This window comes from Mus caroli, unplaced genomic scaffold (assembly GCF_978045245.1).
Source record: "Mus caroli unplaced genomic scaffold, Mus_caroli_1 scaffold_1, whole genome shotgun sequence".
NCBI lineage: Eukaryota > Metazoa > Chordata > Mammalia > Rodentia > Muridae > Mus > Mus caroli.
Genome location: NW_028227256.1, coordinates 84239419 through 84311310, shown reverse-complemented (window position 1 = coordinate 84311310; position 71892 = coordinate 84239419). Strand labels below are relative to the sequence as shown.

Genomic DNA, 71892 nt, shown 5'->3' with positions numbered 1-71892 from the left:
TCTTCTGTGCCACTTACCGACTTGTCCCGAGAGACCTTCTTGAAGATGACGTGGGATTTATTGGTTTTCCCGCAGGCTGCCATGTTGTCTGTCCCTTGGGATGTACGTCAGAGGTTGGAAGGCTATGAAAGTACAATGGTCCCACACATAGAGTTACGCATGCTCTGGACACAAAGCCCACTCCTGTGACTTCCTCCTTTGGACATTTCCTCCCACATGCTCCAGTATCCATCCTTGATCAAACCAGCGCCGATCAGTTGTACTTTACTGTAGTGTGCAGCTAAAAAATACTTAGGTTTTTTTTTTATGTGTGTGTGTGTGCCACATATGTACAGATGCCTGCAGAGGCCAGAAGAGGGTGTTGGATCTCTTGAAGCTGGAGTTATAACCTGACCTGGGTGCTGGGAACCGAACTCGTGTCTTTTGGGAGAACAGCAAGCACTTATAACTGCTGAGACATTTCTCCAGTCCCAGTTCCCCCCTCCACCCAAATGGGGTCTCAAATGGCTGGCTTGAAACTCACTGTGTAGACCAGACTAGCCTCAAACTCATAGAGGTCTACCTAAGTCCACCTCCCAAGTGCTGGGATCAAAGGTGTGTATCACCATGCCTGGACCATTGTATATTTTGGTATGTTTTGTCTTTCTTGGTAAGCTTCAGGCATTTCAGTAAACTTCACCAGGTAGATTCTAATGATGTTTTGTCTTTTTTGATTAAATGTTGGTGTCATGTACTTGTAAGGCTATATCTAAAATTCTGTCGTGCCAGGGGCAGAGTTAGGATTGCAGAAAGTTTGAGGCCAGCCTGGACTACAAAGTGAGTTCCAGGGCAGCCAGGGTTATTCAGTAAGACTCTGTCTCAAACAAAATCAAACAATTCTATCATAACTAGATTTTTTTCTTCCCTCTTCTTTCTCCTCTTCCTCCTCCCCTCCTCTTCCTCCTCCTGTCTCATTATGTAGCCCAGGTTGGCCTCAAACTGGCAATCCTCCTGCCTAGTGCTGGGATCACATTTGTGTACCACCACACCTGGCTTTTCTGTGGCTTATGGTAAGCACACAGAAAATATCCCTGAAATATGCCATATGACTGCTCCCCAAAAGCAGCTGTCAGGGGCACATGAGAGCCCTAGTTCCACCAGGCAGGCCTTTCTTTCCACTCAGCATATCTGTTTCCTCTCCTCAGTCTGGCAGATAGGCAAAGCCATCTCACGGTTTGGGACTAAATGCCCTCCAAGTTTCCTTTCCAAGCAAAACCTGTGGCAGTCAGAGGTAGCAAACCCCAGCAAGCATGCAGAAGCACATGTCTGTCCTTGTTGTCCCACCCCCAGACTCCCATCCCATGTCCACCCTGGTTTCTGAGAATGCCTGGGTTTGCTGCTCACTTACCTTGTAATTTGTCACCAACCAGCTGAGCTGGCCGGAGAAGTCAGGAGAGGGTACCTGTGCTTTCCGACAGTGAGCAGCCAGCCCACGCTCTGAGGGACCTGGTGCAATCCTATCAGATAACCCCACAGGGCAAGGGTGAGGCCCCTGGCTGTCCCGGGGGGGAATTTGTAGGGATCTGTGCCCAGCTCTGAGGTCTCAGTGTCTAAAAACCAAATCAGATTTGAGGAGCAGGGAGCTGATTGGATTAGTGAGATGGCAGATTGCCCACTTCAGCAGTTCTAGCATTAGCTGGGAGCTCCAATCTTCTCAGAGGGTCCCAAAGATGCAGGAGCCATCCAGCTGGCCTGGGCAAGGTGCAAAGAGAGGAATAGCTAATTGAAAGCTTTTGTTTCTTGGTTTTGTTTTTTTTTTTCTTAATCCTAAACCTCTTTAGGTTCTGGAAATAGATGGCTTATCCTTTCGCTCTTCACCATCATCAGGAAGGGGGATGTTCGACTGACAGGCCTGATTAAGCTCAGCAGCATTAGGGTGTTATATAAAGAAAAAGGTCAAGGAGAAAGGTCAGCCCAGGGCTGGGCTGCACATGGCCCTCACCTTCACCCTACACACCAAGAGTCCTGTTGGGCCCTCTGTATCTTTCCTTGTCTTTACACATTCAGTATGGGTCTACAAGCCAGCTAGACTTCCCCAGGCAGTAATAACTCCATCACCCGATGGGCATCTATCTCTGCATCCCAGGCCCTTCTCTATACCCAGTACAGACCTTAACCCTGACCTGATGATTCCCCTGCTGGGGGAGGTCCTGTCACTCTTGCATGGAGACAGACATCTTGGAACATAAGTAAGCCTTCTACCTTCTACCAAGTTTGACCAAGTGTCATTGCCTCAGGGAAGTCCCCCCAGGCACAGGCCTAGGCCAGAGGCACAATTGCCATTCATCCTTACCAGCAGTTCTGTTTCCTTATTAGACTCTGGGCCTGTGAGGCAGAGTATCCACCACTCTGTGTTGCCCTCACTTAGTGAGGAGTAAGCCACGCTCCCAAACATTGGGATGCTATAGCTACTGACAGTGGGCATCGCTCTAGCAATAAAACAGTAGAACAAAAGGCTTATTGTGATATCTGGAGTGAGGGTGTTAGCATTTGTCCCCAAATCTGCTGGCTTTCCATCCAGTCTGAATAATGCCTGCCAGGTCCTGACCTTATCCCTCACCACTCTGCCCATCAACCAACCGTTTGGTCTGCTGTTCTCCTTTGCTTTCAGTAAACCTGGTTTTTTTTGTTTGTTTGTTTTGTTTTTTGTTTTTTTTTTTCACTTTTGCTGCTGCTGCTGCTGCTCCTCTTCTTCTTCCTCCTCCTCCTCCGTTCCCAACACATAAAACCAAGAGTACTTGAGACCCCACACACTTAGAAAGCCAAGTCTCTGGGCCGCAGCAGTAACAGCTGATGGTTTAGTGAAGCATTTACCATGGCGATGGATTTCATGATAGTATTTCCACACATCTGTACTTCATTCTATTTCAATCTCTGTCCCCCAAAAGCTCTCTTCTGTGTCCCCTTTATTTAGTTTTACCTAAAATTGCCAAAGCTTTTAATTTCCCAGGGAAAACTTTTTATTTGAATTCATTACTTTGAGATAGAGTCATGCTTACATACCTTTGGTTAGCTTACAACTCAAAATCCTTCCATCTTAGCCTTGGAGTCAAAACTTTTTCTTTTCTTTTTCTTGAGTCAGGCTTCACTATGTCACTCTGGCTAGCCTGGAACTCCCTACATAGACCAGGCTGGTCTTTTACTCAGAGTCCATTCGCTTCTGCCTCCTGGGTGCTGGAATTAAAGAAGTACAACACCACACCTGGCAAAACATTTTCTAAAAAGATTTACTTTAAAATTGGTTATGTATATGAGCATTTTGTCTGCATGTATGTGCATCACGTATTTGCCTGGTGCTTGCCTAGGCCTGAAAGGGGGCCCAGTTCTCCGGAACTGGAAGAGATGGTTGTGGACCTCCGTGTGGGTGCTAAGAACTAACCCAGGTTCTTTCCAAGAACAGTGAGTGTTCCTAATCACTGAGCCACATCTCCAGCCACAACGTCATCTTTTTAAAAATATTTATTTTATGTGTATGCCATAGAACATGTCTGTGTACCACATATATGTGTTTCCTAGAGAGGCACAGAACCTCCTAGAACCAGAGTTACAGTTGTGAACCTCCATGTGGGTGCTGGAAATCAAGATCCTCTACAAGAGCAGCCAATGCTCCTGATCACTGAGCCATCTCTCCAGCCCCAACGCTTTTTTTTTTTTTTTAAAGCAGACAAATCCCAGTTCAGCGTAAAAGGACTGATAAAGGAAAACGTTATCCAATCAACTGCAGTTATATTTATCCTAGCTTTTGAGGTTTGTTTAGTGTGTCCCCCACCCTGTACCTGCTCGTGGCAATTCTCCTGCCTTAGCACCCCCCTCCCAAACCCCTTTCCCATACTGGGATTATAGATGTGTGCTATCAAACCTGACTAGTTTCTGCAGCTGGGACACTGTGGGCCCTTCAGGGATTGCTCTTCTCTTAGAGAGAGACATTAAAAACCCTGGCTTCCCAGTGCTCCCGGCCCAGAGCCCACATTCCCCATTGCTCTCCTCCTTTGGAGTCTCTCATCTAACTCAGGCTGGCCTTAAACTCATGATCCTCCTGCCTCCCATTCTGGAGAGCTAGTAGCAGAGGCTTACACCTTCATGCTTCCCTCAGACCCCAACCCTTTTCATCAAGGCTGTTATTCTCCAGGCCCTGGTCTTCCATAATCACAGCTAGAGGACCTCCCCCCCCCACACACACACACACTCCCTAGATCATCCATGGTCTGTCTTGCCTGTCATTTCCATGGAAACAGCAAAAAGAGCATTGCCATGGTTTCCCCTCACTCCCTGCAAACCCTAGCATTTCCCAGTGCGGTTCTGTGTGGCATGGCAAGCCCTGTCTTCTGGGGAACTATGAGTGACAAATCTCATTCTGGTACAGTTGCCTCCTGATCATCATACCCGAGTAATAGTAAAACTGACATCTTCAAACTCTAGGACTACTTATTTGTTATTTAAGCCACCAAGGAACAAGGTGATACAGGAACGAGGTCCCTCTAAGTACAAAGTGACACATATGGACCACTGTCCCAACCGCCTGTGAGGTATTGCCTAGGGTTAGCTTGGATCCAGGAAGTCTTTAGATCCTGCTTCTGGCCCAGAAACGGGATGTGTTAAGGAGTCAACATCCTTGTGTAATGTGCGACCCCAGAAGAGATGCTCAATTGGATAAGTGAGGTTCTAAATAAACACAAAATTAACACAGTTTATTTTGGATAAATTGGGAAAAATGTGAAAAGGGTTCAGAAGAGATTTACTGAATAGAGGCCGGAAGACCTCAGCAGGTAGAGGAGCTTGCTGTGCAAACCTAACAATGACCCGAGTTCAATCCCCTGCATCCCATTATGGAAGGGGAGAATCTACTCCCGGAAGCTGTGCTCCCATCTCTACATGAGTGCTTTGGCACATGCAGGAGAATCTGTACCAAAAACCAAAATAAGGGGCTGGAGAGATGGCTCAGCAGTTAAGAGCACTGGCTGCTCTTACAGAGGCCCTGGGCTTAATTCCCAGCCTCCACATGGTGGCTCACAACTAGCTATGATAAGATCTGATGCCCTCTTCTGGTGTGTCTGAAGATAGCTACAGTGTACTTATTTATAATAAAAAATGAGCAGGGCCGACCAGAGCAAGCAGAGATCCTAAATTCAATTCCCAACAACTACATGAAGACTCACAACTACAGTGTACTCATATACATAAAATAAATAAATCTTTAAAAAAATAAATCCAGGAGACTAACTTATCCATTTGAAATATAAAAACAGGAACTGGAGGGCCTTGCAGAGGGCCAGGTTTGGTTCCCAAAACCCGCAAGGTTGCTTAAGTAACAACCATCTATAATTCCAGTTCCAAGAGATCCGCTCCTCCTCCTCTGACCTCTGTAGGCACCAGTTACACACATACATACTTTCAGGCAAAACATTCACACACACAAAATTAAAAAAAAAAAAAACTCTAAAATACTTTTTCTTCAAATACAAAAATAATGATTACAGGTGTGATGGTGCATGCCTGTAATCAGAGGATTTCTGCAAGTTCAAAGCCAATTAGGCCTACACAGGTTGGCCTACATTAATCTCCCCTGACATCCCCCACCCCACCAACCCTGCACCCCCAACGCTAGGACCAGCAATAGGGTTCAGTGGTAGATACTTGCCACAAAATTCTAATGACATGAGTTCAATCCCTGGAACCCACATAGAAATGTGAGGAGAGAGAGCCGAGTCCACCAAGCTGTCCTCTGACCTTCCCACACAAGCTGTCACCTGTGCACACCCACACATACACATCACCTACACACAGGATAACAACTAAAGGCTAAAAATATAAAAATCAAAAAGATTCACAAACTCAAAAGAGAAGAAAAAAAAAAAAAAAAAAGAAGAAGCCAGAGCACTCTAATCCTCCAGCTGAAAGGGCTCCTGTGTCAATGGGCCTTGGACCTGCCTACAAGCTATATGCTCCTGGAATCCTGCATCCTCTCATTGATTCAGGAGTGCCAGGCTACAAGAAGGGTGCAGATAAGCACATCTTAGTCACTGAAGTGCCATAACTGTGTGTGCATGCATGTGTGGGAGCTGGGGATCCAAACACTTCCATGTGGAAGCATCATTTTTAGCCTCTGGTCTATGGTGATTTATTCTCCTCTTCTTGATGGGGAAATGGCGGGGGGGGGGGGGGGGGGGACCAGAAGGGCATTCTTGTTCCTAAAAGCCAAATGTCTTCCAGATACCAGACATGATTGTGAGGCTCTTAGCATTTCAGTGTGACTCTTCCCACCTTTACAACACAGCCTTCAGAACCCATTGTGACTTACCCACCATCAGTATAAGGTCTAGTGAGATCTAACACTCGCTTCTATCAAGCCTTCCACAGACCTCCCAGCTCTGGGCAAGGGCAGATCTGCCAGTCTGTAGCTGTGCATTACAGAACTGCATGGTGAAATTGCAGAGCCCAGGGAACAGTTGGAAGACACACAATAAACCTACACCCAGTTGGCAAGACCAGCAATGCTTGCTGTGTGTGTGCTTAACCCTTAAACATTTCAGAAGATGGCTCCGGAGCACAAGGACAGAAACATCGACTCTATAAAATAAGCACAGAGTAGCTGTGCTCTGTGAAAAGTCCTTACTTTGCAAAATAGTTGATTCCAGAGTCGGGCGTGATGCCTCATGTTATTAATCCCAGCACTCTGGTTAAAGCAGAAGGACCTTAAATTCAAGGACAATGTGAGCTACATATGAGAAAAAGAGGGGGGGGGCGGTGCTGAAGAGATGGCTCAAAGATGAACACTTGCTGCTCTATCAGAGCACCTGAATTCAGTTCCCAGTACCCACACTGGGTAGACACACACACAGACACACCGACACAGGCACCTATAACTCTAGACACACACACAGTCTTTCATCTTTCTCTTAGATTTCTTCTTGGAGTTGAATGGCCTGAACCTCCATTCCAGGCATCCCGATCACAAGGGACCTTTCTCTGGAGTCACCCACAGGGAGCAGCAGCTCCAAGCCCTGTGTTTGTTTCAACCTTAAACACTAAGGTCAGGGCTTGTGGGGGAGGGGTGGTGCTATGGCCTTGTCATCTTAGGGACACATGGTGGAGGAAAGCAGGTACTGTGCTAAATATCGACTGCAAATAAAGATGGCATGTCCTCCGGCGGAGCGTTACGGAGCAAGCATTAGGAGGTCTGAAGAGGCTGCCATTTTTGAAGACTATCAGGGAACACGAGCTTTTAAAAGCCATCAGCTGAAGCTGGAGAGATGACTCAGCAGTAAGAATGCTGGTTACTCTTCCAGAGGACCTGGGTTAGATTCCCCAGTACACACTGGCTACGCAGAGGCTCACAGCTGCACCTAACTCCAGTTCCAGGGGTGTGATACCCTTTTCTGGCCTCCGAAGGCATCAGGCATGCAAACAGGATACAGACATGCATGCAGGCAAAAGGCTCAAATACAAAATACAATACTGAGAAAAATGAAAATTATCGTTTCAATCCCTACTTGTATCTCTTAATTAATCCTCCATAGAACAGAGGGCTGTTTGGGGTGGGACTGGCTAATATTATGAAAACGTAATTCACAAACTCTCATAGTAGCAAGACCTTACAAATAAAATCAAGTCCACACTCCAGCTTTTCTTTGGATTTCTTGTGCATTATTCTCAACACTTTACTGAATGCTTTCAAGATTGGGAAATCACTAACTCATAACACACTTATTTTTGGTCTCCCTCTGCAGCCTTGACTGGTCTTGAACTCTGGACCTCAGGCTCCCAAATGGGCTTACAGGCATGTGCAGTTTGGTTGCAGGAGGACTGTTGGTATAAAATTGACTTTTCTTCTACTTCTCCCCATGGGTCCAAGTTAATCTTTCTCCCTCGTGCAAATTTATCTATGATGAGCATAAGGATACTTACCCCCAAAGGGCACTGGAGTCCTTCACCACTCACACCCAATGCTGCTGATGCTCCAGGTTTGTGTAGTGGGATCTTGGTAGATATAGATAGGAGCCCTGGCTGAGAAAGATGCTCAGTCTCCCTGCTATTTCCTTTTCATTTGTGCAAGACAACACAACAGCCTGACCATTGGTTGTGTGTGTGTGTGTGTGAGAGTGAAGAAACCCATGGAATGTGTAGAGAAGCTCCTGGAAAAAATGTTTAGTACAGGGTTCGAGACAGGAGAACTGCATCCAACTTCCTCTTTTCCTCCACCACTGATGGCTGCTATACGCCCGAGTGCTTCTTTAGATTCTGTATTGCCCACTACACCCCAATGCCAACGTGGTCTCCATAACAGTGAGTACACTTCTAAAGAACTCAGTGTCCTTTGCCTACCTTGGATAAATTCTAGCATCGGCGAACCTGACATCTGTGCAAAGTTATGTGGATATGCTTTAAAACATTTGAAAATTGCATTTATTTAGCGTGTGCCGCAACATGCATGTGGAGGTGCAAGGCAAAGCTGCAGGAGATGGTTGTCTTTACCTCGAGGGTTCTGGGGACAGCACTCAGGTCATCAGGCTTGGGTGCAAACATCCTTAGCCTCCAAGCCACCTCAGCAGCTCCAGTTGCTAGCCTTTTATTGTTTTTTAAAAAATTTCTTTTACTTTTGATATTATAATTATAAAACACCCCCCTTCCCTTTCTTCTCTCCAGACACTTCATGAACTCTCCCCACTCTCCTTCAAATCCATGGCCTCTTTCTTACGTGAATTGTTACTACATGTGTGTGTTTGTACGTATTCCTAAATATAACATATTGAGTCCATATGTTACTTGTATGCATGCTCTCAGGCTGACCATTTGGCACTAGACAACAGAGTGATGTGTTCTTCCCTGGGGAGGACCACCTCTCCCACTGCCAGCTTGACTCAGTTGCCTATAGTTGTGTAGGGTTGAGGCTGTGTGAGGCCCTGTTATTTGCTGTGTCTCAGCTCACATTTGGGTGGTCACAGCGGTGAGACTCTGCAGGTGTCGCTTCTGATGTTACTAGGCAACAGCCTCACAGCAAACTCCTCTGGTTCTTCCAATCTTTCTGCCCCTCTGTAGCAATGCTCCCCGAGCCTTAAGGTACAGGGTCCACCGCTCTGCATTTTGACTGGTTGTGGTTTTCTGTAGTGGTCTTCCCTTAAGAAGTGTCCACTTGGGCTGGAGAGATAGCTTGGCGGTTAAGAGCACTGACTGCTCTTCCAGAGGTCCTGAGTTCAATTCCCAGCAACCACATGGTGGCTCACAACCATCCGTAATGGGAGGGATCCGATGCCCTGTTTCAGTGTCTGAAGAGATTGACAGTATACTCGCACACATAAAATAAACAAATCTTTTTTAAAAAAAAAGTGTCCACTTTCCTTTGGATCAATCTGCTGCTTATAGATCTTAACTTGAACGACAACCAATGTCTTTGTTGGCTAGTGTTAAGACCTGGTGACTATACATCGTAAATCTATAAACTTTAGAATAGTATGTGAGGGTCAGAGAGGTGACTGGGAGCGCAACGTGCTCGCCATCAAGTCTGACAACTCAATCTGATTCACGGAGCCCACACAGCGGGAAAGAACTCCCACAAGTTGTCCTCTGAGCTCTACACATGCATCATAGCAAACACTGCCCCCCAGAAATGAATGAGCGAGCATACATAGCATTGTGTGGGAATCAGGGGCCAGTAAACTACCTACAAAACTCTTGAGTTCAAGCCCCAGCATTGTGGAAGCAGGGTTTGGTGGCACAGCACTCAGGCTGAAGAGGCAGGAGGATCAGAAGTTCAAGCTCAAGCTCAGCAAGTTTGAGGCAACTCTGGAATAACTCACACACAGTCTCAAAACCAAACCCTCAGTGAGTCTCTGCTACGTGCCATGTACTCAGTAGAATACTAGGCCCTAAGCGTGGCTCCTGACTTGGTCTGTCTCTCAGAACCATTTGGTATTCTGCAAGTAGCAGGCCTCTGGCTCCCCACCTAAAACCCCAGCACGTGAGAACCACAAGCATCCCTCCTGCCCTGTTTGTCTATTTATCTCTGAAGTAAAAAGCCCAGATACTAATTCACCTGCTTTCCCTGCCTAGCTGTGTCCTGGGGTAAGAGCAAACCTGCGGAAGCCCAGCACACTGTAATGTGCAAGGCTGATATCTGTTCTTGAGATAGATTCTTGAGTTTTCGAAGGAAAACCAATCAAATCCTATGGGTCACTGAAACATCAGCAAGTTATACTGTTCCAGAAGTGATAGGAGAGCAGGTCTTACTGGGCTGACTCCAAGATGGCAGCGTGCTTTTCTTCTCCCTGAACTCATGTCTCCAGGGGTGGATTCAGAGCACAAACCCTGGCCACTTCACCTGCTACAGTCAACATGATGTTAACAGGCACCTCAAATGGTGACAAATGCTCACACACTGCTGCTTTCTTGCTATCCCATCCCTAATGCCCTAGTTGGCCTCATAACAACAGACCAAGTGAGGATTTGGAGGATCCGCTCTAACCATTTTTCTTTTAAAAGATTTATTATATGTAAGTACACTTAGGACCTTTGAAAGAACAGTCAGTGCTCTTAACCGCTGAGCCCCCACCCTCATATGATTCGGTAACAGTGTTTTAAGATTTTAGGTAAACAAGATGGCTTAGTGGGTAAGCTGTTTCCTATCAGGCCTGATGAACCAACTCTGATCCCAGGACCCATGTGGCAGAACCAATTCCTGCAGGTTTTCCTCTGACCTCCACACGTGCGGTGTAGCACAGATGTCCTACAGACAGTAGTCAGGGAATGTTGTTTTACCATGTTCTTAAAGTCAGCTTACAGGTTTCTTCCTTCATCTTAAGTATTTTATTTTGGGTGTTCCCTCCCTTCCCCCTTCCATCCCTAGGAGCTGACCTTCTACTTTAGCCCTCATGTGTTCTGTCACCTTCCCACCCATTCCTTTAAAGACCCCAGCCCTTTCTCGTTTCCCGACTTTTCACCCACACTTAATTCCACTGACATACACATAACAGAAGTTCAGATCGGCTTTCTATCCTGGGTTACCTCGCTTTCAAACTCCATCCAAATCCCCTGCAAATTTCATGTTTATGGTTCAAAATAATTCCGTGTGTTTGTGTACGTTTTCATCATCCGTTCCTGTCTTGATGGCGATCTAGGCTGATTCACATCTTTGCTATTGTGAAGAATGGTGATAAACATGAATGTGCAAGTGTCTCTGCAGTCCCGGGAGGCCCTAGGAATCCTCTGGCTGGGTCACGTGATAGTTCTGATCTTAAGATTTATGAGAAGGTTCTACACTGATTCCCATAGTGGCTGCACTGAGCCACTATATTTTAAGGTAGTTTCTTATGTAGCAAAAGCTAAACAGACCCTGATCCAAGCAAGCGGATCATTAAACAGCCAAGGATGCCGGTGGAGGTGCTGCAAGGCATGGGCGTGCCAAGTAAACTGGGAAAGCATCTGTAATGAACATCTCAGTAGTGGCTCAGAGTAGAGACAGACACCAGCAAAGAATGCAATGAAAGCCAGAACTGAGATCAGAGCAGCAGTCTGCTTAGGCGAGGGAGCCAAGAATGGATTGGTGTGATCTCTCGTTGGCACAGACCCAGGCACTTCCACAGCAACCCATTCAAGTTTAGGGATCATTCATTTCGTCTGAGATTTATGTTAATGAATAAAAATTGAGACGTACTGTTTGACACTCACCGAAATAGGATACAGATAACGTCATAGATGACTCACTTTGCACGCCCCCCATATGGACCTGGAGTGGCACAGTGTCAAGGGACAGTTAGCATAAACGTGCCCATCTGAGTCATGAAGCTGGCCAGAGCTCAGCTGTGAAACTTCTTCCCATTTTTAAAATAAGATATAATTCAGACAGCCTAGTTTGAGAACTAAAATCCAAGTATTACTACTTGGGTTATCTTACAGAAGCTAAAATGGTGGTTTCCATTAAAGCAAGGCTAAGGAGTACAATGTAGCATGGCACTGCTTCTCACCTTAGTGTATCCCACACAGGCAGAGTGTAAACTCCATGCTTCAGCACTGAGATTCACAAAACCCCAGTTAGGGAAACAGACACGATGGGGTGTTCTGTATGCCTTGAATCATGGCAATCTTGTTTCTCAGCCAAAGGTTGGGCAACCTTCCCAGGGCAAGGTTGTGTACCCTTGTTATACCATCCACTGGGTAGCAACAGGATTGAGGGTAAGCTGGTCCAAGCTACACACAAAGCAAGACCTCATCTCCAAAAAGGAGTTAAGTATCAGAAAAACCAGTTCCCTTTCCCCTTACTTAAGGGTGTGACAGAAAAGACAATCAAGATGCAAGGAGTTTGAAAAGTATATAACAGAATTTCTTCTTTATTTACAATCAAGTTCTGTTGGGACACATAATTAAATAAATAAAAGATGTGCCCTGGCCAGCGAATCTCAACTTCCAACGCCACAAACTCTCTGGGAGCAAAGCAACAGGTGGGTTTCGGGCAGGGCAGGCAGGACTGCTGTCCCTCTTCCCAAGCTCCAGCACTCATGTTGTCCCTGCTGTCCAGAGAACAGTGTGGAAGCAAAAAATAAAGTGCAAAGTAAATGTGACAGACAAACGTGGCGCTCAGACCATGTGCACGGGCGAGCAGGACAGAGAATGCTTTCCCAGCCCAGCCTTCATCATCACCAGCTCCTAGGTAGGCTTCTCTTACCAACACTGCACTGCACGGCACACACAGGCAGTGGCTGGCCTCACCACTTTCTGCTCCAGGTGAGTGCTCGGCCACCTGCTGTGCACTTGCAGTGATGCAGGATAAAGATGCGTTTCTCACCTCTGCTGCAAATTCTACCAGACAGGGAAAGGTTGGCACAGTCCTTTCCTCACACACACAAAGCTATGTGCAAGTGTTGGCAGGAAGGGAGTTCAGGGTTCTGAGGGCCAGCTGAAGATGCAGGTTTCAGCAGTGAGACCAGACACACCACCAGCCCTGAAAACAGCTCCACCCATCCTTTGTCACAGGAGGACAGGCCTGGATTTGGTTTCCACTGACCCAATGCCTACAGTGAGCCCCCTGGGTAAGTGACTCCACAGAAAGGGGGCAAGCATCAGGCTACAATAGACTTTGGAAAGATGGGAAGAGCACAGGGGACCCAATACCCGGTGTGTGGGGTTGTCCTTGGCACTGTGTCCAGTGGGGAGACCCAGCAGGGACCCTGTACTCCCCATGAGGTATGGAAGGTCAGAGTTAGTAGTGTTTCCTACCCAAATGCAGACAAAAATCCGAACCTCTGCTAGGGACTTGCAGAGTCAGTTTGGTTCAGTGTTGGTTCTTCTCAGCCATTAGAGACCTTAAGTCAAAGTTCTCAAGAAAGCTACGGCACCACATGGCTTCAGCTCTTTTCTGGGAGGACACATCATTCTTCAAGATGGGCCGTGGGTCCCACGGTGCTCCTAAGGGTGCAGCGTCAAGGCTGTGCCCACAGCACAGCTCTGCTTCCTTTGTCCACACTGACAACATGTAAGCCCGAGGGGGCCCACGCCACAGCATTGATAGAAGAGCTTAAGGACCAATCAGAAGAGACTTCAGTCAGCAAGAGACCAGACCCGGGCGTGTGCAAAATACAGGCACACCCACCCACAGCAGGGGGGTATGCTAAGAAAGCTGCATTATCCCAGTAACAACACTGAACTAGACAGGAGAAGTCTCCATTAGCAACCAGGCCTTATATGGTTCACCCCAAGAGTAGCCCTTAGGGAAGCAGAAAGAGAGAACACTCAGCTCCCTAGGGCAGCACAACTGCCAGGTCACGAGTAGAGCGCTCCAATCCACAGGAAGCCAGGGCCCTGAGGCTTTCCCCAGTGGCCACCGATCGATGGCTCTACCTTTGGCACCTCAGTCACTGTGGAGTGGTGAAGCCTGGCCCCACTAACCTTGGTCAATCAGCCCTGTAAATAGGAAGGGGGACTGCTTTCCAGGAGCCCACTGAGGTTCGCACCCAACCAAAGACTGCATAAGCCCTGGGATGAGATCACAGGCTCTGCTTTAGATGTAGGCCTGAGTACATGCCCTGGAGGAGCTCATCTTACCTGTGCTGTTTTGAAAGAACCTTCTCCACTTTCCCTGTCAGCACACTCCAGACATAAAGAGAACCCTCAGCTGAGCCTGCTGCCACGTAACTGCCATCAGGGCTGGAGGAGACAGTAAGAGGGCAAAAGCTATAAACCTTTAAGCCTCATAGAACCACTTCTGTGCTCACAGATGCAGGTCACAGGCTAGCTGTGAGCAGCCTTGTTCATTCAGCCACCTGGCTACTACCCAAGAGCAGTGCCATGCTGCTATTTGAAGCTCCACATCCCTACTTATCGGACTGAAGTACACACAGGGGAGTCCAAAGCCAATCTCTAAAAAGTTCAAAGTTTCTGCCCATAAACAGGCTTGCTGTATGGTTCAGCAACTGTAGGCAGGGGAAACCATAAAGTGCTCAGACGCAGTTGGGGAGACGACCTGCTATGTCAAGAGTGTTGTCTGCAGCTTGAGGATCCAAGCTCTAATCTCCAAAACCAATGTTAAAAAACTGTGCATGTGCACATAAGAACCCGAAATCCAGGCCTGCTGGGGAAAAGACAGGCTTGCAGGCTGTCAGCCTAGCTCTAGGTTCAGGGAAAGATTGTCTCAAGGGACTAGGGGGAGTGGTGGAGCAGAACATTTGATGTCCTTCTCTTGCCTCTGCATGTATACGTAAGCTCAGGAGACCACATGCACACACACCACATCAGACAGACACTTTTCCCTACTACGACAGCCAATCCCAGAATACACCTGAGAAAAGTATGGTACCCAGAAGGCAGAACGAGGAGATCACTGTTTCACCTTCCAGTGTCACCTCCCAACAGACTGTGCCGTTCCACCCCAGGGACACCAGGCCTTTTCAGTGTCAGTGCCAAGTCTTGGCAAGTGAGTGTGAAAAGGAGAACGTAGTCACTCAGAACCAAGCATCAGCCAACCATGCTCACAATAAAACCCAACAAGACTCCAGCAGGACCACCAGGTGACCTTCAGCCTCACTCCTGCAGGCTCCAGAGGTAGCAGAAAGGTTATGTTTTACCTCCCTCTGAAGGAAAATGTCCAGCTTTAACCTCAAGCATTGGCTAGGACACGGCTACTAACCTGAAGACAACCCGGGTCCAGTCAGAGCCGCATTTGAATCCAGGCGCACTGAAACACACAGCAGGCAGGTTAGCAGCCGCCTACAGTGCACTCACTCACCCAGCAGGACAGAAGTAGGCCAGGCCAGGCCCAGAGCCCAATACCTGAAAGTCTGTTTGACTGCGTTGGTCCGGAGGTCAATGACTTTTAGCAGGTCATCACGGGAGCAGCTCAGGAGCTCAGTTCTCTCAGGGTTTAGGTCCAGAGCAGTGATCTTCCCTAACAGTTCCATCTCTCGGACCACACTCTCTGACCTAAGGGAGACAGCAGCCTGAGACCTAGTGCAAGTGGGCCACCTCCAACCTGACCAGGATGTCATGTCACTGAGCAGAAAATGCTGTCACCCAGTTAGATCCAAGTCTTCAAGGGGCAGTAAGTATGTCCCTAGCCTTTCTACTATTTTTTTTCTTAAATTTTTTTATTATTTAAATGCATCTTATACATCAGAGACATTAATAATATTGAGTATTTTGAGAGTCAAATACATAAAAAATTTTGTTCAACTTTTATATTCATATCATTTCGTATCCTAAAATTATCATTAATGAACATTTAATACTATCCATAACTGAGGATCCTAATACTAAATTGTTTCAAAACATAGAAAATGTTCTTGGGGAATTAAGCATAGTAAGAGAGCATAAAATATTAAAAATGAAATCATTAAGAAATATATTCAAAGGCCCTTATATGATACCACCTGACATAGTGACATAGTGAGAGTATTTAAGATGCATTACATGTCTATGTTCATTGTCTAACTATAAGTTTACTTAAAAAAGATTGTCATAAAAATCTTTAAAATAAAAACTTGTATAAAAACTAAAAAAAAAAAAAAAGATTGTCAGTGTTTCTAGGAGAGAAATTATTATGATTATTATTATTATTTTTTTTTTTGGTTTTTTTCGAGACAGGGTTTCTCTGTAATAACCCTGGCTGTCCTGGAACTCACTTTGAAGACCAGGCTGGCCTCGAACTCAGAAATCCGCCTGCCTCTGCCTCCCGAGTGCTGGGATTAAAGGCGTGCGCCACCACGCCCGGCGAGAGAAATTATTTTATCAGTAAGTATATTTTTAAAATTTCAAAATAGCAAAAAACTCTTTGAAGTAGTTAAACATTAAGAAAATGCTAACTTCAAGCACAGTGGAAAAAATTATAAACATTTCCATATTTGTGGAATATGATTTTAATGTTTTCAACTGTTAATATTAAACAAACAGAATAATTATTTTAAGATACATTTCGTTGTTATGTCTCCCTTTTCATTTCTGATTTTATTAATTTGGATATTGTCTCTATGCCCTCTGGTTAGTCTGGCTAAGGGTTTATCTATCTTGTTGATTTTCTCAAAGAACCAGCTCCTGGTTTTGTTGATTCTTTGTATAGTTCTTGTTGTTTCCACTTGGTTGGTTTCAGCCCTGAGTTTGATGATTTCCTGCCGTCTACTCCTCTTGGGTGTACTGGCTTCTTTTTGCTCTAGAGCTTTCAGGTGTGCTGCGAGTGTATGCTCTCTCCAGTTCCTTTTGGAGACACTTAGAGCTATCAGTTTTCCTCTTACCACTGCTTTCATTGTGTCCCATAGGTTTTGGTATGATGTGTCTTCATTTTCATTAAATTCTAAAAAGCCTTTAATATTTTTTATTTCTTCCTTGACCAAGTTATCATTGAGTAGAGCATTGTTCAGCTTCCACATGTATGTGTGCTTTCCATTGTTTCTGTTAGTATTCAAGACCAGCCTTAGCTGGGCATGGTGGCACACGCCTTTGATCCCAGCACTCGGGAGGCAGAGGCAGGCGGATTTTTGAGTTCGAGGCCAACCTGGTCTACAAAATGAGTTCCAGGACAGCCAGGGCTATACAGAGAAACCTTGTCTCGAGAAAAAAAAAAAAAAAAAAAAAAGACCAGCCTTAGTCCAAGCCTCACTACTATTCACAAAACATTCCCAACAAAAGAGCCTACAGGAATATTGAGGACTAGAACTGGTTTGGGATTTTCTTGGCTGTTTTTAGAATAAAAAGACAATTACCAATCAGAACTCCTGATAAGCAAGAGCGAACTAGGACAACTAGTCACACGGCTGGTGCGGCTCTTTCTTACTGTCTTCTGTGGGTTCTATGGGCTGACTCTGAGGCCTCATGTGCACGGTCAGCATGTGTCCTCCAGCCCCGGATCAGTACAATTTCAATGATGTGGCCTTTAGCTTTTACAAAAGGCTGGCACAGAAGCTGCTGAGGTGTGTCTAGGGAGCCCACAGGCCCTGTTGTGATCAGGTAGCTTGACTGAGGCTGCTTCAGACATGGGACTGGATAATACCACAGCACAGTTGTCACTGTGCACCCTCTGCTGCTGCCTCTCCAACTCTTACATGCTCAAGCCCACAGGGGTCAGCTAATAGGTCCCTTAATGGAGCTAATAGGTCCCTTAATGGAGACACCCAACAATGGTTTAACTGAAGGTTTTCAATGAACTTATTTGTTGTTTTTTTTTTTTTTAAAGATTTATTTATTTATTATACGTAAGTACGCTGTAGCTGTCTTCAGACACTCCAGAAGAGGGAGTCAGACCTTGTTACGGATGGTTGTGAGCCACCATGTGGTTGCTGGGATTTGAACTCCAGACCTTCGGGAGAGCAGTCGGGTGCTCTTACCCACTGAGCCATCTCACCAGCCCTTATTTGTTGTCTTAACCGAGCAGGAGTTTATCTTGTTATTATATATACAGTCCCAGACTCCTACTCCAAATTTTTGGTATGTGGCCACCTGACTATCAAGTTAAGGGACTGGCTAGGAGACTTGTAACATCCAGTGAATTTCTAAACTTCCATGTTTTAAGTTCAAACTTCAAGTTTAGGGAAAAAAAGATTAAAAATATAGGAGCAAGCTTCACAAGTGTATCCAGAGCTACGTATTCTTGTCCCCTTCTCCACTTGATGAGCTGCTACATGGAATATGGCCTCTGTATTCAATCCAATTAGCAGCCACCTCTGTTCTCCTCAGCTAGCAGCTGAGGGCTTCGTTTCACTGGACCTCTGAGTCCTGACAGCTCTCCTTTTCCCAGCCTTGCCAGCAATAGGAATCTCCTAGCATGGCCCTATCTGTGCCCTTCTGCCATCAATTCAGGTCCTCATCAATACTTTGCTTTCAGTGTGCCTTAACCTGCTCTCTAAAGACAGGACAAAGGTCACTGAGCAGACCACACAAAGCCATCGCTTTCTTCTCTTACCACACACAGCTCAAACATCAAGCATCCCAAGTGGCTTGTAAAGCAGGTGGACATCTGATGCCCACTCACCCCATCTCATTGGCACACGCACCCCTTACTGTCAGCTGCACCGAGCTGTTCTGGGTGGACCTGTCTTTCAATGACTTTCTGTCCCATAAAGTCCATTGGCTTCTCCAGACTAATTCCTGTCTCCACTACAGGAATACCAAACGGTGCTCACTGCCTGTACTGTCTTCCCTGTTTCATCTTAATTTGCCCGAAGGTGGGAGCGAGCATCTTCTCATCTCTGCTCATCTTACAGCTGGCAGAGCATCTGGTACACAGTAAATGACGGCTGGACCCAGAAGACTACTTTGTATAAAGAATAGCACAGCGCAGACCCAGCTGTCCTGGAGCTCTGCCAGTCCCCGAGTGTGAGAACACACCCACACAAAGCATGCTCACAGCTCTTTATATGTTCTCTCACCAGCCTCCCGCCAAGCTCTTAAGGCATCATACCGGATATCCCAGAAACGAATTTTCTTGTCAAAATGTCCACTCATTACACATTGTTCAGTGCAAACAATGTCATTGCAGCTGGATCCTGCAAACACTGTTTTTATGCCTGAAAGAAAACCAAACATCATCAATCAAAGGCAACCACATGACTGGTACATATATAATATAGCTACTACACTCTTGACCACCAAGCCCCCAAAATGAAATGAGACCTCAAGCAGAAAACAACCCTCACTACCCCAGTGCTCCTCTGACTGAAAGGAACCAGGGTTCTGACTGATGTGGACCATCACCTCACCGCTATTCTCTATATAAACACACAGAGAGACTGCATTTCCTCACAGACTTTGCTGCGGAGATCCCAGAGTTTGAGGGTCCGGTCGTGACTTCCTGAGACAATCCGTGCATTGTCCAGCAGGAACTTGGCTGAGAGGACTTTCCCGCTGTGGCCTGTGAGTGTGTGCTACAAGAGAGGACATAGCCAGGGTGAGACTTGGGGTAACACACTGCCTTCCCAGAAGAGCTCCAGAGTCAGTCTCAGCAGGCCCTGAAATCTTCGCAGAAGGCGAGAGAAAAGAAATATGGCACATGGAGCACACCTTCACTGACTCAGATTCAATCAAAGAAGCCACATTTCTGACCCAAGGAGGTGCTTTGGAATCTTCTAGAAGCTATTTCTGGGTGCTGCCAAGAGATGAGGTATTGCTTTAACTTGATTGTGAATGGCGCCCAAAGACTAATGTGTTGAGGCTTGGCCTCTATAGTTTGTGGCCCAGTGGGAAGATAACACAATGAATATATACTTCCCTCACCCCAAGATTGGGGCCCTGGACTTTCCTGTTTTGCTCTCTGACTCTCCCCATGAGGCAAACAGGTTCCTCAGATACACAATGTATTGTGCCACCACAGGCCAAAGCAACCACAAGCTAAGCTTCTGAAACCCCAGTTGAGTTGCTGATGTCAGCTACTTTGTTCTGTCTTACTTAGGTCTCTCACAAGTGATAGAAAGCTGCATGACACAGGAATCAAGACCACAAAGATAAAGGCAGGTATTGCATACACAATCCCAGTACTTGAATTCCTGGAATCTGTAAACTCAAAATCAGCCTGGGCAACACAGTAAGACTTTGGGATATAGCTCAGTGGTGGAGCACTGTCTAGCACATACAAGGCTCTAGACCCCAGCACTGGAAGGGGTCAAGGTAATCTTCTACTAAAGAGAAATACAAACCCAACCTTAGAAACAGCACTGAATTCCATAAACTCCTTGAAATTCAAAAAACCAGAAAAGAGGAAGCAAGAGGAGGATGTTTTTAAAAGCTCTTGCCTCCAGCTCTCCAGTGCTGGGATTAGCAGGTGTACCACACCATGTCTAACTCAAAGTAACAAAGACAGGACTTTATTTTATTCATGCCACTGAAAGTCAGTCTGTACTTAAAGTGAGAAAAGACAGGGCCACTGAAGGCATAATTTACAAAAGGAAACATCAGAATTCCATATACACAATTAGATGCTATGGGGTGTTTAAAAAAAGAGGTCTCAGCTTAAAATGTCAGATCATAGCCAAGGACGCCAGCACTCCCAACAATCAAATCCCTTGTGACCAAGCTGTTGGATGCCAACCAGTGTCTTCTCTGGACTTGTAGGGAAGACAGAACGGAGACATCACTGCATGTCAGCTACTGTGTTTGCCCATGATAGCACTACTAGAGCATGATGGGAGAGAGGTAAGCAGCTGGGGATGTAGGCTGCTGGGAGGCGACCTCGGATGTCAGACCTTTTACTATTCATCACTGACCTCTTTCCAAGGTAGGCTTTTTCCCTTTCTTTCTTTCTTTCTTTCTTTCTTTCTTTCTTTCTTTCTTTCTTTCTTTCTTTCTTTCTTTCTTTCTTTTTTGAGAAAAGATCTCATTATGTGGAAGGAAACAGCCACCTTCTGAGGGCTAGGATTAAAGGCATGTGCAAACATGCCTGGCTTTTTATTTTTACGTATTTCTTAAAGACTCACTTGTGCACACCACTGCAGTTGCCAGGGGCTGAGAGACGCTGGGTCACCCAGAGCTGATGTTACGGTAGTTGTAAACAAAACTCTAGTCCTTCACAAGAGCAGTTTGGCATTCCACGTTGGCATTTAATGCCCGAGCTCTTTGATTTTTATATACAACTACTACTACTGAACTAATTATTACTAATTACTGTGTGTATGCCCAGTGGAGACAGTTCTCTCCTCATTTACATGGTGTCTAGGGATCAAACTTAAATCATTTGGCTTGTATAGCAAGCACTTGTTTGCTGAGCTCCCCAGGAGTCATTTTTTCTTTTGAAGACAGGGAAGGTCTCAGCATGTAAGCCTGGCTGTCCTAGAGCTCACTATGATCAGACTGGGCTAAAGGTATACACAACCACGTCTGACTAGGTAAGTATACACCCCCCTCCCACAATGAAGGGTTCATTAATGTTTTGTTTCTAATTAAGAAAAGAATGCCCTGGACTAGTAAGATGACCCAGTGAGGACGCACAGTGAGGAACACCTACTCCTCCAAGGTGTGCCACCTCCACACGAGGGCCATGGCATACCCATCTAATTCCTCCACATGAATAAATGCTAACAATTTTATCTCTTTTTCTCTTTTTGAGGCAGCATTTCTCTATTTAGTCCTGTCCTGTAACTCACTGTGTAGGTCAAGCTGTCCTTAAACACAGGTATTTAAGATAGTCCTGCTTCTGGGTCCCAAGTGCTAGGATTACATCATATAGGATTACATAGTGTGTGCCATTTTCCTGTTTAAGAGACAAGAATGCCTTCTCAAGCCCTCAGGCCTAAGGACTGGAGCTTTACATCTACATCCCGAAGGCTAAACTGAGGAGACACAGACCTGGGCCAGGGAGATGGCTCAGAGGGTCTTCCCCACCAGCCTGACCACCTGAGTTTGATCCCTGGAACTGACTTAGTGGAGGAGAAAACAAGACTCCTGCATGTTGTTCTGACCTCTTTAATCCTCCTGCCTCAGCCTTCCAAGTACTGAGAGTACAAGGATGACCCACCACAACCCAACCCATTTGAGATTTTTGAAGTTTATTTTTAATATTTAAATTTGAACACTACCTTCAAATTTCAGCTTCTTTAAACAGGCATCAGTCAGAGATAGGAGTAGATTTAGATATCACCACAGCTAAAGCTTCAAAATGGGGCTTGAAAAGCCCCTCTCCCTAAGGAGCCTTGTGTGAGTTCTCCGTGGGCTTCAAGGCAGACTGTGAAGATCACTATTCTGGTTTTTTTTTTTTTTTAAAAAAAGATTCATTTATTTATTTTATGTAGGTGAGACCACTGTTGTGGTCTTCAGACACATCAGAAGAGGGCATCAGACCCCATTATTTTTGTAAGCCACCATGTGGTTGTTGGGAATTGAACTCAGGACCTCTGGAAGAGCAGTCAGTGCTCTTTTTTTTTTGCTTCTAGAGACAGGGTTTCTCTGTGTAGCCCTGGCTGTCCTGGAACGCACTTTGTAGACCAGGCTGGCCTCAAACTCAGAAATCCGCCTGCCTCTGCCTCCCGAGTGCTGGGATCAAAGGCGTGCGCCACCATGCCGGGCTGCAGTCAGTGCTCTTAACTGCTAAGCCATTTCTCCCACCCCTCACTATTCTTTTTTAAAACTGTATTTTTGTATATATGACTGTGTAGATGCACCATGCACAGAGGACAGAAAAGGACATGAAATCACAGTCTAGTCACCAACTAATCCTCATACTGGCTACTTCACAGCCCTGAAGAAGTGAGCAGGTAGGATACTCCAAAAGTTAGCTGCCTGATGGAAACCATACCGAGCGTTTTGAAACTGTAGTGATAAGACTTTCGAGGGAAGCAGCCAATGCTAACACATTTTTCTAGGATGTATTTACAAGAAGGCACTCAACCAGCTGCTTCTCAAACTCTAGTCTCTCCTACCACGTTCCCTTATCAAAAGCCAAGAAGACACTAACTCGGGTTTGGATAACAAGTTTCCAGATAGGTCATGAATGAATAGTCCACTGTGTTCTCAACATCTGTGAACTAGAGTGCATGCAGAAACCAGAGTTGCTTCCAACAGGAGAACCTACTTCATCCCCTTAACCTAGCAGGAGTTGCCGGAGTTCTTCAGGCACAGAAAAGTCATTAAAAAGGCCTCCACCCTTTCTCTTTACCATGGGACAAGGCATGCTGCAAGCAGACCACAGTCTTCAAAGCTATCCATCAAAGGATGTGACAGCTCAAGCCTGATGTCACCAGCCCCCAGCTGGGTGCCAGTGTTCCAGCTCTGACCTCCATCTTCTAGGTCTACCTCTCTCCAGCTGCCTCACCTTCAGGGCAGTGATCCTCACCTATCAGTGAATAAAGCACCGCCCCCCCCAACCCCCCACCTCCACCTCAATGCTTCTCTTTTCCTCCAGGGCCCAGTATAAAGGAGTCTGCAGGCTCCTCTTCCATAGCTGGTCAGCACTGTTCCACCCCAGTCTAGGAGGGCATGCCTCAATTCAATTTTAAGCATATTATTTAACTGCATGACCTTAGTACTCCTCACCCTCATCTGAGCCTGTCCTATCTATCTCTCTCATCTGAGTTCCAGGACAATGAAAAGAAATACATAAAAAGCCATAGCTTGACACTATGTCCAGCACAAAAAAAAAAAAAAAAAAATGTGTTCTCTTTAAGCAAACTAATCAAATTCAATCTTAAATGCCCAATAGAAGCTAAACAGAGCTGGGCATGCTGTCATATCAGCATTGAGGAGGAAGAGGCAGGAGGATTGCTGCAAAGTAGAGGCCAACCTGGCTTATACAAATTCCATGCCAGCCAAGATAACATAGGAAGGTTCTGATTCAAAAAATAAAAAAGGTACGCACATACGTGTGGTATTGTGACACCTCCAGGCCTCATAGCACCTGTACTCATGGACATATACTGACACAGAGACATGCATACAATTAAACATAAAAATAAACCTTACTAAAAGGCAAAACAGAAGGATGGTTAAACACCACAGCTGACCACTGGGTGGGCTACTATGCAGCCCACAGCAATGGCCAGGCACCTTCTCCATGTTTAAAATGTAGAAGTGAGAACTGAGACTGTGTGGTGTGTTCAGACAAAAGCTGCAGTAGCCCCTTGCTGAAGTCTTCCCTTCAGAAAACATAGGCTGACTTTTCACTCTTCATAACTTGTATGTATCTGCCATCTTTTTCTGGGCTCCTGATTTTTATGTTCGGAACGGAGTTTTCTTTCAAGTGAGAACCATGGATTAGGACCACACAGCTCCTCCGGGAAAATGAAAAGCTAAGTGGTGAGTTAATGTGCTCCTGACGCCTTCTGCTTCATCCCTGTACCACTCAATCAGACCAGCAGAGCTAACCGTAAGGATCCCTCTAATGCAACTGGCTCCCTCTGTAGAGCTCACACTCATTTTAACGCCATGCCATCTTTGTGGTGCACACACAAAAGCACCTGTGTCCAACTTAAAATGCCACGCCACAGTTCACCTTTCAGGATTCCGTGAAAACTTCTTTCCATCAAATACATAACTCTTAGGAAGGACGAGGTTCTTTCTGATCTTTGTCCTGGACACCAAACTGGACTCACATGAAAATTTCCTCAGCAGCTGATGCCACCCTTCTCCTTTCTTCTGCACCTGTCTCTTGTGTCCAGCTTTACTACCTAAGGTCATATACTAAGTACATCCATCCATGCATTTCCATAATCCTAATTCCCAACTATGAGGAAGCTAAAGGGCTTAAGGCTTTTAAGACCCATAATTTATATGTTGTTGTCATAATTGACAAGCTAAGCTAAAAAAGATTATTAAACATAACTGGTTCTTAAGAGCTCAAAGAGCCCTGAGACGATCATGGAAAATATGCTGAAACAACATATTTTTGGCAAATTAAGAGTACTAAAAGGAAAAACACAGATTTTCTCAGAAAAACATGAATTAAATATAATTTCCATAGAGAAATACACAAGTCTTCTAATTAAACAACTGCACACTGATAGCCACATGCAATTAGAGTACCATGCTAGCTTTTTCAACTGTGCCTTACCCGTAATCGATAATCATCCACAGTCCAGATTCGGCTGGCAAAATCATTTGAAGCCGCTAATAGGTAAGCTCCCTACAAGAATAAAAACATTTAGCAAAATTCAGTTCACAAAGGCATTCAGAAACTTTCAACTAACCCTCTAAGCTAGACATAACATTGTAGCATATTGTCAAGTGTGCTGACAACTACCTTACCCAGTGTTTGAAGCTGAGTGAGTCCTCCCCACCTGGATTCACCTGAGCTTACAAGAACGCAGTCAACACCCCAAACTCACATCAGAGCTTGGCCTCACCCACTCACCTTTCCCTTCACTACTGTCCCCTTAACACCAGGCACGACTTCCTGATATTACTGATGGGCAAACCAGAGAGCCCAGAGGCCCTCCCCTTCTAAGTCATCTCCTACCTATCTTTGAGGCCGTTCATCTTCCTCTGCTCCTTCCTTGGACCCCCACTACTTAATCTTACTGGGCTTTCGGGGGCCATTTCAGACTGCTTTATTCTGAACCTATTTCTTAAAACCTCTCAAGGCCTGAAGTAGCTCAATGATGAGGCACTTGTGTAGCATGTCCAAGTACTTGGGGTTGATCTCCAGAATTGCCAAAAATCCCTCTCAAGACTTATGGAATGGCTTTATGAATGTCTAAACCGTTTGACACCACATACTTCCCACTAACCAGTCTTATTTCTTTATATTTCCCTGACATCCAGGCACCACTGCTTGAGGCACAAAGGTGACTGTCACCTGGCCAGTGCCCTTCCCTCAGATAAGGTTCTCAGTTTCCCGAGAAGCAGATGTGGATGGTACCTCTCCCAAGGAGGGCAACAAAATGTTGCAGGACACAGGGGCTATCAGAAAACAAAAGGTCCCATCAAACCAGCTGTACTCTTGAGCAGCTTCTGGACACACCCTGCTCCACTCTTCTCTCTGCCCCTCTGCCTGTAATGCCCACCCTTCGCATTAGGACTCTGAGGTCTGCCTCAAATGGTTTACTCTGTTCCCTAAGCTAACCCGAGAGCTGTATTATCTTAATACCACAGCCTGCAGTTCAATGTTGTCTTGGCATTCCCTTTAAAATGTAGTGTGTGTGTGTGTGTACAACTTTCAGGAGTCACTTCTCTCTTTCCACCATGTGGGTCCCAGGGATGTAACAGGTTGTCAGGCTTGGCAGTCACTACCTGTACCTGCTGAGCCACCTTGCTGGTCTGGCTCTTTTAAAGGGAAATTCCTCAAGGGAAGACACCACCCTGACTCCTAGGAATTAGGCTCAAACTGCAGAGAACATGAAAGTCTTGTGGTTCTGTTGTTATTATTTTTGTTTTTAATTTCAAGAATCAGCTATCTTCAATTATTTTTGTTTTTTAAAAATCTCTAAAATTAGCCAGGCATAGCAGAGCACACTTGGGATGCAGAGGCAGACCAGCCTGGTTCTAGGAAAGCTAGGGCCATATAGAGACCCAGTCTCAAAGACAATCAAAACCCAACAGCCTGAAATCACGACATTAGGTACTTACAGCACTATCAAATTCAATGCTTGTAATTCCAGCATTACTACCAGACAGGGAGCCCTTAAATTCACATTTATCTGCATGAAACAAAATTAAAGTTAGTAAGAAGGGCAGTGGTACACAGTGCACAGTACACAGTGCCAATTGTAACACTGAACAAGAGGTTTACTGCAGTGCTGTGGAGTCGGACAAGACAGAAGAGAACAGGGTGCTACTGCAATTCAAGTCCTAAGACGATGCAGACTCAGGCATGGTACAAGCATGTTTCCAAGTTGCCCTTTAGGACATACGCAGGCCTTCACATTCATTCTCAGTGAATTTTGCTACATCAATGTTTGAGTTTCCATCACTACTGATGGAAACTAGATTTTGAAAACCACCTCCAACTTTTCCTAACCCCTGTTTTGGTAATGTTCATTTCATTATGACCCGAGAAACTGTTGGACTCTATAATCCTATCAATCAAGACAGCCAGCTGTCAATCCTCCCTCCCTGTGCACAGCCTCCCTCACCAACAGTACTTCTTTTCCAGCTCCCCATTCACCCTTCTCATCTCCCAGAGGAGACTGACCCCCAAACCCAAAACCATGCTGCTATTTAGTTAATAGCTAGGCAAGTGCTCTACTGCTGAGCTACACCTGCAACTGATTAATTTCTACAACGAACATCTGCCAAGATTTATTTCCTCATGGTTGAGCTTTATCTTCCAACCACTTTAGTCATTCCGTCTGTCCTAACATATGTCTCTGAGCAAAGTATAACACTCTCGCAGGCTTCAACAGACTAAGGAGTCACTTTCCTGCAAATCAAATAAAGGACAGACAGGTACAATGCTTCACCAACAATCAATATATTCAGATCAAAGGTTCAATAAACTGCTTGTGCTCAAACATCAAAAGCAGTAATCCGAGTCTTTCTCTTTGCTCTAGAGCCAGCTAGAGAAGGCTTCAGTGTTAAGAGCCCAGGATTTTTACCTCAGCCCCGGAGAAGACACAGCAACAGAACCATGAGTTCCGGGCTAGGCTGCACTTCAAGTCATATGATCTCAACTAGTCCCTACTCCACTACTCATACATTAAACAAATTAAAATGTAATTCAAAATAAAGTGAATTCATAATAGAGCAAAGTCACTCAGCTGTCATCAGAGCTGCCTTCTAAGGACACCAAGGCTCTTACCTCCGAATGCTTCCCAGAGTTTCACCCTGCGGTCCATGCCTCCAGTGGCCAGCAACCGCGAGCCTGGACTGAACTGCACTGCATTGACCTCTCCATCATGCGCATCCTACAAGACAGAACCTTAGCCTAAGACATCCATACACTCACTCCTAATGCTTAACCCTCTGCAGAACACTCAACCTCAAATTGAGCTGGATCCAACTATGAGCTCGGAGTGGACTCTGCACCCAAAGTCTCCTAAGATTCTACTTTCATTTTATTCTTCCACAATTGCAGTAATGTGAATTTATCCACTTGAATACAGTATTAGCTTACTGTGTAGCCCAGGCTAACCCTAAACTCAACGGTAATCCTCTGACTTTGGTTTCCTAAGTACTTGGGTTACAGGGGTTTGCTACCATGTTGGTTTGTATTTATTTAAGCAAAAATTTACTTAAGCGAAATGTGTTCAAAATCACCCAGGTGTAGTAACATACACTTTTCTCTCTAGCCCAAGCCCCCAGAAAGCAGACAGCCTGCCGAAAGTTTAAGGCCAGACAGGAAATACAATAATATACCCACACAAAAAAAGCACTTAAAATTAATGTATACTGACTAAAGTTTGCCTTTGCATGTGTGGGCCAGAAGAAGGTATCAGATCCCTTGAAGGTGGAGTGATAGATGGTTATGAGCTATCTGATGTGAGAGTTGGGAACCAAATTTAGGTCCTCTTTAAAGAGCAGGAAAGCACACTTAACTACTGAGACATTTCTCTAGCCTCGGAATTGCCTCTTCTGTGCCAAATACTTACTCCTATTATGTATCACTAATATCTACGTACATGGTAACATACAGCACCCTCTTAGGAAATCCTGTGTGTGTGTGCTCATGTGTGTACGTGCACACTTGTTTTGTAGATTTCTCACTCAGCCTTAATACCCTGAGACAAGACTTCACACTGAACTTAAAGCTATGTTGGCAGTCAGCAAAACCCTTTAATTTTCTGTTCTCCATGCCTCTGTGCTGGGGTTACAGTAGGTACAAAGCCCTTCAGCTTTCTAGATCAATTCTAAGGATATGAACACAGGTCCTCATAGACTGTAGCAAGCAATCTTACCTATTAAGCCATCTCTGCAGCCCCAGCTAAAGTTTTCCTAGGCCAGTACTAATACTGTGAGTCTGTGTAGCTCATTCTGGAAATGTGGCACTAGAATGTACTAAATTATGATGTTCAACAAGTGTTTAACTTCCTGTAGCTTCATTTTGTTTATCAGAAAAAAAATTTATAATCCACATTGTACTTGAAAAAAAAAATCAATAAAAGAGCTATTTTAGGAGAATTATACATTCTTCATGTGAAATTTTTTTCTTTTTTTTTGAGATAGGTTAGAAATTGATTTCTAGGTCAGGCTGACCCTTAAACTCATATTCTCTTGTCTCTGTTTCCTGAGTGTTGGGATTAAAAGCATGTGTCACTGTGCCCAGCCCTTTCACAGGGGCATTTCTAAGATTAGCACGGATGAACACCCACATTCAGAATGAGACCAGGTGACGGGAAGAAAGAGACGGTACCACTATATTCCCCAACACAACAGTGGATATGGAACTACTTGCAAAGCTGATGTCTAGGTTTTGCTCCAAGTACAGCAAAGCCCAGGGAAGCAGCACCTCTCTAACTGACTGGGACATATTAATACTTTGGTGATGTGACTGTCCACTTTCCTGCTCATGTCCAACTGCTGGAAATATGGTAGCTGACCTGACTTTTTCACCTCATGCAGCTCTCCTTTGTAAGAATATTCTGTCCTGAGGTCTCAGATTGAAAACTTGAGATCATGCACTGTCACACCCACCCGCCACTCATCAAGACTCCTGCATCATGGGTTCTGTTGGATAGCAGTCAGCTGTGAACCATTCACTCTCGGAACACACACTGGCAGAATCCTAAATTATCAGCTGCCCCATTATCCCATGCACATAACTTCAATGTGCTAGGAAGAAAATGGGCTGCTGGGAGTAGAGGGCAAGGAAGGGGCTGTGACATTCAGTGCAATCAGACCTTTTACCAATCATCACTGACCTCAGTAAGTTATGGCTCTGCTCTATCCAACTCCTCCTCCAAAGCAGGAGTCAGTCAGCTCACCACAACGACTGACTACCAATGAAGCTTTGCAATGCCCTAAACCAAAAGTTCTACCGCCCAGGAGCCGTTCCACTAACTGAAAGCAGGCTCGAGCTAAATCTGCCTTAACCAACTCCAGGCACAGCAAGTCACGATACCTCTCTGCTTCTCCACTGTTTTCAAGGCTTTGAGCAAGGCAGACCATTTTCTCAGGTTAGACCAATTTCTGTTCTAAAACCCAACTGGGACCAAGGGTAACTGTTACTGCCAGAACCCAACTGAGATTCCCAGGTACTACATTTAATGTTTTCTGTCCAATGCTGTGTCCTGGTTCCAATCACAAGCTCTTAGTGGTTGGAAGTCATCCAGATACAGTTGGACTTATAAAACTAACACCTGCTCTGGTGGATGTCATTATTTTTAATTTTTTTGTGTATGTAAGAGTATTTTGTACGTACGAATGTTTGTGCACTATGTGTATGCCTGGTGCTCATGAGGCCAGAAGAGTATGTTGGATCCCCTGGAACCAAACTTACAGACAGTAGTAAGCTGCCATTTTGTGCTGAAAATCAAACTCAGGTCTTCTGGAAGAGCAGCTAGTTCTCTTAACCATTGAGTCTTCTCTCTAGCTCCCCACTTTTAACATGAACTATTTTTCTAGTTCCTCTGAAAGACATAAACCTCCATCAGGAACTTCACTTTAAACTGCAGCTAACTGGTAAAAACAACTGTATAAATCACATGGTTTCTTCTCCATCCCTAGTTCTCTCTTGCCCCGCTGCTCAAATCACCAATCCTCTTAGCCACTTGCCTGCTCCAGAGGATGTCCCTAACAAACTCTGTGTGCTGAAACTAAGCACAACATATCTTAATTCCCCACAGGTCACAAAGCCAGCAGGTCTAAATAAGTCAGCAATGGAAAGCCTTGATGTAGCTCTCAAAGGACCAGTTAGTTCCAGATCCTGCTACCATCCCAGGCTCAGAGGGGACTGAGTACAAAGCATACTTACGAAGACATACGAGGCAGTAGTTGGGACTCTCACATCTTTACCAGAAGCAGGATGAGTGTCCATGACATCCTGGGGGACTGGGATGGAAGAGACAGAGCGTCTCCTAAGGAATAACACAAAGGCAGACATTATACAAAACTGCACAGGATCGGTATCTATCAGATTGCCAGAAAAGCCTCAATGATGACCTTGTTTAAGCAGTGTGCCCGTGCTAATAGCTGTTGTCTTTCTAGACCCTCCAAAATCCAGGATTCATACCATCTCACTCAAACGACAAGAAAGAGTTAGCCATACCTTACTTCTTGTTTGCTAACTCATGGGCTTCAAAACCCAGCACTGAAGCAGTCTCAAACGAAAGCTGCTTGCCCTGTCAGTCAACTGTGGGAAAACCTTCTTGATCTAACACACTAGCTAGCTTAGAGGCGAACTCTTGGCACTTTGAAATACTGTTTTACGCTGATTTCCATGCCTATTTACAACCACCCTCAGCTTTTACACTGTGGTCAAGGCAAAGTCAAAGGCATGCTAAGAGAAGAGCATCAAGAGCGCAATGACTGCATGGAGCCCAACCTGACTGCCCAGCTCCAGGGCTCCAGCATTCATTCCTAGGAGCATGCAAAGCGTCCTGGTTAGCATGTGGACATCCATGATTGCGGGCAGCACAGCGTGATCAGCACGATTATCAATAACCCACACTCACATGCTGGGCTGAGAGAGGGTAATATTTTCACCTGGCAGCATCAGAAGAATGATGTCCCAAAAGGGGAGATTCGGACAGACTAAAGGGAAAGGCCATAGATCAGCTCGCAGCAAGATAAAAAGAAAGGAAGTCGCAGAAAGAGGAAGAAGCTAAACGACAAGCTGAATTAAGGCATCCTTGTTCTTGGCACCACTGAAATTCTGGTGTACATTAAAAATACATCACATACATATGCTTAGGAATATTTACACATTTTCAAAAGGAAAGGTGAAAGTCTTCTAACCTACCCAAAGATATTAGTGATAGAATCCAGAAGGCCTCCAGCAGGCTGCGAGAGTCGCTTACTAAAGAGGAGGGGAGGATAGGTTTAAACCTTAGAAACATTTTGCCCCAAATCAAAACAGCCCCTAAAAATAAGTACCTGGGAATACACTTTCCATTCCCAAATCCCAGCCAAGACAGACTCAACACAGCATTTGAACCACCAGGAAATAGTAAGGAGGGAGAAGGAAAACCCAGCCTACTGTCTTAAAGAAACAAAAGGCTCCCAGGATTAACCTGATCTCCCTGCAAATGACAAGGAACCTGTCTTAACATACCTAAACACTTCTGGGTGTTCATGGTAAATCCAATGCATTCTTTCAGCTCTACTTTAACAAAACCCTACAGTATCTGTCGTTGTGTCCTAGGCTCTCATCACTATGTATTATAAGTTTAACAGTTTACCCATCTCTCAGAAGGCCATTGTACCTGTTTGTGTTAGAAATGTTAGGCTACCAGTACTCTGCCTCCCTCCCACTCTCCTCTCTGTGGGGTGGACAGGGCTTGGGGACTCTGGGTACATGACTAGGTTCTCATGTCATGTCCACAAATGAGCAGTTAGTGATGCTGGCGCTTGCCTTTCGCCCACCCAGCCAGTCCACTCACGTAGCTGCTCTGCTGACGGCTCGGACGGGAGAGGTCTCTTCTGTGTGGTCTGAGGTCTCATCCACAATGACTTCAATGTCATCATCCCTGGAAAGAAACGAAAGAGAATCTGTCATTGTCCCAAACAGGAGGTGTGCAAAGGCCAGTACCATATTCTATTGATGGACTCTCTCTGGAGACTTCGTTGCAAAGTGATGGTGAAGAAGAAAACGGAACTCCACTATGTGAGAAACTAACGGTTGTATCTACTCAAAACCAACAGTGTCAAATAAAGTGAGAATAAAGAATTTTCCAAAAGCAAAACCTAAATGTGTGTGCTTCTGATGGCTGGAGGCTCTGTACACTTCCTGTGATATCATCTGGTCTCAACATGCTCCTTTATCCCAGCGGATGCCAGGTACCTCTTGTAGGTCAATTCTTTCCTGATGGTATGGAAGGCAAGTAATTATTTTGATATTAATGATCTGTTGTGTTGCAATCTTCATGAGCAAAATAGCTTAATAAATTAAGAGTCCGCCACTTCCTGGTTGGAGGCTTGAGAATGTGAAGGCTAGATTTGTTTTTCCTTTCAGTGACTGTCTGGATTATGAGCATAAATACTTAAGAACCTGTTACACCAAGGCTAAGTAAATTTATTTTCCCTTACTTACTCTAGGATCACACAGAACTGCCTCACACTCTTGGCTGGGGTAGAGAAGAGGATAAAGAACAAGGCTGTGCCTGGTTTCCTACTTGGCTGGCTTTCCTAGACCTAGAGTTTGAGAGAGTCAAGGGAGAAAGATGGCAAGAGGAGCTGAGTCCACAGTCACGCTCTGATGGGGTCTTAGGATTCTAAAGGCCCACACCCCAGAAAATACCAGGTCCTGCCAAGTCATCACATCTAGCCCAAAACGTGCATGTTTCCAACCCACACTGGCACAGCCCTGAGTAGCACGCAGATTAGGGAAGCCTCTCTAGCAGGCCCTCCCAGATTTGCATTTCAGCGCAAGCACTGCCTTTTTTTCTTCTTTTTCTTTTTAAAGTAACCAAATCTCTTTTTTAGGCAACCCATTTATTTACTTTGTGGGTTTGAAAAAATACACCAAGACCAGTTTTCTCCATTGAGGTCAGGAGACACACACATTCATGTTCTCTCCTTCTAGAGCAAAGGTTTAGCAGGACAACTTTCATTTCTTCAAGGAGGGGGTGTATGGGTGGATGGCTCCGGTTTAAACCACTCCTCTTCACTTAAAAGAAAACAATAAAAATTCTATTTTTTAAAAGTGTAAATTTACTTATGTATGTTTAGCCTGCATGTATGTATGTAGGAGGTCAGAAGAGGGCACTGGATCCTATAGCTGGAGATAGAGATGGCTGTGAGCCACCATGTGGGCATTCAGCAAGAACAAGCGTTTTAAACTGCTGAGACCTCTCAGCCCAGGAGCCAATACACGTTTAAGTAACAGTAGGTCTGAAGCTAAGATATTCCAGCAGAAAACCCATCCTGAATCAGAGCAGACAGGACTATTACTGAAACACCCATCATGTAACAGACCTTCCAGTACCAGGCTCTCCATCTTCATTAGCAGGTGGACTAGGGAGAGCTGATTCAATTTCATTTCTTTTTGCAGAGATCGCTGACCTCACTTATGCTTAAAAAAAAACGGACAAACTTCCACTAAGGTGACAGACCAAGAGAGTAAGAGACTGATAGCACAGCACAGATTACATGATCACAGGTCTGATGAGAGAAAGGCCAATGATCCGAGTGTCCACAGAAACCATAAGGCGGCTCTGTGTGCAGGAAGTTAGTCATGAACAGCTGACTGCTGTCAACAGGAAAACTTCTTAGAAAGTAATTTGGGGATATATCCAAAAGTCCTAAGACAACACATATTACTTTAAAAATTTTATCCCAAGTAACTGATTTTGAATACTGTCAAAGACCATTTTCAGTACATTATTTCTAAGTGCAACAAGAAGCCACCAGGGTAAAATTAACTGAAATGGTCAGGTGCTTACTACCTGTTCAGTGGTGATAATATATTTTTATTTTCTGCCTTTAATATTTTAACTTTGAGTTGTGGCTCAATCCCTAATACCTCCCCATAGTAAAATAAAATATCTTTTAGCTTTTAAAGAAATAAAACCATAAAAGAAATCATTGAGAGCATAGAGCTGAGTAATTTCTCTACACTTACTGCTCAACAGGGAGAGGTTCCTTGGCTGCTTCTGCAAGCTCCTTCTGCAGCCGTGCTTGACGCCTCCTGTTTGCAAAAATGAGATGAACATGCAAAACGTAAAATTTTGCCCGCTTATGAAAGCGACATATTTTACTTTCAACAAACTTTTAGTTCTGAAGGCATATTTGAATATTCAGTTCAGGACTGAAGAGATGGCTCAGTGGGTAAGAGTGCTCACTGCCACAAGCATGACGATCTGAGTTCAGATTCCAGCATCTACATAAAAGGCCCAGCATGATACATGCCTACAACCCCTGTGGGATCTCTGGGCCTTGTGTTCAGTGCCGCCTAACTTCAGGTTCAGTGAGCAAGTCACAGCACAGTACATCTGCATGGACGCACGCCCCTCCCCACACCAAGGAATGTTTAAGCCTTTTCAAATGACAGTATGGCCAAAGACACCCAAATACCCACCCTAAATACTGACAAGATCCCTCACTATAAAAAGGCTCCAGAGCCAGTTAAAAGATATGTGCCACCAAGCCTAATGACCAAAGTTAGATCCCTTGTGGGAGCTACCTGTGAACTGTGGCAAGAGCTCTCTCTCACACAAAAGAAAACCGGCCTGCAAAGAACCATGGCTGCTTAGGACAAAAAGGTGCTTCAAGCTGATCCCAGGGCTAGTTATGGTTGACTTAGCTTCCTGTAGTAAACTATCTTATTAACCCAGCCACAAAACAAAAACAAGAAGAAATGCAGTGACTATCATAGTCTGCAGACGCTCAAGTCTAAGTCTTCTGTTATCTTTAGGTGACTTAGGCTACCTAAGGAAATGCAAAGATGAGGGGTCTACTGACACCAAGGGACAACTGCATCACTGTTCAAAGTAAGGTACTGGACAGCTGAAGTACACAGAACTGTAACTAAGACCAGGCGTGGCTTGGCCAAACCACTAAGTGGTCAGCGCCTTCCCTCACTGCCACCCCTCTCAGAATCATGTCTCCCTACTTTCTAGCCAAGGTGGTCTGTTCCCTTCCTTGGCAATTTTACCTCTCTGTGAAGGATCTCGTCGTCACACTAAAACTCTAGCACTGGCTCTGTTTTTACACTTTGTGTGTGCACACGGGAAGTGCAAGGGGCTCATGTGTGGAGGAAGAGGAGAACTTGCAAGAGTTGGTTTTCTTCCCACCAGGGATCCAACACAGGTCGTCATTCTTGGCAGCAGTGTCTGTGTGTGGTAAGCTGTCTTGGTAGCCCCCTAGCACTGCTTCTGAGCTACAATAAAGAACTGTTAGAAAAAAATTTAAAGCTCTACTGAAAATTCTCTAATGTAGAAAAGTCCTCTAGATGGCTTATTAGAATCTTGGAAAGGAAGGCTGTTGTCTGAAGGGGTCTCATATTTTTAACCACTATGAAGAATAAAAACTAAGTATTACAAGAACACAACTTATCAAAACATTCTTATAGCTGAGAGGTGCCTGGATTTGGGGTGTAGCACTATCCTACCAGAAAGCTGCTGGAAGACTACCTGAGGCCTTCTTTATCCAGCCTAGATTCTACTCTGTATGGTAATAAAAACACGAAGGGGAGAGGCACAAGGCACCTCAGTGCTTCTCTGATAGTCTGGATGTCCTCTGAAAGTGTCTTTTACAGCAACCAGTGCTGGGCTATGGGGAAGATAATCTGCCATGGAGGCAGAACAGGAACAACCATCACCAGTCAGTGTGACTGCAACAACCCAGACCAACCAACAATACTAGAGCAAGAAAAAGAGAGTCCCAAGACAGGCTGGGCTAGAAGAAAGGGCACAGCAAAAGAGCACTTCTTTTTGTTTGTTTGTTTGTTTTGGTTTTTTTGTTTTTTTTTTTTATTTTGTTTTTTTTCAAGACCGGGTTTCTTGGTGTAGCCCTGGCTGTCCTGGAACTCACTCTGTAGACCAGGCTGGCCTTGAACTCAGAAATCTGCCTACCTCTGCCTTCCAAGTGCCATCACTGCCCGACAAGAGAGCACTTCTATATAACTCACTTTTCAGGGTCTATACCTGTAGTCACATGATGCTACGTCCAGATCCCCTGGGGTCCTCAGGACCCTAACTCTGTCCAAGAAAGTTAAGATACAAGCTAAACCATTTAATATAAATCCACATGCAACAGCAACAATGCAAAGGATGGCTCATTTGTCTTAGAAGTTTCAGGGGCTGAGAGTGTGGCAGTTGCCCATCATGTGTAAGGTTCAGTCCTTAGTTAAACAAGAAAACTTCGGAAAGGTAGAAAAGATACAAACAACAAACAAGCAAGAAAACAGAAAACAGCATCTATCTCATCAACCTCAAATAAAAGCAGAACACTTTATATTTCATATTTCTAGTTTTATAATCTCAAAACAATTAAAGCTATGAATTACTCTTCAAATACGTAATGTTGAGGTTGGTTGAGGTAGTCTACACCTTTAACCTCAGCACCTGGAAGTCAGAGTCAAGCCTGGCCTATAAATCTAGTTCCAGGACACTGAGAATGACACAGAAAGACTCTCTTAAATAATGAAATAAAATATCTGGGCCAGAGAGCTGGCATTTCTGGTGTGCAGGCATACATGCAGACAGTATATGCAACATAAAATACATAGGTAACTAAATATTTTTGAAAACTGAACCAACCAAACAAAAAACCCCTAAAACGCATAATCTTAAAGTCTTCCTAATATTCCTAATATTCCTAATATTCCTAATATGTGTGCCTAAGTCACAACTTAAATGTGAGGATCTAATTTTCTTCACTATCATGTGCCACCTTGACTAACCAACCATCCGTGAATGAGTTTTTCTACTTCCTTGAGTTGAAGTCCAACTCAACTAGTTAAAGCAGTCGTCCTCCTAACTTTTCCGTCATCTTTACAGGCCACAGCCACTGCTGCTTGTCATAGCTGGCACTTACAATGGCTGTACTAGAAGACTTTATTTTAAAAGAGCATTTCGAGCCTAGCGGACAGAGCTGATTGCTGTGTAAGTTTGATTCCTGACACCCACGTAAAGGGGAGAACTGATTTCAGTGTTCTCCAACTTCCACGCGCGCACTGTGGCACATGCTTTACCTTCCTTAGCTTGTGTGTACACACACAGGAACTCACCCACAGTGAGGAAATAAAAGAATACTCCTTAATTTGCTGTTTTCTGATGTTAAGAAATCTAACAGTTTTACTGTCACTTTTTGATTTTTCTGGCTGGAAAGTTCCCTAATATTCATATTTAGGATATATATAATATTCATATATAATGCTCTATAACCCTTTATAGAGTTATCAGCACTTACTTGCTTTCTAACGTGCCCCTAGGACGTAATCTTTCCACTAATGTGAGTATGTAACATGGCAGGGCAGGCATTCACCATTAGTCCTCAGAACTTATTCCTAACACCACTGTGGATGAATTAAGTTCTTGTCAGACTGAGCTATGGATGGAGATTTTCCAGATAGATGTATTTAAATGTGGTCTTGCTGCTTGCATGGAAATCTGTGATCATGATAGTCAGTGAGCACCTGTGTGTGCACACAGGAGTTTTAAGTTCCTGCATGCCCTGTCACACAGATACAAATTCCTAACATGCAGGGTGGGAGGCTTCCCCATTGAAACAAGTGTTAGATACTGGTCAGACAGGGGTTCTTTTCAAGAGCCTTGTTGCTGTTCTGGGTTTATGAAGTTTTTAATTAGCATTTAGTGGAAGAGTATTAACTGAATGGTTTTAAAATTCCTTTTTCAATGTAAGGCATTTAACTGACACCCCAGTGGCCCATCTTTTAATTCCTTGCATAAATCCTACCCAGACTTTGCCATATTAAAAACCATTAACAACGAATTTAGGAATCTCACTTTTAAATTCCTGAGGTTAAGCTACAGTCTTCTTACTAGCAGAATTGGAATTGTTGTCTAGGTCTGAATAGCTCCATGAAGTCAGGAGGTAGTAGGGGACACGGATCCTAACTGTATCTCCAATCAGCTACAGATGTTCTTGCAAATGTAAATTTCTCTGATTCCCACATTGCTACTTTGGCTAGTGTTTTCTGGCTCATGGCTCCTCTACCACTACTACCACCCTGACAGCTGCCAGGCAGGTTTTTCTTTTCAAAGAACCAGGCTCTGCTTGTCCACTAACTGCAGCTAGATGTCCCACCTGGAGTCCTTCTCATTCTCTGCATTGAGGCGATTGGCTTCTTGGGCCTTCTCAGCCATCCATCTGGTGACCAGTTCCTGGTTCTCTTCAGTAGTTTTCCTCAGTTTCTCTTCTAGGGCAGTAAAAGTAATCTGCAGGGCGTCATACTCATCCTTCAGGGTCTGGTTGGCTACCTCGAGGTCCTGCAGTTTGGTGCGCAGGTCCAGGCAGTTTGTCTCCAGGTCAGAGATGGTCTGTAAACACTCCGCAATCCTGAAAGTACAGTTTGAGAGGCGCTTTCCCTCATCAGAGCCCGGCAACCACAGGCAGAGCAGCGGGCAGAGCTTGAGCATGCGGCAGTGGGAATACTGGCCACCACACCTGGTCCATCTAGCTCCTTAGTGTGCAGAATAGGGCAATGGCAAACACCCAGGGTAAAGCGCCTACTGACCACAGACGGCTAATAACCATAGCTTTTTTGGGAAAACAGAACCTGAGGGAAGGGGAAGCTCCAGGCATTTCCAGGTGGCAAAGGGCCTTGGAAGGATCTCTCCACCGCTCTAAGGCACTAAATCTGAGTCTGCTTGTAAACAATCATTCTGCTGACAAATGTGTCTTCCAGCACCCAACAGGCATGTGCTTCATAGGGCCACTGTGGCCCTCCCCCTAGTAGAAGACACTGGTGACTGCACACAGTGGTCAAGGAGAACTGAGAATGCCATCACTTCCTCAGGCAGGTGTGGAGCACCTAGGAGCTCAAGGACATCACCCTTGCTCTTCTTAGAAAAGAGCGCCAGGCTGCAGGCACTGGAATACAATTCTTGCTGAGAGCAGGGTGGCTCCCACCTGCCACCTGCCCCCAGCCCCGCTCTCACTAGCACAGCACAGCAGATGTCTACTTACTTTGCTTCATTCATCTGTATCTCCTTGTCCTTCTGCTGCATTTGGTTGTTCAGGTCAATCACCAACTGAGCTAACTGGGAGAGAAGTAATACTCTTGTAAAGAGGAGGCTTTTCAATCTCAACCACATAATGGTTTACTATTTTTCTTAACTTTAAAGAAAGAAGAAGTGCCTGTGGGTTGGGTAAAGTTAACAAGGAAAAGGCATATGGTTGCAAAGCAGGCAGAAGGGCCTTTGAGGCTACATCTGCTGCCTCTTCCTGAGAACCTGGGTTGGCTTTGAGGTCTGTGCTTCCACGCTGTGGCTAACTCAGCTAGACACAGTAAGGCATTTTCTAATCTAAGACCAGACAGTCGAGTACAACACTCACCCTCACACTGATACCTGAGGGTTCACACTTAAAAGTGAATGTACCAGGAAGACTTATGGGGGATCACAGAGTAAATTTTTTCTCTTCAAGACGACTTTCCTACCATTTTTCTTATGCTGCTGTTAAGAGCAGTGGTCTGTCTGGTTTTGGCTCACCACCTGTTAACAGGCCTCATGTTGCTTGATGAGTTCCTCTGTTGTGTCCTATCCTGGGCTGCCTGCTGACCCATCTCCCACCCTATCCCCTGCCTTATAGAAAGTTTGTAATGCCAAATTAGACCAGATTACTATAAAGTTTCAGGTCAGTGATTGTTTCCCTGCCTCTTCTTAGAAGGCCCTGCAAAAAAAGGGCTTTCTGTACCTCCCCACGCTTCTTGTGCAGTTCAGTCAGCTCTTCCTGGTGTTTGATCCTCAACTGGGCCATTTCTTGTAGCTGACTATCATTCCACGCACCATCGTGTCCAGGACTAAATCACCATCAGCAAAGACAACATGCAAAAAAGGACAGTGAAACAGTCAGACTCCAGACCTTTCCGACTAGGCAATAAATCACCAGCTCCAGAATTTAATCCTGTACAATCTACCAAACCATTCTGGTATCTGAAACAGTGGCGGGCTGGAGAGATGGCTCAGTGGTTAAGAGCACTGACTGCTATTCCAAAGGTCCTAAGTTCAAATCCCAGCAACCACATGGTGGCTCACAACCATCTGTACAGCTACAGTGTACTCATATAAATAAATAAATAAATCTTTAAAAAGAAAAAAAGAAAAAAGAAACAGTGGCAAATCTTGAGCCTTTATGGGTAGAAAGCTGGAGACTGGTGATGGTAAACCAAACACAACCACAGCTGCCAGTCAACTAAGGAACAAAGGTGGGGCTTCTGAATAAAGTGTAGGTGAACAGCCAACACACCCACTCATTGTAAGTATTGCATCCCATCCCTGTGCCAGGTACTGCTGGTTCTGTTGAGAAAGGAAGGGAGCACAGAGCTCTGTTCTCAGGCATCTGACAATAAAAAGCAGACGGGCAAAATCAAGTAGTGTGTGAAACTACATGTTACAAAGAAACCACAAACAGGGTAGTAAAGTCTGGGTTTCACTGAGGTGACCAGAAAGAAACAAAGGGCAAGGCACGTACTCACCCCACCCAGCAAGGGGCTCTCTGAGGACAGGGGCTGCACACTACAGACCTGGGAGGGCACAGTGTCAGTGAAGGGGAACAAGAACCGAGACTTATAAAGTAACATTTGCTGAGCCTCCCACTCCCCTGGACTTTAGGGAGGCATTCACTTACTGATGAGGGGTTTTAGCAGTCTGGGATGGGGAGGGAGTGAAGGACAGGAGCAGAAACAGTGAGACCAATTAGCAGGACACTGGGTAACCCTACTACAGAAGGTAGCTCACATCGCAGTGGTACCACTGGAGACAGTTGAGAGTTTAGACTCATTCTGAAGTATGTAGAGGAATCAAAGATGACTCAGGGCTTGGGACCTGAGTGACCAGCAAACCTGTATGGCAAGACTTGGGGGAGGAAAATGTCTAGGTGAGGACAGAAGGATTCTGTTCTGGCCATCCACACTGAAAGCTCACAGGTAATGTCAGCACACAGATGTGCATGAAGCTGCAGGAGTACAGGACACCACAACAACAATTCTGTTTAGGGAACTTTGTCAGATATTCGATGCTTTCTCAGAAACAAGACTATAATGAAAACCAGTGAGAGGCTCTAAACTACAAAGGCAGAAGGGTGGATGGGTAGAGATAAAAGTTAATCAGTTAACAGCTGCTTGCAAAATCAACTATGTAGAAACGCAGACTTAGACCCCACAACAGACTTCCAGGGCCACTAACCCTGATCAGAGAAATATCTGGACTCAAACTCAAACAGATCCAGAAGTAACCATTTCTCCTCAAAGAATGCCTGCCAGTCCCAAAGATCTCTTCTCCAAAGCTTAAGGGAAAACAAACAAAAACCAACCACCGATAGCTCTGGTCAGGTGTGGTCACTTCACACTTTGACAAAGGCTACCTGCTCCCAGAAGCTGAGGGACTAGTGTCCCAGGATCTGGCTCTTTATTTTCCATTTATCTCAGAGATTCTGCAAAATTTTGGCTGACTACAACTGAAGAAAAGGTTCTTTGCAGGAGCTAGATACTCATTCATGGTGATTCTGATCTTAAAAAAGGGACAGAAGAAGGGAAGAAGGCTGGACAGTAATTAAAGCATCCACACTGACGGGGCTGCTCCTTGGGATTTAGGATACACTGCAAAATGAGAGGTGTTGCAAAGAGCAGCACAAGGAAGTGGGCGTGGCCATGCATGCCTGTAATTCCAACCCCAGGCAGGAGCTCTCTGAGTTCGAAGTCAGCCTTTTCTACAGAGTTCCAGGACAGCCAGGGCTATAGAGACCCTGCCTTAGAATAGCATAGTAATACCACATAACTCAAATACTTACTTATACTTGGATTCTTACCATACATCTAAGCATAATCACTTACCTCACCCTTTTAAGCAACTGGATACTTCCCTAATTGTAGCCCAAGAAGTAGAAACCAACAGACAAAAAAGTACACTACCCTGTATAAAGCCATCCTTAATGAATTTGAGTCATTAGAGAGTATCTCACCAAATCTTTCTCCGAATGCATAGCAGCACAGAATGTACAAAGCAGCTAATGTATTCTAGTCTATGGGCTAGCATTCAACACAAAGTCTCATGAAATGAAAGCTGTAAGAAAATCAAGTCATTCCTCACACATGGTTAGGAGGGGTTGAAAAGAGTAACAGGGAGGACTTCCTAAGATGGTGGACTGCAGACAAGAACAACAGGCTGTGGAGACTTGCAGATAGAAACAGCACCTAAAATTGCTAAGGACAAGGCAAGAAGGGACAGGCCATGCCCCTGCTTTGGGACCAGTGACTTCCTTCTACTCACAATGAAACAAAGGGACTGATACCTTCTGTGAGCACTCAACACATTTCCAAGCAAACAACCCTTTGTGCTGGTCTCTGGTTTGGCTTCTGTCCCCACTAAGTGGATTTATTAACTCTCACCTCTGCATCCCCAATGCCTAGCCATACTACAGTCAAATCTAGAGTGAAATCTAGCCAAAGTTCAGGAATGAAAAGAAAGGTGGCGGTAAAATAAATGTAAACCACTAGACAGAATCAGGAGTTTGAGGTAAAGACTCAAAAGCATGAGTGGCTATGGGAGGGAAAGAGTATCCAGGGAAGAGGAACCCCAGACAACTTGTGGAAAGGATAGCAGTAATGGAAACAAGGCAGTCAGGAGGACTGGCTCATTAAGGGTATTTGTGGGAAAAGACAGACTTCTAGTAAAACAACCACTTGAGTAAAATCCAAATAATAACTCCCCCCACCCCTAGCAAATCGATTTGTTGATGATACAGGAATACAGTCACTGTGTGGATTGCTTTCAACTGGACACAAGCTGGGGTCATTTGAGAAGAGGAAACCTCAAATGAAAAAGGGCCTCTGTAGGCAAATATATGGGGCATTTTGATTAATGATTTAGGGCCTTGCTCAGCATGAGTGGTGACAACGCTAGGCAGGTAGTCCTGGGGTGTATGAGAAAACAAGCCAAGTGAGCCACAGGGGAGCAGGGTTCCTCAATGGCCTCTGCAGGTTTCTGTCCTGTCTGAGTACCTATGTTGGTTTCCCTCAATGATCAACTGTAACCAGGACATATAAGCCAAATTAAGCCTTTCTGCCACTAGTTGCTTTTGATTATAATCTTTATGACAGAAACAGAAACCTAATTAGGACAGTCAACAAGAGCTTCCTAGACAGTCCAGGATGTTGTTACACTTGGGAGGCAGAAGCATGCAGACCTCCAAGTTTGAGACTAGTATGGTCTACAGAGAGATCCAGGACAGCCAGGGCCACACAGAGAAACCCTGTCTCAAAAGAACCCAAAGAGCTTACTCAGACAGAAATATAATTGTCTAGCTGACCGAATTTAGAGAAGAAGGTAAAGCTGCATTTCCTGTAATGAAGATTAAGAAGATCACTGTTAAATAATATCTTAAGGGCGACTCTTCAGGCCACACAGGCAGGATCTCCTGAACTGTGATTAAATAAAAGGCAGAACATTAAGCTGGGCAGAGCCATCTCTTCTCTAGGATTTTTCTTACCCTGTCACCTCCCAGATTACCTTGCCAGATGGCCAAAAAGCTATGTGGAAGATGCATTTGTAGGTAGAAATAAATGGCAGGGCACATGTCTCATTTCTGGTTTTGTTTTTAAGCCAAGGTTAGCTACTTAGTTTTTAATAATTACTAGGTATCGGCATGCAAAAAGAGTATAGATTTTTGATTAAGAATGGGCACTGCTGCTGAGACTGCTTTAGTTAGGGAAGCAGAAACCGGCCTGAGTAGGGCCACAGGCCTCATCCGGCCGGACCAGCACCGGGGTAGCTAGAGCGCAGGGTCGGCTGACACCCACCAGCTACCCACGACCCCCGCCACAGGATCTTGAGACTGCTGGTGAGTGGAACACAGCTTCTGCTCCAGTCCAATCACGCGGGATCTGAGACTGCTTGGGTTGGGGAGGCAGAAATCCGGCCTACGTAGGGCCACAAGCCTCTTCCAGTCAGAAAAGCACCCGGGTAGCTAGGGCGCAGGGTCGGCTGACACTCACCAGCTACCCACAACACCCGCCACAGGATCTTAAGACTTCTGGTGAGTGGAACACAGCTTCTGCTCCAATCCAATTGCGCGCGGGACCTGAGACTGCATTAGTTAGGGAAGCAGAAACTGGCCTGAGTAGGGCCACAGGCCTCATCCGGCCGGACCAGCACCAGGGTAGCTAGAGCCCAGGGACGGCTGACACCCGCCAGCTACCCACGACCCCCGCCACAGGATCTTGAGTGGAACAGAGCTTCTGCTCCAGTCCAATCACGCGGGACCTGAGACTGCTTTGGTTGGGGAGGCAGAAATCCGGCCTACGTAGGGCCACAAGCCTCTTCCGATCAGAAAAGCACCGGGGTAGCTAGGGCGCAGGGTTGGCTGATACTCGCCAGCTACCCACAACACCCGCCACAGGATCTTAAGACTTCTGGTGAGTGGAACACAGCTTCTGCTCCAATCCAATTGCGCGAGGGACCTGAGACTGCATTAGTTAGGGAAGCAGAAAACCGGCCTGAGTAGGACGACAGGCCTCTTCCGGCGTACTGCCAGCTACCCATGACCCCCGCCACAGGATTTTGAGACTGCTGGTGAGTGGAACACAGCTTCTGCTCCAATCTTTAAACAGTGACAACGACAACAACTAACCCCAGAGATTACCAGATGGCGAAAGGTAAACGTAATAATCATACTAACAGAAACCAAGACCACTCACCATCATCAGAACCCAGCACTCCCACTTCGCCCAGTCCAGGGCACCCCAACACACCGGAAAAGCTAGACACGGATCTAAAAGCATATCTCCTGATGATGGTAGAGGACTTCAAGAAGGACTTTAATAACACACTTAAAGAAATACAAAGGAACACTGGTAAACAGGTAGAAGACAGTAAAGAGGAAGCACAAAAATCCCTTAAAGAATTCCAGGAGAACACTGCTAAAGAGTTACAAATCCTTAAAGAAAAACAGGATAACATAATCAAACAGGTAGAAGTCCTTAATGAAAAACAGGAAAACACATCCAAACAGATGATGGAAATGAACAAAACCATACTAGACCTAAAAAGGGAAGTAGACACAATAAAGAAAACCCAAAATGAGGCAACACTGGAGATAGAAACCCTAGGAAAGAAATCTGGAACCATAGATACCAGCATCAGCAACAGAATACAAGAGATGGAAGAGAGAATCTCAGGTGCAGAAGATTCCATAGAGAACATCGACACAACAATCAAGGAAAATGTAAAATGCAAAAAGATCCTAACTCAAAACATCCAAGAAATACAGGACACAATGAGAAGACCAAACCTACGGATAATAGGAGTGGATGAGAATGAAGATTTTCAACTCAAAGGACCAGCAAACATCTTCAACAAAATTATAGAAGAAAACTTCCCAAATCTAAAGAAAGAGATGCCCATGAACATACAAGAAGCCTACAGAACTCCAAATAGACTGGACCAGAAAAGAAATACCTCCCGACACATAATAATCAGAACAACAAATGCTCTAAATAAAGATAGAATACTAAAAGCAGTAAGAGAAAAAGGCCAAGTAACATATAAAGGCAAGCCTATCAGAATTACACCAGATTTTTCACCAGAGACTATGAAAGCCAGAAGATCCTGGACGGATGTTATACAGACACTAAAGGAACACAAATTCCAGCCCAGGCTACTATACCCAGCCAAACTCTCAATTAACATAGATGGAGAAACCAAAGTATTCCATGACAAAACCAAATTCACACATTATCTCTCCACGAATCCAGCCCTTCAAAGGATAATAACAGAAAAAAACCAATACAAGGACAGGAACCACGCCCTAGAAACAACAAGAAGGTAATCCCTCAACAAACCTAAAAGAAGACAGCCACAAGAACAGAATGCCAACTTTAACAACAAAAATAACAGGAAACAACAATTACTTTTCCTTAATATCTCTTAATATCAATGGACTCAACTCCCCGATAAAAAGACAGACTAACAAACTGGCTACACAAACAAGACCCAACATTTTGCTGCTTACAGGAAACTCATCTCAGAGAAAAAGATAGACACTACCTCAGAATGAAAGGCTGGAAAACAATTTTCCAAGCAAATGGTATGAAGAAACAAGCTGGAGTAGCCATTCTAATATCTGATAAGATTGACTTCCAACCCAAAGTCATTAAAAAAGACAGGGAGGGACACTTCATACTCATCAAAGGTAAAATCCTCCAAGAGGAACTAACAATCCTGAATATCTATGCTCCAAATACAAAGGCAGCCACATTCATTAAAGAAACTTTAGTAAATCTCAAAGCACACATTGCACCTCATACAATAATAGTGGGAGACTTCAACACACCACTTTCTCCAATGGACAGATCATGGAAACAGAAACTAAACAGGGACACAGAGAAACTAAGAGAAATTATGAATCAAATGGATCTGGCAGATATCTACAGAACATTCTATCCTAAAACAAAAGGATATATCTTCTTCTCAGCACCTCATGGTACCTTCTCCAAAATTGACCACATAATTGGTCACAAAACAGGCCTCAACAGATACAAAAATATTGAAATTGTCCCATGCATCCTATCAGATCACCATGGACTAAGGCTGATCTTCAATAACAAAATAAATAATAGAAAGCCAACCTTCACGTGGAAACTGAACAACACTCTTCTCAATGATACCTTGGTCAAGGAAGGAATAAAGAAAGAAATTAAGGACTTTTTAGAGTTCAATGAAAATGAAGCCACAACATACCCAAACTTATGGGACGCAATGAAAGCATTTCTAAGAGGAAAACTCATAGCTCTGAGTGCCTCCAAAAGGAAACTAGAGAGAGCACACATTAGCAGCTTGACAACATACCTAAAAGCACTAGAACAAAAGGAATCAAATTCACCCAAGAGGAGTAGACGGCAGGAAATAATCAAACTCAGGGGCGAAATCAACCAAGTGGAAACAAGAAGAACTATTCAAAGAATCAACCAATCAAGGAGCTGGTTCTTTGAGAAAATCAACAAGATAGATAAACCCTTAGCCAGACTCACTAGAGGGCACAGGGAAAGCATCCTAATTAACAAAATCAGAAATGAAAAAGGAGACATAACAACAGATCCTGAAGACATCCAAAACACCATCAGATCCTTCTACCAAAGGCTATACTCAACAAAACTGGAGAACCTGGATGAAATGGAGAAGTTCCTAGACAGATACCAGGTACCAAAGTTGAATCAAGATCAGGTTAATGATCTAAACAGCCCTATATCCCCCAAAGAAATAGAAGCAGTCATTAATAGTCTCCCAACCAAAAAAAGCCCAGGACCAGATGGGTTTAGTGCAGAGTTCTATCAGACCTTCAAAGAAGATCTAATCCCAGTTCTTCACAAACTATTCCACAAAATAGAAACAGAAGGTACTCTACCCAACTCATTCTATGAAGCCACAATTACTCTGATACCTAAACCACAAAAAGACCCAACAAAGATAGAAAACTTCAGACCAATATCCCTTATGAATATTGATGCAAAAATCCTCAATAAAGTTCTTGCTAACCGAATCCAAGAACACATCAAAACAATCATCCATCCTGACCAAATAGGTTTCATCCCAGGGATGCAGGGATGGTTCAATATAAGGAAATCCATCAACGTAATCCAGTATATAAACAAACTCAAAGACAAAAACCACATGGTCATCTCGTTAGATGCGGAAAAAGCATTTGACAAGATCCAACACCCATTCATGATAAAAGTCTTGGAAAGATCAGGAATTCAAGGCCCATACCTAAACATGATAAAAGCAATCTACAGCAAACCAGTAGCCAACATCAAAGTAAATGGTGAGAAGCTTGAAGCAATCCCTCTAAAATCAGGGACTAGACAAGGCTGTCCACTTTCTCCATACCTATTCAACATTGTACTTGAAGTCCTAGCCAGAGCAATTCGACAACAAAAGGAGATCAAAGGGATACAAATTGGAAAAGATGAAGTCAAAATATCACATTTTGCAGATGATATGATAGTATATATAAGTGACCCTAAAAATTCCACCAGAGAACTCCTAAGCCTGATAAACAGCTTCGGTGAAGTAGCTGGATATAAAATTAACTCAAACAAATCAATGGCCTTTCTCTACACAAAGAATAAACAGGCTGAGAAAGAAATTAGGGAAACAACACCCTTCTCAATAGTCACAAATAATATAAAATATCTTGGCGTGACTCTAACTAAGGAAGTGAAAGATCTGTATAATAAAAACTTCAAGTCTCTGAAGAAAGAAATTATAGAAGATCTCAGAAGATGGAAAGATCTCCCATGCTCATGGATTGGCAGGATCAACATTGTAAAAATGGCTATCTTGCCAAAAGCAATCTACAGATTCAATGCAATCCCCATCAAAATTCCAAATCAATTCTTCAACGAATTAGAAAGTGCAATCTGCAAATTCGTCTGGAATAACAAAAAACCTAGGATAGCAAAAACTCTTCTCAAGGATAAAATAACCTCTGGTGGAATCACCATGCCGGACCTAAAGCTCTACTACAGAGCAATTGTGATAAAAACTGCATGGTACTGGTATAGTGACAGACAAATAGACCAGTGGAATAGAATTGAAGACCCAGAAATGAACCCACACACCTACGGTCACTTGATCTTCGACGAGGGAGCTAAAAACATCCAGTGGAAGAAAGACAGCATTTTCAACAAATGGTGCTGGTACAACTGGTTGTTAACATGTAGAAGAATGCGAATCGATCCATTCCTATCTCCTTGTGCTAAGGTCAAGTCTAAGTGGATCAAGGAACTTCACATAAAACCAGAGACTCTGAAACTTATAGAGGAGAAAGTGGGGAAAAGCCTTGAAGATATGGGCACAGGGGAAAAATTCTTGAATAGAACAGTAATGGCTTGTGCTGTAAGATCGAGAATTGACAAGTGGGACCTCATGAAACTGCAAAGCTTCTGCAAGGCTAAAGACACCATCAATAAGACAAAAAAACCACCAACAGATTGGGAAAGGATCTTCACCTATCCTAAATCAGATAAGGGACTAATATCCAATATATATAAAGAACTCAAGAAGGTGGACTCCAGAAAGTCAAATAACCCCATTAAAAAATGGGGCTCAGAACTGAACAAAGAATTCTCACCTGAGGAATACCGAATGGCAGAGAAGCACCTGAAAAAATGTTCAACATCCTTAATCATCAGGGAAATGCAAATCAAAACAACCCTGAGATTCCACCTCACACCAGTCAGAATGGCTAAGATCAAAAACTCAGGTGACAGCAGATGCTGGCGAGGATGTGGAGAAAGAGGAACACTCCTCCATTGTTGGTGGGATTGCAAGCTTGTACAACCACTCTGGAAATCAGTCTGGCGGTTCCTCAGAAAATTGGACATAGTACTACCGGAGGATCCAGCAATACCTCTCCTGGGCATATATCCAGAAGATGTCCCAACCGGTAAAAAGGACACATGCTCCACTATGTTCATAGCAGCCCTATTTATAATAGCCAGAAGCTGGAAAGAACCCAGATGTCCCTCAACAGAGGAATGGATACAGAAATTATGGTACATTTACACAATGGAGTACTACTCAGCTATTAAAAAGAATGAATTTATGAAATTCCTAGCCAAATGGATGGACCTGGAGGGCATCATCTTGAGTGAAGTAACACAATCACAAAAGAACTCACACAATATGTATTCACTGATAAGTGGATATTAGCCCAAAACTTAGGATACCCAAGATATAAGATACAATTTGCTAAACGCATGAAACTCAAGAAGAATGAAGACCAAAGTGTGGACACTGTGCCCCTTCTTAGAATTGGGAACAAAACACCCAGGGAAGGAGTTACAGAGACAAAGTTCGTAGCTGTGATGAAAGGATGGACCACTTAGAGACTGCCGTATCCAGGGATCCATCCCATAATCAGCTTCTAAACGCTGACACCATTGCATACACTAGCAAGATTTTGCTGAAAGGACCCAAATATAGCTGTCTCTTGTGAGACGATGCCAGGGCCTAGCAAACACAGGAGTGGATGTTCACAGTCAGCTATTGGACGTATCACAGGGCTCCCAATGGAGAAGCTAGAGAAAGTACCCAAGGAGCTAAAGGGATCTGCAACCCTATTGTTGGAACAACATGATGTACTAACCAGAACCCCGGAGCTCTTGTCTCTAGCTGCATATGTATCGAAAGATGGCCTAGTCGGCCATCAATGGAAAGAGAGGCCCATTGGACTTGCAAACTTTATATGCCCCAATATAGGGGAATGCCAGGGCCAAAAGAATGGGAATGGGTGGGTAGGGAAGTGGGGGGCGCTATGGGGGACTTTTGGGATAGCATTGGAAATGTAATTGAGGAAAATATGTAATAAAAATATTAAAAATTAAAAAAAAAAAAAGAATTGAACATCATGTATGAATGTACAGTTAGGGTTTTCAGTAGTTCTAAGAGTAAGTGAAACTTGATTTTATATATTAAAACTTGTTAATTTTTAGGAATTAAAAAAAAAAAAAAAAAAAAAAAAGAATGGGCACTGCTCCTACACAAGCCACCAACTATGCAAAGATCACAACAGCATGGAGAAGACAGGAAGACCGTGAACTCTATTTGCACTGGAGCATGGCTTTCCAGTAAGGCCCAGTTATGAAATCAAACATTCACAGTATTTATTAGGACTTACCTTTCCCATTAATGCATACTGCTACTTTCCCAATCTAGCTCTTGAAAGAAAAAAGCCTGTTGCAATCTGCTAAGTTAATTTCACAAGCTAAAGCTGAAAAACACCAGGCTAAAAGGATCAAACAGACCAGTACTATAATAATTATACTAAAAGCAATCTATTTATTTGTCAGTTAATCCTGTTTTTTTTTTTTTTTTTTTTTTTTGGTTTTTCGAGACAGGGTTTCTCTGTGTAGCCCTGGCTGTCCTGGCACTCACTTTGTAGACCAGGCTGGCCTCGAACTCAGAAATCCGCCTGCCTCTGCCTCCCGAGTGCTGGGATTAAAGGCGTGCACCACCTCGCCTGGCAGTTAATCCTGTTTTAACAAGGCTCTGGAAGACTACTCAGGAACCCAACTGTTTCTGATTATTCAACTTTTTTCTTAAGACAGGGTCACACTATGTTGCCTTAGCTAGCCTGGAACCTGCTATGTAGATCACTAGCTTCAGATCTGCCTATCTCTGTCTCCCAAGTGTTGGAAGGTGTGCAACACCAGACATAGCTCCTTGCTTTTTTGTTTTGTTGTTTTTTGTTTTTGAGACAGGGTTTCTCTATGTAGCCCTGGCTGTCCTGGAACTCACTTTGTAGACCAGGCTGGCTTTGAACTCAGAAATCCATCTGCCTCTGCCTCCCAAGTGCTGGGATTAAAGGCGTGCGCCACCACCCCCGGCAGCCCCTGCTTTTGATTACTCAAAAAATAGATCCCAACCGGGTGTTGAGAGGGAGGGAGAGAGGGAGAGTGTTCTGCACAACCATTTTAGTTACATGATTTTAAGAGTTGTGATTTGAAGGGAATTGAGTCCAACTGGGCTAGAAAACAGTATCTGTTTGCTTTAAGGTGGTGACTGTGCAGGGCATGCTGGTGAGCGCCTATAATCACAGCACTGCAAGAGCTGAAGAAGGAGCACTGCAAGTTCAAGACTAGCCTGGGCCACAGTGTGGGACTCTGCCTAAATAAATGAATATGCACGTGCAAGAGAGAACATAAAGACAAGTTTCAAATAAAATGTACAACATAGATTTGTTTCAGAATACCTTATTTCATGCCTATTTGGCAAGTCATGCTTTTCTGCTTGTAGTTTCTGGGTCAATACTGAATGAAGATCTGACTTTTCCAGCAACTTGGTATCTGTATATATAAAAAGAAAAAAAAAAAGCTATTATTGTACCATGCACATATCTTATAAAGCTTGGGACCAAAGAAATACAAGATGTCCTGATCACGTGTCATCATTAGGTGTCAAACTATGTTTGTGGTGGCCTCATTGCATGCAGCAGTCTAGGAACTTAACTGCTCAGATGCTTCTGGCCCGAGCATGTGAAGTCCAACAACACGATCCCATGGACGCGCACCTGGAAGAAGGACCCCTATAGAGAAAACTAAAATGGCTTCCTGCCTTATTATTTTCCACCTTTGGAGTAGGAACAAAATACCATGCACCACAGCACAATGAAATGCTGGTATAAAACTTGATGAATTTAACTACTTTTTAGATCAGGGCACTGGGAAAAGCAGACAGTCTAATGGACGGGAAAGAAACATTGGAGCAAACACAGGAAAAAGGGTGAAATATTTAGTCTTTATTAATTTATCATCATCATCATCATTATTATTTTGAGACAGGGTTTCCCTGTGTAGTCCAGTCTGTCCTGTAACTTGCTTTGTACACCACAAGGCTGTCCTCAAACTCAGAGATCCGCCAGCCTCTGCCTCTCGAGTGCTTGGATTAAAGGTATAAATATGAAATATTTAGACTTCTCATTAGCAATGATGAAATAAGAGACTGTAAAAGCAGGCAGTCACGTGAAAAAGCTGAATTATAAAGATGCCAAAGACCATTATGAGGCTTCTTGCTCAGGAAATTGGATGGAGGTTTATGTCCAAACTCTATAGGAAAGACTTTGTGGCAATAAAATAGTTCTTTCTGTCCATATGAGATGGTAAACAGTGTAGAAATTCAAAAGAACAGACAGGGCTTGAAAGATGTAGTCAGATTCAAAAGGCCCAGTCCAATAAGGTCTGACTGAGGGGCTCTGAAGGGGTAGAAAGGGGGGAGATCCCGCCACAGAAGGCTACAGCCTATAGTCCTATATCAAAAAGCAAATTATCAATAGGAAACATGACAGTAGAGCCATGTAAAATACACAACTGAGACGAGACAGTGAGGCTTAAGGTTCTCTTTCCCAGCATCTAGTTCTTCCTGGTCATTTGATGAGATTACTATGGGGAGATGTGAAACAAGTGTAGTTCAGTGGAGAGCACCAGTCTAGCATGCTCTGGGCTCCAGGGCACAGTATCGCCTAAACCAACACAAAAACAAACTTCAGTTGGTAAAAGAACCTTTCTTATGCTTGAAGGAGAAATGAGAGTCACAGGATAGCCGGAGTTGGGGCAATGCCTTTAATGTCAGCATGCTGTAGGCTTAGAGAGAACCTGAGATGGAGGCCAGTCTGGGTGACAAACACTAAAGCAGCACATTCTGAGTTCCAGTGTCACCAAGCAGAACGAGAGACGGAGCACAGGAACCCTGCAGAGCTCTGAGGGTTACAAAGCTGCAGGACAACCAAAGCTGGGCAGGCTGACAGTCCTACTTCTCCTTAAGATGCAAGCGCAGGAAAAAGTTTCCCCGCATTTGATGGACTTGAGGAGGAAGTGGTTCCTTGGAGAGCACTGACAAAAAGAGGGTGTCATTCAGTGTCACCGCAGATGGACATCCTGTGAGAAGGGAGGGTGGGGCTTTTAAAGGACACCAGGCATTTAAGTGGGCTCCTTCATAAAGGTTTTCTCCTCCAAAGAAGGATCATCAATAAGGGAGCCCACACTTATCCAAGGCCTCTTGTTGTGTTTCTGTTCAGGCTCCGACAGAACGACACAAGGAACGCAAGGGAGATGGTCAGAAATGACCAACTTGAGAAGGCTAGAATGAACTAGGTCATAGTCAAACTAGAAAAGATATGACCAATGCCCTGGCCTATGAAGAAAGATATAAAGAAGCAAAGGTTGTCTGCCCAACCTGCTCCGTTGGCCTCCCATGCTGTGTTCTCTTCTCCTGACTCCTCAAACAGCTTTTCTGTGACTGAGGATCAGCCAGACCTTACGTTCTATCCAGCACCTTCCCTAAACTGGCAAATACTAGTAACAACCTAAAATAGCGTGAACAGTAGGACTAGTTTCCTAAATTACAGCTTTGTGGTCTATCTAGTGCCTTCACTAGCCTAGCAAGTGCAGAGATCCCACCCTCCAAAGTCTATAAACACCGAAAACTTCTTTCTTCTGTGGTTGTTGATGGACGTCCCAGATTCCTCTGCTCTAAGTAGATAGTATTATTTAAGGACCTGATCACCTGAAATTCATCTCAGCTCATCCCTCATTAACTTGGAAAGAATCTTCATTATTTAAAATATTTCCCATCTCTGACTGTTCTGATGGTTTGACACTCTCCTACCAATAGGTTATCCAGTTTTGAAATTAAAAAAAAAAAGTCAAAACAAAATGAAAATGACTCAAGTTGTCTCCAAGATTATTATAGATGTTGTTTAATGCCCTTATATACATTCTATTTTTATGAAGCAGGCAGGGCATATCTTCACTCCCATTTTAAAGATGCACCAAACTAGAAAAGTCTGTAAGGACCTAGTGAGGTCTCTGACCCAATCTGTCAGATTGTAACTACATTATCTTTTAAAGAGAAACAAGAACGGAACCCATAAAACGTGTAAGCAGATTCCTGGGCTACAATAATAGCCATTGCTCTCCCAGAGTACAAGGAAGCAACACACCAGAGACAGCGTCCTTTCCTGCTCTCCTTTTAAAGGGCTAAGTGCAGAGAAAGAGCCATTCCTCAGGAGAGCCAACAAAGGCAAATGCACAAGTGTCTTAAAACTAATGTCAAACCTCAGCCCCAACATTCATCCATACTGCAACTTCATCATCGTTGGCCTTGGTGCTTCATAAAAATTTAACATGAAACAATACACGCCAATTACTTAAAATGCTCAAACGCGTGTGCAAATTGAACCACTTAGGGAGCATAAAAAAAGGTATGGAACTATTTATCTGCTGTCATTTATACTGACTTAATTAGTCTGGGGTGTTTTTGATTTTCAAGTACATCCCCAGATGATTCTAACCTGTAAATAACTACTGATTTATCCCCATCAGAATGCAAATAGCAGTATTACGATTTCAAATCCCACTACCCGCAAAAACTTAGGAAGACTATGCCCAGGCTATCTCAGGAAGCAGATGGGACCTCAGGATCGAGGAGTGTCAACTTCTTCGTTCAAATGCCAAACAGATTGGCTAAATTGGGAACACGAGGCACGAAAATGCTCGTTGAGAACCCGCCTTAAGAATACAAAAGATACTTTCGATCCTTAAAATTCGCAAAGAGCGGCGAAGAGACCACTTTTTTTCCTCACCTAAGGCTTTCAATAATAGCAAATGACCCAATGGACAAATCCTAAAACTCAAATGTGTACCAACAATATGGAGAGGCCTGAGAAGTCAAAAACCACTAGTTCCACAGCATTTCGAAGAGAACGTCCATCTCTCGAGTTAATGCTTAAAGTCAATCTCTGTCTTGAACTCGATTCCTTAAACACGATGTTTTTGGAGCCTGACTACCTAAGTGCATCGGCGCCGACTGGGTTATCGAGATTTACAACTGCAAACGATGTCTGTGGAAAGAACCTGGAAAAGGGGAACCCTCCATGATCGCGCCTAAGGTTTAAGCCAAAGAAGGAAGACAGGCAACGAAAGGGCTCGGGGCGTGCGGGACGCCAGGTCCCCGCCGAGGCCGCCATGGGCGCGGGCGGAGCCGGGGTTCTGCCTGGGGTTCTCGCTGCCACGGCGCGTTCCACTCCCCGCCCCGGGCCGGCGCGTGGCGCTCACACTGCAGAATGATCTCCTCGAACGCCTGCCTCTGCAGTCGGTCCCGGCGCCTCAGTTCCTCCGCGATGTGACGCTTCCAGCGGGGAAAGTCTGCGGCGCGCAGGCCCGACGACATGCCGAACGCTGCCCCGGCGCCTCAGGGCGGCCGATCCGCGCCGACAATGGGGGGCTGCAGGCTGCAGCGTGCTGCCAGCCGCGAGCGAACAGAAGCCGGCCGCCGGAACCTCACCTTCCCACACAGGGCACCCCCGAGGCGATCCGGGAAGATTTTCCGGTCTCTGCCGGAAATTATTCTGGAGAAGGCCGGAAGACCCGCCTCGTGGCCGGACGTCCTAGGCCGCGCGCAAGCTCCCGGCCGAGACGTCGTGGGACGCTCTCAAATGACGCAACCTTGAAGCCGGAAGCGTCGGTAATGAGAGGCAGCCGCTGGGAGGCACCCTGGCTTCGCGGAAGAAGACAGGAAATGGGGTGGTTTTGTCCGGGGGTGTCTGTTTCCTTGCTTTCTATTACATTGTGTGTGCATCTTCTTCTTCTTCTTCTTCTTCTTCTTCTTCTTCTTCTTCTTCTTCTTCTTCTTCTTCTTCTTCTTCTTCTTCTTCTTCTTCTTCTTTTCTTTTTTGTCGCCTGCTTTTTCTTTATTTTAGCTCAGAAGTGGGAGCCACTCCCCTGTGTATAGTGTATGATTGTCGTTGAGTGACAGCCTCCCTAAGTATTAAGTGCCTAACCTGTAAAATGGGGGTAGTAATGGTATTTAACCGGAAGGTGAAAAGCCGTGAAATGTAATTTCTCACTGCTGCATGGCAAGGCTGTCTTCACATAGACAACTGCGTCCCTCCAAGACCTACGCAAACTGAATTTTAGCTCATGCCTGTGTGTGCCTTCAAGGCTGATCTCAAACGCCTAGACTTAGACCATCTTTTTGGTCTTTTGGTTACTACGCTCTCAAAGGATATGAATCAATTGAGAGACACAGTTTAAAGAGAAATTTAGCAAAGTAAACACGCCAAAGAGAGAGGAGTGGATTTTTTTAAAAAAGATATCTCTGTTGGGGATTTAATTTTTTTTTTCTTAATGAAAAGGAGGTAAGTAGCATAATTCATGGAGTAAGGCCACCCATTTCCATCTCAAAACAAGGAAGATTGGTTCCTTTTAGGGAAGTAACCTTTTAGGGTACTTCTGGTTTTCCAGAAAAGCCCACAGGTTGAGGCTAGAGGAATGCAGACTGTAAACACTCACACACACACACACACAAATGCTGTGGAGCCTTGGGTGATATTATTATCACTTTTTTTTTTTGAGATTCACAATTTTTTTTATTAGATATTTTCTTTACGTACATTTCAAATGCTATCCCGAAAGTTCCCTATACCCTCCCCCCGCCCTGCTCCCCTCCCCACCCACTCCCACTTCTTGACCCTGGCATTTCCCTGTACTGGGGCATATAAAGTTTGCAAGACCAAGGGGCCTCTCTTCCCAGTGATGGCCGACTAGGCCATCTTCTGCTACATATGCAGCTAGAGATACGAGCTCTGGGGGTACTCGTTAGTTCATATTGTTGTTCCACCTATAGGGCTGCAGACCCCTTCAGCTCCTTGTGTGCTTTCTCTAGCTTCTCCACTGGGGGCCCTGTGTTCCATCTTTTTTTTTTTTTTTTTTTTTTTTAAAGATTTATTTATTTATTATATGTAAGTACACTGTAGCTGTCTTCAGACATTCCAGAAGAGGGCACCAGATCTCGTTGCGGGTGGTTGTGAGCCACCATGTGGTTGCTGGGATTTGAACTCTGGACCTTCGGAAGAGCAGTCAGGTGCTCTTACCCACTGAGCCATCTCACCAGACCCCCCTGTGTTCCATCTTATAGATGACTGTGAGCATCCACTTCTGTATTTGCCAGGCACTAGCATAGCCTCATACGAGACAGCTATACCAAGGTCCCTTCAGCAAAATCTTGCTGGCATATGCAATAGTGTCTGAGTTTGGTGGCTGATTATGGGATGGATCCCCAGGTGGGGTAGTCTCTGGATAGCCCATCCTTTTGTTTTAGCTCCAAACTTTGTCTCTGAAACTCATGGGTATTTTGTTCCCTATTCTAAGGAGGAATGAAGTATCCACCCGTTGGTCTTCCCTCTTCTTGATTTTCTTGTGTTTTGCAAATTGTATCTTGGGTATTCTAAGTTTCTGGGCTAATATCCACTTATCAGTAAGTGCATATCTAATGGCTTCTGTGATTGGGTTACCTCACTCAGGATGATATCCTCCAGATACATCCATTTGTCCAAGAATTTCATAAATTCATTGTTTTTAATAGCTGAGTAGTACTCCATTGTGTAAATGTACCACATTTTCTTTATCCATTCCTCTGTACCCCATTTTTAATGGGGTTATTTGAATTTCTGGAGTCCAGCTTCTTGAGCTCTTTGTATATATTATTATCCCTATTATTATCATTATTGTTGTTGTTGTAGTTCGTCAAAAGACTCTTACAAGGACCACAGAGACCGCTGCCATCGCTGCAAAACACATGAGGATTTTTATTGCTCCAACATGTTGGGATCAGCACGCAGGCCAGAGGAGAGACCAAGAACAAAGAAAGAACACACTTTTTATACCTTTGTAAGAGGCAGATTTGAGCGACAGGGTTCTCATTGGTGTAGCAAGTAACCCTTTCAGGCATTGGTTGGTTTGTGTAGTGACTACATAACCTTTTGGCCTAGTCCCTCACTTTTCTTGCCCCCATGGTGGGTTATTATGATTTGGTCAGCAAAGTAATATTACATTTTGAACTTATGGATCAGCTATTAACGTCACAGCTATTAACGTCAAGGGAATTCTTGCAACAAGGTCAGGATGGTTTGTGGTCTTTGTCAGAATTCAGTGTGGGGCAGGGTAGGAGAATTGCTAATCTTGTAATGGTTATTTCTCTGAGAACAGCTGCTATTATTTTGGCAGTAGCAAACTCAGTCATTTTGACCGCTAAAACTATGTTTTTACATTTGTTTAGTGTGGCTCTGCACTTGGCCTGCTAGTATAGCTTGGGAAGTCCTTTTCAGAGGGGGAAGGGACTGGGTGGTCTTGAATTCATTTCGGATATTACAGTCTTATCTAGGAGAGATGTCTGGTAGCTTTCCTGATGCTGTACTAGTTTTGTGTTCTGTTTGTTGTTTATTTTCTTTTAACTTGACACAGTCTGGGAAGAGGGAACCTCCTCTAAGAAACTGTCTCCATAAGATTGGCCTGTAGGCGAGCCTGTGCATTGTTTTCTTGATTAACAAACTGAAAGCTGGGCTGGATGGCTCACTGGGGAGGCAGAGACAGGTGGGTCTCTCATGATTTGAGGCAAGCCTGGTCTACATGGTGAGTTCTGTGATAGCCAGAACTAGTCTCAAAAAACCAACAAAAACCTAATACAGCTGTTTCATCTCTGGCTCCTTTTTGGTGACCTTTCAAGCTCCCGGAAATGATCACATGGATCTCTGTTAAGAAAGTTGACATTTTGCTGTGAATGTTGGGCCATGGTTTCACAATTGCTTCTCAAGCTGTACAAAGTTAGGAGCAGGGGCTTAAGCTGTCTCCTAGAACCCCCCGCTTTCAGATTCTCTCCACAAGTTGCATTCTACCAGATGTTCTTATATCTGCCCTCTGGAGTAGCTGAGACTATCTATAGTCATGTGCCTCTGTGCTCAGAACCACTGACCTTAGAAATGCCTCACTACCACCACCACCACCACCACCACCACGAGAAGGATATGGATGAAAATAGAGCTAATAAAAGCTGTGAACAATGAATCACAGATTCTGTCCTTCATTATACTCCTAGGAGCCTCAGAAGGCGATCCAATACTAGTAGAAGTCAGAAGGGAGAACTGATGACACACAGACCCTTAGAAAGATGGTGGACTGGCTGGGTTTATGTGTCAACCTGACACAAGCTGGAGTTATCACAGAGAAAGGAGCCTCCCTTGAGGAAATGCCTCCATGAGATCCAGCTGTAAGGCATTTTCTCAATTAGTGATCAAGTGGGGAGGGCCCAGACCATCCCTGGGCTAGTAGTCTTGGGTTCTATAAGAAAGCGAGCTGAGCAAACCAGGGGAAGCAAGCCCATAAGCAGCATTCCTCCATGGCTTCTGCATCCACTCCTGTCTCCAAGTTTCTACCCTGTGTGAGTTCCTGTTCTGACTTTTTTGTGATAAACAGCAATGTGGAAGTATAAGCTGAATGGACCCTTTCCTCCCCAACTTGATTTTTGGTCATGATGTTTTGTGCAGGAATAGAAACCCTGACTAAGACAGATGGTTTTGCTTGACAAGATCACTTGAACAGAAAAATTGGTTCAGAATTGTCTGAAAATCATTGCCTTTAACAGTCTAGTGAATATGTTGCTTTTAGCAGGTTAGTAAGATTGTAACAAGGACCAATGAAATGGCTCAGCAGGTAAGGGTAATTGTTGCCAAGCTTGGTGACCTGAGTTCAAGACCTAAGGCACATACAGTAGAAATAATGCACTCCTGCCAGTTTTCCTCTGACCTTCACACACACATACACACTGGGGCACTCCTGTACACACATAGACACAACACAGGTGCATGTGTACAAACAGTAAATAAAATTTGATTTAAAAGTTATGGAGCCACACAATGTAGGATTCACAAAAGGGGAATGGAATGTCAGAGTCTTCTAGTAAGAAGATCCTTCATATGCATCTAACCCTCAAGAGACAAGGCCTCAGGGAGTAGGGAGATCTGGTGAGGGGTAGAGTAGAGACATTCTCTTGGAGATGGGGGTGGGGGTGGGGGTGGGGAGAAGGTATGGGATGAGGAATAGTCAAAGGGTAGACCAGGAGGGGGATAAATACTGAACTATAAAAAAGAATCAAAGAATAACAAAAAAGAAGATCCTTCATAGACAGTTAAGAAATCCTTGGAACAGAACAAACATGGAGAACAGGTTCTAGACCTGTAGTAAGGATACCCCAATAGTTGCTCTGGAGGCATTAAAGGGAACCCTGGGAATCACATGTAAGTTATTTCCTCCTACAGGGAAGTAAATGAAGAAGCAGGTCCTGAGAGTTACAATCTTCAACATGGCACCAAATCTTGTCAACTAATCATGATAATTTTCTGACAGGCATATAATTAAAACATAATTGGAAGGTTTGCTAATTTGCTCAGCTAGCAGCCACTTGAAGTTATGTCAAATAATATTTTGATGCATAACCATATGCAAAAATGTTTGTCATAGCGTTGCTTCTAATAGTGTCAAGTTAGAGATGTTTTTCCAACTTGAAGAGATTGGCTAAATTATTGTAGATTCTGTCAGTTGCTCATAGAAAAACCAGCATATACCATAGACCTTCTGTGTTAAGTACTTGCCTGAAGAAGCCTGCTTAGATCTGGGCTCAGATATAGGCAGCTGGATGCCAGCACTGTGTCCATGGTGACCACTCACCCACATGATTTCCTGTCCAACTGGCATTGCAGCTCAGCTTGACTGGGCCCCATAAAACAAACAAATGTTATTTTATATTTTTGTTTTTACAGACAGGGTCTCACTATGTAGTTTTGGTGGTCCTAGAACTCTATGTTAACCAAGCTGGTCCCGAATTTACAGAGATCAATCTGCCTCTGCCTTTTGAGTGGTGAGATTGAAGGAATGTGCCACTACACAAGGCTAGAAAACAAATTTAAGTGATTTGTAATCTACAAATTAGCCAGTAGAGAGGGCATCCTGACAGGCAGCAGGCAGTGATGGGGGGGGGGGCGCCTTGGTGCATTTGTGAGCTTTAAGGGAAACAAATGGACCAGAGATGAATAACAGAAAGCAACAGGAAGTGAGGCTGTCAGAATCTTCCGGTGGCTTATAATAGATCTGAAGAGATTTCTCTCTGTTCTGGTAAATATCAAGTGTCTACAGGATTCAGCATGCTTTGCTGGGAAGCAGGATGTGAGAAATAGATTCTGACTGCCCATAATGGGTATAGGCAAAATATGAAATATCTCCCAGCTCCTTTAGCAACATGATAATCAGCATAGATTTGCTCACAGGAGTAGAAGGAATGTCATTTACTAAAGCACTTTGTTGAAAGTCTGCTTTCACTGAGACAAAGCACTGCTTGCTTTTGCATAATGGATTTTCAGTGGCATAATTTCCTCTGCTGAGAACTTTGCAGGAAATTCTCATCCTAAGTGTATGTTGTGTGACTTTCCCTAGGCAGATACCAACAAGCGGCTACTCCCCCCAGTAGGGTACCAATGACAGGCCACAGTAATGATTCTACCAAACCCAACTTGGTGAAGCAGTGAGTTTATGGGTCTTGCTTACAGAGCCTGAGTGAGGAGTTACAGGAGTATAGATGACCCTAAAACAACTGTATTACCAGCAACAATGACTTCTGGGAAGTCCCCATCAGGATGACTTCCTCAGAGCTGCATAGATGAAGATACCCTCCAGTTACTCTTCCATACTGTATGCACTCTGTGTATCACCTCCCAAGTCCATGTGCACCTGAGGCAGAACTGAATATAGATGGCAGAAAATTGCACCAGGGAGTGCCTGAGAGCTTTGGGGGTGGTCTAGAGACTTTGCTCTCCTCCTCATTCTGTGAGGAGATGCCAAAAATGGTGTCTGGAAGGATGCTCACAAGTAGCCATAGTTGCTTCTGATAAAGAGGGTAATGACTGTCATGCTAGGAGTGTGACAGCCCTGATGCCTCATCTTATCTGTGGAGTCTGTCACATACTCTCCAACCTGGAAGAGTTCCAGATCAGCCTTCAGTCTTAGTTGCTGTTTTCTTTGCTCTTTCTGTTGTCTTAATTCCTTTTGTCTTTTCATCAGTAAGTGAAAATAGTTCACTCCCAGTGTGGGTCAAGCTTAGGGATGAGCAGCTCCAGGGTGATAAAGCCATTCCAGGTGTGGGACCTGGCCCCCAGGAACTCTGTCTAGAGGAGACCTGAATATAAATGTTTTTATGGAATGTAGCATGTGATGGCAATAAGTTCCTTGAGTTTCCACTCTCTCTTTTCCCTTTTATTCCTCTTGCTTTTATTCTTAAAAACAAAACAAAACAAAACAAAACAAAACAAAACAAAACAAAACAAAAACCACAGTTCTTCTGTAACATAAGTTCTTATTACATGACCTTGGCTGGGCTCACTATATAGACTAGTCTAGCCTTGAACGGGGAAATCTTGCCTCTGCCTCTGCAGTGATGGGATTAAATGTCTGTACTCCCATGCCTAGCAGTCTCTATATTTTTAACTCTTTGTCTTTATTTTCATTTCTTTTAAACTCTTCAAAATATATCATCCCAAATAGAAACAAAGGGAAATGTGTTACTGTAGTAATTATGTACTTCTTACCCCTAGGAGCTGTTAGAGAAACCTCCTCTTTACCAAGAAACCAACTTACACAGTTTTGGATACATCAAGACACACCCCCATGTCAGTAATGGGGCTCCCTTACAGGCATTCGTCACTTGGCTTTTCACTCCCTCTGTTTTCTTTAATTGTCTCTAGGACTACGGATTTCACAGATGCCTGAAAAAAAAGCAAGACAGTTTCATCGTGAAGAATCCTTGCATATAGGACGCATGTCCTGGAACTCATGTCCAAATATCTGTTAATAGACTGCATACTTGTTTGTTGTTGCTGTTGAGACAGAGTCTCAATCTGTAGCTCAGGCTGGCCTGGGACTTGTATACCTCATGCTTCCAACTTTAAGTGCTGGGATGACAAGTGCATACTGGTGCTTTGGCCTTCAGATTTCATATCTAAAAACAAGCCAAGATGGCATTATCAGCAGTTGGTGACATGAGGCCCTCTTAGAGGGATCTTGCTATCTCCTCTGTATGTTGGCTGCTGCTTTAATTTTTTACATTTACGTATTTGATGTTTATGAGTGGTTTGCCTGCATGTATATATGTGCACCATGTGCGTGCCTGGTGTCCATGGAGGTCAGGACAGCATCGGATCCCCTGGAGCAGGAGTTATAGATAGTCCTGAGCCACCATGAAGATGCTGGAAACTGAGCCCAGGTCCTTTGCAAGAATAGTGAGTGCTTTTAACCAGTAAACCATCTTTCCAGCCCCTTCTACATGGCACTTCTAATAAGTTGGGACTGTGTTCCTTGGCATGGAGGGGGCTCTCAGTTTCTCTAGCCACAGCATTGTAGAGCAAGTAACTATTAATACATCATTTTTATGGATGCAGAGATAGACATGAGAGGTGCTTAGCAAGTGACAGAGCTCAGAGATAGCCAGGACAACTGATGTCAAACGCACCAGTTTGACTGTGTAACAAGGTCTTTGCTGTTGTTTGTTCTGGGTTGAGGCAGTATAAGGTGCTGAAATACTTTTCATTGCCAGCAGTAGATGTACAATATGGCTTCTTAAATATTACCAAGAGACAATGGTCCAGATCTGGGATACTGTGAAGGGGGGATGAGGTCGGCTCCCAGGAATCCATGCAACCTGCAGATCAGTCAGAATGTTTAGCCTTTGGCCTTTTCCCTTCTACAGCTTGCTGTTTCCCTTCCCTTTGCTTGTGTCCTATTAGTTTTGTTACTCACTCCTCCTATCCACGTGGTAAATCAATGGCTCCCCTAATAGAGCCTGATCTTTGGCTCTTAACAACCAGTGTGGCAAGAAGGTGGGCCAGTCTTCCTTGAGGGCTCATTGGGAGGGGTGGACGTCTTCCCAAAGGGACTTGTAGAGCATCCCTTCTGCTTGGCCTGCCCCGCTCGCTCTCCTTCTTCTACCCTTTTGGCAGCAGCCTCCTCTTCCCTGGTTGCATGCACGTTCTAGATTACCGTTGGGGTTTTCTTCTTCCCTGCCACTACTACACCAGGCAAGCCCCGGGGCTAGGGAGACAACCTGGCAGTCACCAAGCCAGTTCTTTCTACTTGCAAGTAATGACCACAGTTGCCCTGCTGCTCTGTTCTCTAGGACTCTGTGTAAGCATTCATCTATGTCTAAAGCTCAGGAGTTTCTGGAGCTGAGATCACATGAATTTTGAGTAAGTCACATTCTGTTTTAAATGATAGTATTTGCTGGTAAGATACTGATTTAAAAAAATTGTAAACTGAAGGTTATAATTAGAAAGATTAGAATAACCTAGAATATTAGAAAATACTGTTGTTGCCATATGTTGAAGCTATTTTTTCTTCCTAAGCAGAAAATGAAGGGACATCATTTCAAAACGGGCTGTTCAAATGAGTCATGAGCTATTTATAGCTCCACAGGGTGTCTCACCAACACTGCACTCTCATGTGGCAGAACCAGAAAGTGCAGCAGCAGGAGAAGATTCAACAAATGGATATTGAAGTATCATATGCCATAAGAGATGGTTTTTTGCTTAGCGGTCAAGTTGACATTTGTCTTTAATGAGACTCAGAGTTAAGAGAGTGATTTGTTGAGATGCTTTGCAAATCACCGTGCACAGTGTGGCAGTTACTCTTGATTGCTGGGCAGCAGAGATAACTCAGTTAAGTGCTGACACTTAAGCCTGAGGTTTCAGAGTTTGGAACCCTAGACTATGCAAAATAGCTGGATATGCTGTGTGTGTGTAAAACCCAAGAGCTAGAGTTAAGGGCATGGGGCAGGGGGGTGGGGCAGAAGGACACAAATGGATCCGGAAGCTCATTGGCCAACTAGTATTGCCATAAGGTGAGCGCATGGCTCACTGAGAGCTCTGAATCAAAAAATAAGGTACAGGATGATAAAAGACACGCACGGTTGACCTCTAGTCTTTGTATGCCCACATACACATGTGTGCCTTGTACCACAAGTGCACATATATTAACGGCATCCCGTCCCTCCTCCCCACCCCCAGACTTGATTGTCAGCCTGACTGGATTGAGAGATGCCTAGATTAGCAAAGATCAATTCTGAATGTGTCCATGAGGGCTTTCCAGAGAGAATTAAGTAATGGATAAAGACCTGCCTTGAATGTGGGTTGCACTATCCAGTGAGTTGGAGGCCTAGATGGAGTAAGTGGGATTTCGCAGGAGGAGGAGGTGAGACAACCAAGGACACACTCAGATGCCTGTTCCTAAGGTGTGAGTGTCATAGGTCTATCAAAACCTCTGTGACATCACTTGCTCAAATCTCAACCCAACAATAAAGCTTGTCCTCCTTAAATGGTTTCAGGTGTCTGTCACATGGATGAAATCTGATGATACTCAACGACGAGGAGAAGTCTAGGCAAACAGCATCCTGCAGGGATGAGGCCAATAATGGCTTTTCTTCCACCAGATAGACTTTATGTCCTGACCATTTAAAAATTTTTAATTTAGTTGGGGCATGGTGGCATATATGTTTAATCCCAGCACTCAAAAGGCAGAGACTGGTGAATTTCTGAGTTTGAAACCAGCTTGGTTCTCAATGCAAGTTCCAGGACAGCCAGGACTACACAGAGAAACCTAGTATCAAAAAACTTAAAAAAACAATTAAAGGCCACTCCACCTTGTGCCGAGGGCAGTGCCCAGGCACCACAACAATGGTAATGGAGAGATGGCAAAGACAGAAAAACAACATTACATGTGCTGTGGAGAAAGGCAGAACTGGAGACTAGGTTGATATGGGTGGCCTGTGCTGCCACCTGAGGCCATGGTGATGTTCATGGTTTATGGTCCTACTGCCACCAGCGGGATGATCATGGTCTGTGCTGTTGCTGGAAATCGGAGGAACAGTGTCAAAACCACGTGGAGGGAGTGTCCATGCTCTCACTAGCTATAAAGAGCAAAGAAGCTACTTTTGCAATGATATTGATTATTGCATGCATAGTTGATAAAGAAGGACATAGAAGGCTTCTATGACAACCCCTACCCCTCAAAAAGGAAGCTTTCTAAGAGAACTTTTAAAAAGTGTGATAAGGATGCTTGAATTGATCTCCATAATTGATGGCTTCTGGTGAGGGAGGGGAATAAACAATTCTATTTAAGGATCAGGCCGCTGAGAATTTGACTATGCTCCAATGAGTATATAGATAACACAAATTGTACTTGGGTTTTTTTTTTTTGTAATTTTAGTTTTAATCTTTAATTTTGGGGGGGTAACAATGGTGGGGACAGACATGGAAGGACTCAGAAATGAGTGAGATAGGGCTTATGGTATGTGTCTTAGTTAGGGTTTCCATTGCTGTGAAGAGATACCGTGGCCAAGGAAACTCTTATAAGGACAACATTTAATTGGGGCTGGCTTACAGATTCAGAGGTTCAGTCCATTATCATTAAGGCAGGAGCATGGCAGCATCCAGGCAGGCATGGTGCAGGCAGAGCTGAGAGTTCTACATCTTCATCTGAAGGAGTAGAAGGAGGAAGCTAGGAGGAAGGTCTCAAAGCCCAATCCCATAGTGACACACTTCCTCTAACAAGGCCACACCTCCTAATCGTGCCACTCCCTGGGCCAAGCATATTCAAACCACCACAATGTGAAAATCCCCCAAAGAATCAACAAAAATATTGTGTTGAAAAAGTAATTAAAGCAATCTTTTTCATATAATATATTTTGATCATATTCTTTCCCTCCAACTCTTCCCAGACCCTCTCTACTTCTTTACCCACCCACTTCATGTTCTTTCTCAAAAGAACATGTTCACAGATATCAGAACAAGCAACAAAGAAAGAAAATCAAATAGGACAAACAATATCAAAATAAAATAAACACACACACACACAAGGAAGCATGGAGTCTGCTTTGTGCTGCCCAGCTGCTCCAGAGCATGGGCATGGCCTGCAGTGTAGTTGACATTCTCCACGATACTCCATTGAAGAAAACTGATTTTCCTTTCCCAGCAAGTATCCATCACAAATAGCTTCTCAGGAGGCTTTGCATCTACTTCCTCTTCTCCATGCTGGGATTTTTGTCCGGTTTGACCTGTACAGATGTGCAGTTGTCCTGTCACAGTCTCTGTCAGGTCATGTGTGTATCAGCCCTGCTATGTCTGGAAGATGCTGCTTCCACTGGTGGTAGTCACTCACCATCTCTGGCTTTTTGTGATCTTTCCCCTTTCCCCACGTAGATTCCAGAGCTTGAGGGGATGAGTTTGATAGAGACATCCCTTTTAGGGTTGTCTGCAACTCTCTGCACATTGTCCAGGTGTAGTCTCTTTGTACCATCCACTGTAAGGAGAAGCTCTTCTGATGAAGGTTGAGTAACGCTCTGCTCTATGGCAATAGCTCATCAGCCTTTTGCCCCAAACTTCTAGGAGTTTTCTATCCCAGAGCACGCCTTCGTCTCTTATCAAGCTTCCCCATCACTAAAGAGTCCTTGGACATTTCTTCAGGTTTTTCTTAATTTTATCAAAGTATATTCAAGAACAAGTAGCTCCTTTAGTAACTAAAGGGAAGTACAGACTTTATTCTCTTGAAAATGTGGGCAGTACTGCCCAGGGCAGAAGGGCCTAACATGTTGTCTCAGCATATTGCCTCAATAATAGAAGATTTTAGGTGGGGAAGCAGATAATGAAGAGAAATTAATTGGGCTTATGATAGGCTGACCTATCCAAGATGGAGGGACAGTGTCAAAACCACGTGAAGGGAGAGTTTTGGGAGGGAGAGGAGGGTGAACTCATCTTTTATCATGTTCCCACTCCCTCAATAACAGCATCAACCCATGCATGAAGGCAGGTTCCTCTCCCCACTGTCACACTGGGGATAAAGTTCCCAATAGTCACTCTCTAGGAACACATCCAGGCCATAGCACTTGTAGGGCACAGTAGGATCATGGGAAATGTTTACCTATCCGTTCCTTTAGGCTCTAACAATCCAGCCCCACCTTTACAAAGTCCACTTTGAGGTAGACATTAAGGAGTGGCTGATCTGGTCCTTGTAATCTACCTTTGAGATCTATCAAGGGATCAACTCTGCCCTAGACCTTGGAGGTTAAGCACTGGCTCTCACTCTGCTGGGCAGAGTAACCACATCCTCTCAGCCACCCCATCTCCCTCTCCTTTTCTCTCCATTCCCCCCATTTCTTACATTCCCAGGGTCTCGTCTTCTTAATCTGACATGATCCTGGCCTGTGAAGATTAAGGCTGCTCACCATTCTCCATTCTAGATACTACCTCAGTTAAGAGATTGTGTTTTAGAAATGAGAAGTGGCTTTTATGGTTTGGACAAGAAGAGGGTGGTAGGGAGTTATCAGAAAGTCAGTCATCTCTTTGGCTAGTGATTTACAGGCCTTAAGATATAAGAATATATTTCTGGACTGTGGAGCAAGCTTAGTAGATAAAGGTGCCAAGCTTGACCACCTGAGTTCCATTCCCAGAACCTACCTGGTAGGTAGGCTGGTTCTCTAATGATGAAGGGGAGCCTATCATGGTACTCACTCTTTTACACTCACTACAAGGAGAGCCCAACGTGCCCCCCCCACCCCAGCCTAGGAGAAAATCAGATGGTCTAAAGGAAATGCCTCCTCCCATTGACAGAAACCTGGCAGTCTCTTCCTGGAAGGTCTCACCTGATGCTAGATCACTCAGAAGATATGGTGTTGTGTGGCACTTGGGGATTGGTGATAGACGCTTTATAGTTCTGCCTGTGCATCCTGTAAGAAGCAGCTACCATACCCAGCTGACGATAAGGAAGCCCAAGATGGACTCATGTTGGAACTGATGGGAGAGGAAGAGAGAGGGATGCTTGGTCAGTGGTCCTCAATTGCAGCCGCTGTGACAGCTGAGGCCCCAGGCTTGGGGATGAGGAACTCTAAGGAAGCTTTGGATGATCCATCTCTGGCTGCTATCCAATTCTAACTTCATGAGACTTCTCCAGATAGAACATCCAGCTGAGCCAAGTCAGTTACCGAAGTGTGAGAAGGAGAAATTGTGGGTTTGTGTGATATCCAAACAAAATTGAGGTTCTCTGAGATAGGAGGATGCAGGAGACAGCCACTATGTAGGCTACCAACTGAGCTCCTTGTGTGCTTTTGGGAGAATGCACATAGACTCCACAGTGTAGCAGATGACTGTCCAAGTACAGGTCAGAGCAATGCTAGGTCATTTAGTTGTTAAAAACTCCATATTTTTTTTGAGAGAGAGAGAGAGAGAGAGAGAGAGAGAGAGAGAGAGAGAGAGAGAGAGAGAGAGAGTTTTCAGCATAGGGATGAAATGACTGAGGTGAAGGTGCTATGTCTTTCAAGTTACTGGTAAGATGGCTCACTGGGTAAATGCATTTGCCATTAAGCCTGAAACCTGAGTGTGATTCCACACCGTGGAAGGAATTGGAAGGGGAGAATGGACTCCCACAGCTGTTCTCTGGTCTCCACACGAATGTTGTAACACTTGTGTACACATGCTAGCATGTGTATGTGTACACACAAACAGACAAAAAAATAAATGTAATTTTAAAGAGAAAGGAATATCCATGGGCTATGGATGTAGCTTCAGTTGGTAGACTGCTTGCATAGCATGCACAAGGCTTTGGGTTTGACTCTCTAAACTGGGCACAGTGACATGCATCTATTACCCTAGCACTAGGATCAGAAGTTCAATGTAATTCTTGGCTATTTGGTGAGTTCATGGCCAGCCTTGACTACATAAGACCTTGTGTTTTTAAAAAAATGCAATCTGATTGCTGCTATAGTTCAGTGGCAGAGCACTTGTCTAGCATGCAAAAGGCTCTGTCTGGTCATCTTTGCCAACATTTATAGAAATTAGTGTCCATAGTAAGTGTTCCAGTACAAGGTGGGGAGGAGAATGGGCTTTCAGAAGAAAAACTTTGACCTCCACAAACCTTTTTTTGGGCCCTATGTGTGATTCTGCAGAGTGGAGATCTGCCTAACACTCAGCCAGCCCCAGGGTGATCTCTCTCACATCAATGCACACTGAAGACTACATTAGTTATTTCTTACTGTTTCGATAAAATATTCCAGCCAAAGCAACTCAAGGAAAGAAGTGTCTTATGGGTCACAGCTTAAGTCCACTATGGAGTGGAGTAGTAGTGACAGGATGTTGGGTGACTGGTCACGTTGCATCCATAATCAATACGAAGGGTGACATAAATGCTGGTGCTCAGCTAGCTTTCTCCTTTCTGGGCTATCCAGGATCTCAGTCCAGGGAATGGATCAACCACACTTAGGGTGGGTCTTCCCACCTCAGTTAACTGAATTCAAACAATGCCTCACAAGGAAGCCCAGAGGCTAAGCTACCTAGGTAATTCTTCACAGGTCTACCCAGAGGCTTGTCCCCTTGGGTGATTTTAGAGTCTGGCAAGCTAGCAATATTAACAATCCAGGACTGGGGCTAGAGAAATGGCTTAGCAGTTAAGAGCCTTAGCTGCTCTTCCAGAAGTCCCAGGTTCAATTCCCAGCACCCGTATAGCAGCTTATAACTGTCTGTAGCTCCAGTTCCAGGGAACCCAACACCCTCATAGATATACATGTAGGCAAAACACTAATGAACATAAAATAAAAATAAAATTTTAATTAAAAAAGAAATTTCAAGGATCAAATTTTCAGCCCCAAGGCCAGAACTTGCCTGCTATGTCCTAAACCAACATCTGGGAAATCTTGGTGTTTTGAATACACCTCTGCAAGAAATAAGCACACCCATGCAGAAACACTCATATCCATTCAACTCTTAGCAGACATTTGGGCCTGAATCACTATGGAACCCACCCAATTCAGCAGCCAGAGCAGCTCCTGAATT

General features: G+C 44.4%; 2 protein-coding genes and 2 non-coding genes across 7 annotated transcripts in view; all 4 read right to left on the bottom strand.

The window, feature by feature from the left end:
* The window catches only part of Sag (S-antigen visual arrestin), a 39193-nt gene extending 39105 nt beyond the window's left edge, over window positions 1-88 (bottom strand). For both annotated transcript variants that reach the window (XM_021160398.2, XM_085842911.1), the window contains exon 1: window positions 18-88. In XM_021160398.2, coding sequence (XP_021016057.1) covers window positions 18-83 — 66 coding nt within the window. In that variant the 5' untranslated portion in view covers window positions 84-88. The remainder of the gene's footprint in view (window positions 1-17) is intronic.
* A 12242-nt stretch (window positions 89-12330) lies between these two features.
* Window positions 12331-56546, bottom strand: Atg16l1 (autophagy related 16 like 1). Of its 3 annotated transcripts, XM_029477157.2 has the most exons (19): window positions 56258-56546; window positions 52399-52492; window positions 40345-40450; window positions 39616-39689; window positions 38734-38985; window positions 34586-34651; window positions 32406-32492; window positions 31766-31822; window positions 31510-31557; window positions 30779-30881; window positions 27668-27773; window positions 26497-26567; window positions 24983-25054; window positions 19253-19373; window positions 18911-19016; window positions 15295-15444; window positions 15152-15199; window positions 14071-14172; window positions 12331-13542 (listed from the first exon to the last, which is right to left on the bottom strand). In XM_029477157.2, the coding sequence occupies exons 1-19, from the start codon at window positions 56370-56372 to the stop codon at window positions 13449-13451; spliced, it is 1872 nt and encodes a 623-aa protein (XP_029333017.1). In that variant the 5' UTR covers window positions 56373-56546; the 3' UTR covers window positions 12331-13448. The 3 variants fall into 3 exon arrangements, with proteins under 3 accessions (XP_029333017.1, XP_021011470.1, XP_021011478.1); XM_021155811.3 differs by lacking the exon at window positions 31510-31557; XM_021155819.3 differs by lacking the exons at window positions 31510-31557; window positions 31766-31822.
* LOC115032441 (small Cajal body-specific RNA 6) lies at window positions 20446-20709 on the bottom strand. Its single transcript, XR_003838119.1, has one exon.
* Window positions 29457-29727, bottom strand: LOC115032443 (small Cajal body-specific RNA 6). The gene has a single exon (XR_003838120.1).
* Window positions 56547-71892: the final 15346 nt, after the last annotated feature.

Coding starts and splice junctions, on each gene's coding strand:
- Atg16l1 (XM_029477157.2), bottom strand. CDS start 56,372: ATGTCGTCGGGCCTGCGCGCCGCAGACTTTCCCCGCTGGAAGCGTCAC. Junction 30,882..31,509: donor CATTCTTCTGATGCTGCCAG/GTGAAAATATTA, acceptor GTTATTCCTTAG/GAGACGCTCTGTCTCTTCCA. Junction 25,055..26,496: donor GCATTGAATTTGATAGTGCT/GTAAGTACCTAA, acceptor TTATTCTTGTAG/GGAGCTTACCTATTAGCGGC.